At 41.8% G+C, this 72,089-nt stretch overlaps 1 protein-coding gene across 1 annotated transcript; it reads left to right on the top strand.

Moving 5' to 3' along the window:
• The first annotated feature begins 16,228 nt into the window (after window positions 1-16,228).
• Window positions 16,229-46,224, top strand: LOC149450540 (cell adhesion molecule CEACAM3-like). The gene is made up of 6 exons (XM_089691773.1): window positions 16,229-16,283; window positions 17,414-17,761; window positions 22,485-22,493; window positions 23,785-23,878; window positions 31,865-32,004; window positions 46,187-46,224. The coding sequence occupies exons 1-6, from the start codon at window positions 16,229-16,231 to the stop codon at window positions 46,222-46,224; spliced, it is 684 nt and encodes a 227-aa protein (XP_089547899.1).
• Window positions 46,225-72,089: the final 25,865 nt, after the last annotated feature.

Below are 72,089 nucleotides of genomic sequence, written 5' to 3'. Positions count from 1 at the left end.
TAATTTGGGTACAGTGTTGCATGACTGCGCAATTGTCATTCAAAGTGTGATAGCGCTGAAAGCTGAAAATTGCCCTGGTCAGGAAGGGGGTAAAAGTGTCCGGTCTGGAAGTGGTTAAAGTCCAAATTACTATTAATTAATTCACATAAGTGCATTTAAGATATAAAATGCCAAAAAAAACCTTAAAGGGGTTGTCCGAGGTATGTAAAAAAAAATATAGCACTGGAAATCTGATGGTCAGCAATATATACATAAGCTAAGCAAGTTTTAGGGAAAAAAATTCTATTTCCTCATTTCCCTAGTTCTCGTCTGGCCCTTTGTTATTTGCAGGTAAACAATCTCTGCCCCTCCCCCCCTGCATAGGGGGTGAATACAAGTGCTGCTCTGAGTGACATGTCTGACTACTGGGATACTCAGCAGCATGCTGTATGTGTAAGCCTCAGCCCCAAGTCTGTGCTTCTAATGGTAGAAGGGGTTAATCTTTCCTGAAGAATCCAGTGGGTGGGATACCAAATACCCTTGTTCTCTGTGTCTTTGGGACATTTGAGACCGACAAAATCATTGGACCAAGAAGAGTTGGCAGCCGAGAGTGCTAACAGTTGGTGAAAAAAATGTCCTCCGAGAAACTTTGGTACCTTCCCATAGGTAGTTCTTCTACCACCTCTCCACATAAAATTGGGATTGATGAAGCAATTCATAAAATCACTTCCAAGAGATAGAGTTTCAAGGCCTGTCGGAGGCAAAATTGAAGGAAGGTGTGTTCGTCGGACCAGACATTAGAAGGTTTATAGTTGATCGAGAGTTTGTCAATACCATGACGGATCCTCAATAAGAAGGGTGGATTACATTTAAAGAAGTCATACAGAAATTTTTAGGCAATAACAAAGATCCTCACTACAAAAAGATCATCGGACGAATGCTGAAAGCATTTCAAGCTTTAGGTTGCCTGATGAGTTTGAAAGTGCATTTCCTCCAGTCCCACCTTGACTACTTTCCTGAAAATTTGGGAGCTGTGAGTGAGGAACAAGGTGAACGATTCCACCAAGACATTAAAGAGATGGAAAGGAGATACCAGGCATTACAATGATGGCAGACTACTATTGGATGCTTCAGAGAGACATTCCAGATGCTACTCACAAGCGTAAATGCACCAAGAGGAGCCTCACAGGGAAGAAGAATCGAGTTTAGTGTGTGTAGGTGAGCTCATTTCAGTTCAAAAAGGATTTTCATGAAAAAATTGTAATAAAACTTTAATTTTATAAGTCTATTTCCATTTATTTTAAGGTATTTTAAGGTATTGCCTTATTTAACATAGTTACCTAAATTGTCAGGAAATGTGATGTCCTATGACAAAATGGAGGTCATTTTCGGATTCAGCACACCAAAAAACATAAAGATTACATGGAGTAACCAAAACAGCTCTTGAAAAAAAATTTTTTGCAGACCTGTGCAATGAGAAGCAGAATTGCCAACTCATGGAACATAGTGACCAAACTAATATAGTCCCTCTTGAATATTCGTGAGGAAAATATTCCAGGTTATGGCCAGTCCGGCTTTAGGGTGTAGGCTGAGCACTTGGAAGAGAGAAACATAGTGGAGTAGTGCAGACAAGAAGTTCCCAGAGGGGGGGGGGGAGAAGTAATGTATAAGTTAGCAGGCAGGTGAGAAAAAAGAGTAGGAAATGTCAAAAAGGGAAAAAAAAACCCACATGAAAGGGCTGTCACAATGGCACCAGCCATTAAAGGGAACATTCCTGCATTCTTAATTTAAGATGTACCTCTTGTCTAAGCCTGCCAGGTAAGCTTGGTAAGTCATCAGAGTAAATAAAATCATTCTAATAGAACACTTTTGTACAACATTGTTCCCCTTTTCCAATCACAGATACTACAATTTACTCCATAAGCTGGATTTCATTTATTTTACGGAACCTGAGGTTAAGCCATGGAGCATTTGTTTGTTTCTAGGACAAAGGGATGCCTGCCTTTGTGGTGTTCAAAAGGTGGATCAAAAGAGATTTCCTGTAACATTTGGTCGGGAGTGGGGGGTGATGCAGGAGGAAATCAGAGGGGCCATTGTGAAGATCAATATCTGTCAATTTGAATGATATTTCCCCCAGCTGTTTCCAAAAGTCATGCAGTACCAGGCAACTCCAGAATACATGCAACATGACCCCTCTTGTTGACTTCATCACCATATGTACACTTGAAAGAAACAATGTATTTGCAATGATTTTCTTTAAACTATTTAATGGTCACTAGTCGTGCTGCATTTATTTATTGGGCACCTATATCTTTACTTTAGACTTGTCAGTTTATGTGCCTTTTTATGACCATCCAAAATCAAAATCAGATTAAAAAATTCAAATAGAAAAGACCCTTTGGATCTGCTTAAATTTCTCACACAAATCTACTCTCTTCTGAAAGAAGCATTGGAGACAAATGTTTCACGCTAAATTACCTCTAAGTATTCTTTGTAAATACTTTTGATTTTTTTTTCTTTGGCTAGGCTACCAATGTGTTTAACTAGGCTTCACTAATTAATGTAAACCAGTCCTCCCAATTTAATGCTTTTTGTTCATGAATGTATACTGTATATCTGTCTGAGCTGAGATACAATCACATCCTTTGGGCTATGTATCTGGCTTGTATAAATTAAATGGATGAGTGTAATTAAAAAGGGCTTGGAATTAATTGTTCTATCAAACAAGCAAGTTTAAACTGTCCGCATTTTTGTGAACCAGCTCTCATGTCACAGGATTGGTTGTGTTGGCCTTTTAGATCAGTGGCATGCATACTAATTGTGTGTGCTTCTGTTGGCATAGAATGATAAGACTGTTGAGTCTGGGCTGCCTTTTGTCTGGCAAAGCTAAACTTTTGTAAATGAGTTACTTTGGTATTGTTAGTAAGTTAATTATTTTTTAAAATATATTTTTGTTTATAAGAAAGGTAGTTGAACAGTCTACTTCTCTAAATGATAATGAGCTATAAAAATACATTATTAAAAAAGCTATTGATATAAAATTATGTTGCAAATTATACAGAATCATATCATATAATTCTAATGATGACCCAAATCAAAACAAAGTGGCATCTTTAGGAAGCAGAATAAAATTATAACAGGGTATGGTAAGTATAGTATAAATTGACCTGGTGTGTGATGTTACTTCATATTATTATTATTATTATACAGTATTTATAAAGCGCCAATAGTTCACTCAGCGCTGTACATTACAAAGGGGGACAGAACATGTGACAGAACAATACCAATACAATGCAAAACATGAGGGGATCGAGGGCCCTGCTCTTTCGAACTTACAATCTAGGAGGGAGGCGATAGTGGTACAGGAGGAGATAGCTGTGGGGGATGGAGTGGTAGGAAGAGTGGAGGAGGTCAGCAAGTTAGCAGGGGGTGAGGTAGGCTTCCCTGAAGAGATGGGTTTTCAGGGTACCCCTAAAGGAGAGGAGAGTAGGTGATAATCTGATGGGTTGGGGAAGGGAGTTCCAGAGGATGGGTGACACCCTGGAGAAGTCCTGGAGGCGGGCATGGGAGGAGGAGACCAGGGAACTAGAGAGAAGGAGGTCTTGTGAGGAGCGGAGTGTGCGTGCTGGGCAGTACTTGGATATTAGGTCAGTGATGTAGTTCGGGGCAGTATGGTGGACAGCTTTGTACGTCAGTGTTAGGATTTTAAATTTGATCCGTTGCGCAATCGGAAGCCAGTGGAGGGATTGGCAGAGGGGGGTGGCGGAAATGGAGCGGTTGGAAAGGTGAATGAGTCTGGCAGCCGTATTCAGGATCGACTGAAGCGGGGATAGCCAGCGGCGAGGCAGGCCAGTGAGGAGGGAGTTGCAGTAATCGAGTCGTGATATGATGAGGGAGTGGATGAGCTGTTTAGTGGTTTCTGGGGTTAGGAACGTGCGTATTTTGGCGATGTTGCGGAGGTGGAGTCTGCACGAGTTTGTTAAAGATTGGACTTGGGGCTGGAAGGATAGGTTGGAGTCCAGAATGACACCAAGTACTCTGGCCTGCAGAGCGGGTTTGATATTGGCGTTGTTGGATGTGATGTAGAAGTCAATGGGGGGTGGGGTTCGGGCTGGGGGGAAGACAAGGAGCTCGGTTTTGGAGAGATTCAGTTTAAGGAAGTGGAGCGATATCCAATCTGATATGTCGCTCAGTAGGTGTGTGATTTGGGCAGAGACCGAGGGGGTGAGGTGGGGGGTTGAGAGATAGATTTGTGTGTCGTCGGCATAGAGGTGGTAGTTGAAGCCGATTAAAGATTATCATAGATTATCAAAATTAAAGATATCATAGTGGACCTAAATTCAAAAAGTGAAGGTTTGCTATTATATAGGTAACATTTAGAATTGCCAATGTGCCTAAGAAGGACCCTGGAAATGTGCATGTTGTCTTGAATCCCTCCTGAAAACATTAGTTGAGTTCTGTTCCTTGTATGTGAGTGTGCCCAGACACTCCTGTGCCTACAGCCTCATAGCTGTATACCTGAAGCAAGAATTTACAGTACTGTTGCTTCTGGCTGCTAGTCTCAATAAATTTGAATTAAGATTTGGTGATCTGACCACTATGCTGCTCACTGTTCTCTTTGTTGGTAGTTCTGACATAAGGAAGGAAAACCCTGCCTCTACCAAGATGCCACTTCCACGTTTTACATGAAGGTCAGGTTAATATAACCCTTACATCAGAGTCTGCAGGGTTCCCCTTTACAGCACAAGGGACAACTCTGCTGACCCTGATGTAAAGGAGAACTCTGAGGACTCTGATGTAAGGGGGCATGCTGAAGACTGTGGTGTAAAGGAAAATTCTGATGTAAGGGGGTCTCTGGTCACCAGAGCCCTTCTTACATAAAAGTTCACAGAGTTCCCTTTGACATCAGATTCCACGGAATTCCCTTTTACATCACAGTTCACGAAGTTCTCCCTTACATCAGTCCACCGAGTTACCCTTTACATCAGGGTCCACAGAGTTCCCCCATGTCAGGGGGAATCCTGCAGATTCTGATGTAAGGGGGAACGCCGGGAACAGACCACCTTCTACAGAGTGAATACACTAAAGTAACAGAGAGTACTGTTATAAGGCAGAACCTTTACATCTGTTTCCCCCCTTATCTTACTGGTACCATTTATTCGCCCTTACATCAGTGACCCCTCTGCAGACTTTGTGTGGCCACTGAAGACTGGAGCTGCCTGTTACTGACCTCCTCCATTTCTGGCTCACATGCAGGGCAGTCAGGCACAGTCCTCCAGGTGGCTCCTCTCACCACCACCTCTGTCCTCTTTTCCAAGTTCTCCAGAGTCCATGTCCAGTCTTCCAGTGAGTGAGAGTCCTAGTCAGGGTGGGTCTTACTCTCCATTTCATCACTCATCTCTGCACCCCCCATTCCACCACTCATCTCTGTACTCCCCATTCTGCCACTCACATCTGCACCACCCCCCTCCATTCCACCAATCACCTCTGTACCTACCCCTCCCCTATTCCAACTCTCACCTTCCCATCAGTGGGGGGTCTCTCTCCCCATCCCCTCCATGGACTTTCACTGCCCTCCCTTTTCTTTGTCTGCCCCCCTCCCCATTTTACCCCAACAATGAGTACAGAAGTAGACAAAATTATCAAAATACCTCCCAACCTGTCCTCATAAAGTACATCAGATATATTCCATTATCACCATCCTCTTTATTCTATCCTCATCTCCATTGCCACCCTCTGTGTGTATTCTAGCATCATCTCCATCCTCTGTGTGTATTCTACCATCATCCATTCTCCGTGTGTGTTCTACCATCATCTCCATCCTCTGTGTGTATTCTACCATCATCCATTCTCCGTGTGTGTTCTGCCATCATCTCCATCCTCTGTGTGTATTCTACCATCATCTCCACTCCATTCTCTGTGTGTACTCTACCATTATCTCCAGTCCACTCTATCCTCTGTATTCTTCAGCTCTTGTCACTCTCCACTTCTTCTGGCTTTGAGTTCTTGACTTGATTCTGATTCGGAAAGTTCCAATGGCAGCCTGAGTCCATACTTTTTATGGACAGTAGCTATCCATAACGGACATTTACAGATGAAATTGGATGAAATTTACAAACTGTAATTTTACGGAGAGTTGGCAACCCTGATAGACACCGTATTTGACCCCCTAACAAAATGTATACATTATTAAAACAGTGAAGTCAACTACAGAATATTTTCAGGATTAAAATAAGATTTCAAAGTCTTCACAGTACACCTACAATATTTTTGGCTGAAACACTCATAAATCTGTAGCTGCAACTAATCTAGAATGTGCTTCAATTCAATTGTTTTATCAGAAAGCGTAAAACAGTTGGAAGGTCTGATATTTCTTATTAATAACACTAAAACAAGGGAATTTTTAGTTGTGCTGATTTGTCAGAGGTGCTGACATTGGGAAAACCTTTGTCATTTACTAGTGGCATAGTGCCGCTTGGAGATACCTCTACTCAGAAGGTCATAAGTGTGAAGTGAGAATTACAGAGGATCTCTTCTCTTACTGCCTAGTCTCCATGTCAGGCGCCGAACTCCACTTTTATTCTTTTTTACTGCTGATGTCATTCCCCTCAAACAGTTTGCTTTTTAGTGCTGCTACAGGCAAGAAGCAACTGTTCTTGGCTATGTAAAAAGGTAGAAACAAAAGACAATATGGAAGGTACCTCAAGACAATTAAATATCTAAGGCTTCATTCACACTAGCGCAATGTCAGATGTGACTTGAGAAGCACAGAATAGCATGCCAATGGAAATCACATTGTTTTCAATGGTGGCCATTCACATCAATACAACTCAGCATGGTGTGGTACTACTTTGGTACAATTCCAACGAAATTTTGGCCTCATAGAATGTACAAACCTTATCAAAGTTGCATCCAAGTTACAGTACATAATTGCTAGAGATGAGCGAATTATTAAAAAATTCGATTCGGCTGATTCGCCGAATTTCAGGAAGAAATTCGATTCGATGCGAATTTATTCGCTACGAAGTTAACTTATAAAAAGGGTTTCTAGGCTTCAGAGAGCCTTTAAATTAGTGCAGAACACTGTACCTTTAATTTAAATGCCCTTGGAGATGAGGAAGGAGAAGGATGAGAAGAAGGAGAAGGAGAAGGATGAGAAGAAGGAGAAGGAGAAGGATGAGAAGAAGAGGAAGGAGAAGGATGAGAAGAAGGAGAAGGAGAAGGATGAGAAGAAGGAGAAGGATGAGAAGAAGGAGAAGGAGAAGGAGAACGAGGAGAAGGAGAAGGATGAGAAGAAGGAGAAGGAGAAGGATGAGAAGATGGAGAAGGAGAAGAATGAGAAGAAGGAGAAGGAGAAGGATGAGAAGAAGGAGAAGGAGAAGGATGAGAAGAAGGAGAAGGAGAAGGATGAGAAGAAGGAGAAGGATGAGAAGAAGGAGAAGGAGAAGGATGAGAAGATGGAGAAGGAGAAGGATGAGAAGAAGGAGAAGGATGAGAAGAAGGAGAAGGAGAAGGATGAGAAGAAGGAGAAGGATGAGAAGAAGGAGAAGGAGAAGGATGAGAAGAAGGAGAAGGAGAAGGATGAGAAGAAGGAGAAGGATGAGAAGAAGGAGAAGGATGAGAAGAAGGAGAAGGAGAAGGAGAAGGATGAGAAGAAGGAGAAGGATGAGAAGATGGAGAAGGAGAAGGATGAGAAGAAGGAGAAGGATGAGAAGAAGGATAAGGAGAAGGATGAGAAGAAGGAGAAGGATGAGAAGAAGGAGAAGGATGAGAAGAAGGATGAGAAGAAGGAGAAGGATGAGAAGAAGGATGAGAAGAAGGAGAAGGATGAGAAGAAGAAGGATGAGAAGAAGGAGAAGGATGAGAAGAAGAAGAAGGATGAGAAGAAGGAGAAGGATGAGAAGAAGGAGAAGGATGAGAAGAAGGAGAAGGATGAGAAGAAGAAGAAGGATGAGAAGAAGAAGAAGGATGAGAAGAAGAAGAAGGATGAGAAGAAGGAGAATTCCAAGGCGGCAAAAAGTGTATCTGCAGAGCTCCGCTATTTCTTAGGCTATTTCTGACAGTTCTGTGACATTCACTCCATACAGCGGTTGAAACATTGTATCTATTTGTTTCCATAAATGGATCCATTTATGGAAACAAATAGATACAATGTTTCAACCGCTGTATGGAGTGAATGTCACAGAACTGTCAGAAATAGCGGAGCTCTGCAGATACACTTAGCGGAGCTCTGCAGATACACTTTTTGCCGGCTTGGAATTATTCTTATTTTCATCCTACTTCTTCTTCTTCTTCTTCTTCTTCATCCTCATCCTCAGAAGAAGAATAAGAAGAGGATGAGGATGAGGATGAAGAGGAAGAAGAAGAAGAAGTAGGATGAAAATAAGAATAATTCCAAGCCGGCAAAAAGTGTATCTGCAGAGCTCCTCTATTCTGCAGATACACTTAGAGGAGCTCTGCAGATACACTTTTTGCCGGCTTGGAATTAATCTTATTTTCATCCTACTTCTTCTTCTTCTTCTTCTTCATCCTCATCCTCTTCTTCTTCTTCTGAGGATGAGGATGAGGATGAAGAAGAAGAAGAAGTAGGATGAAAATAAGAATAATTCCAAGCCGGCAAAAAGTGTATCTGCAGAGCTCCTCTAAATGTATCTGCAGAATAGAGGAGCTCTGCAGATACACTTTTTGCCGGCTTGGAATTATTCTTATTTTCATCCTACTTCTTCTTCGGCAAAAAGTGTATCTGCAGAGTTCCTCTATTTCTGACAGTTCTCTGACAGCTCCTTCACATGTACAGCGGTTGAAACATCTGTTTCCGAATAAAAACATCTGTATCCTAAATGGAAACAAATAGATACAATGTTTCAACCGCTGTACATGTGTTCCTTCTGTCAGAGAACTGTCAGAAATAGCGGAGCTCTCTGCAGGGACACTTTTGCCGGCTGATCGGGAAAAATCCGATTCGCACACCCGAAGTAGGCAAATATTCGGATTCGACGCGAATCAAATTTTTCCTGAAATTCGTATCAAATTCCGGTTCGCCTGGTTCGATTCGCTCATCTCTAATAATTGCACTGAAAGTCGGATCAAAATCTAATCACAGCAGTGTGAACTGAGGCTAAAATCGATTTTTTTTTACATCCTAACCAGACATATTGAGTTAAATAAAGAACCAGCAAACACAAATGCTCCTGAGCTTGGAGATGGACTCAATGTAGGCTAGGACCACATCATGAATGTCCTGGAATATGCATACCTTGCTGCCCTCGAAAGACCGGGGAAATCCAAATATACTGAATGCAGAAAGAACAAACAGAGGGCACACCAGCCTAGTGCATTACCATTAAAAATGTTTAATAAGCGATAAAAATAGGTATTGTACTCACAAACGACAGTAAAGTCAAAGGCACATCATAAAAGAACAGCTTGGTCAAAACCGCGCTACATGACTGTCCACAATAGGGAGTATAGACATCCAGTATGTTAACGCGTTTCGAGGACTTGCCTCTTCCTCAGAGCCCTACTTAAATATTATACCATCCAAAAACCCTTATTTTGATCAAACAGCCATGACTGACTTAGATGCATTTCTCTACTTTGTCAAGAAAGTACCCACATTAAAGATATTGTTTATTAGGTACCTCTGTTCGTGGAACAATATTTGTCAGGTCCCCTTTTGTCATTGACCAAAATTGCAGTATATATTTTTTGCCAGGAACTGAAAAATGGCCAAATTACGTTGTTGAATAGCTTTTAGTAGGTGGCACAGGTGCATGCTTAGCCACAGCAAAACAGGGCATTCCAGGATAGGATGTACAGCTGATAAGGGGACTGAGCTAGCCACATGTGGACTGTGGGAGATATGCAGCCAAGGGATATGGGGGGGAGTTATTACATAAAATTGTCTTGGATATAAACAAACAGAAGAAAATAGGAAGAAGTAGTTTCAACTATTTTTATCTTTGGACACAAAGTTCAGTGTAATTTGTCCATGGGGATACCTATTAATTTCCTAAACAACCAATTCTGATTAAAAGGGTTTGCATATTTGTCAGTTAAGGAACACCAATAGGCAATTCAAGGACATAGGCCACAGCAAGCTAACATCTGTTTTAGTCTGCCATGTTGGTACTAATTTAGAAGAAGCTGTGAAACATTTAATCTTTGTCACGTACTATCATTAGATGAGCCATTTCCCTGCCATGGTCACAGTTTGTAAAAATATCTTTAATGACTAACAATGTCATTAAAGTATAACATAAATATAACAAGCATGGCATTGTAAGAAAATTAATAATTCTGTTTTATGAATGTGTCCCCCGTGTTATTAATGTGTAATTCCTGCTAAAGTGTAATTCAGGTGCAGGTTCCCATGGCAACCAAGAAAACAGTGGGTTTGCCCCTGGATGTGGAATCTTACAGATTATATTTCCTATTTGGATGGGAATTCCTTTTATGTTAAACTTGTGAGTGCAATTCTTTTTTTCTATTAAATCTCAAGATATTGTCTTACTCTACTAGAAATGTCCCCAATGTCTTTTTCTGTTTGTTTTGTATACAGCTGGGTATTCTTTACCCTATATGACAATGGTTCTACCTCACTAAGAATTAAAGTGATTGTAAAGGATAATTTTTTCATTAACTAACAAACATGTTATACTTACCTGCCCTGTGCAATGGTTTTGCAGAGAGAAGCCCTAATCCTCCTCTTCTGGGGTCCCCCGCCTGTGTTCTCTGCTCCTCCCCCTGCCTAGTGTTCCCATATCAAGCCACTTGCTATGGGGCACACATGTGGCTCACTCCCAAGCTGCGCTCTATGTATCCATTCACATACAGAGTGTAAGGGAATCCAGGTGAGACGATTGGCGAATAGAAATGCGTGATCGCGCACGTGCACACACATGGTGAAGATTGGCTCCAGACGGACTATTTAAAAGGTGCCTCTGCCTGTGCTGAGTGCTGACTGGTCTTCAGCAGTTCCCCATTTCCTGCTCGTTCCTGTGCGATTTCCTCGTTGCTGACCCGGCTTGTTCCTGACCTGACTCTGATTACTCTCCTGCTTGATACTTGTTCCTGACTTCGTTCCTCACAGCCCTGCAGTTACACAGGCTTTCAGCATTACTCCAAAGATTCAATCTACATTGTGAAGGAGAGTATATCCATCTAAGCTGAACATTCACTGTTGCACATTGGGACAATTTTTGGTATACTTTATATATATTTTTGGGGGGTTATATTTTTGTGTGATTTTTTTTTTATTTTATGTTTTTATATTTTATATTTTTTAATTTTTATTTTGTTAATTCATATTTTTTGGATTTGTACAATTATATGATGAATTTATTGGAGGCTTATTAATGGAGAATTTGCACAATATCTGCATGTGACACAATAATGGATTGAGAATTTATTATTCCTTTTATATGAAATTAGTCACATAATGTAATTAATCACGATTGATTTATATTTTTTATTCTTAATTTATAAGCACTTAGCACTTTTTAGTGGATCATAGAGCGCGGTTATAGGTTAAAATAGTTTTTGATAAACGCACATCACATGAGAGTGGGCTTACAAACCAGCGATCTAGTATTTATAACTCCACAATTTACTCCAGTGGCTCGCAAGTTAATTTGTTAAATACCTGTTCCTGACTTCGGCTCTGCTCCTGACTTTGGCTTGCTTATGATTTGGTACCTCGCTGTCTGCCCGTTGATGACCCTGGCTATTCCTATGACATTGCTCCTGTCTCCCATCCCAGCTTCCTGCCTTGCTCTGGTGCACACCTGGTGAGCTACTATACCAGCTCTGCATATCGCTACTGTTCCTGAATTGGAGGTTCATCAGTCTTCCAAAGTCTCCAGCTGCAAGAGCTGCAAACAACATCTGCTGGCGCTCTTGTCCCCCTGGTCCCTAGACACTCTCTGTTCCACCTCCAGTGGGGTCAGGGCTAGTGACACAAGTGAGGCCGACCTCGTCATTTCAGTCTCCAATCAGGTACATGACACAGAGCTTGGTTTGGCCCTGTCCCCCTGATTTTTTATTTTTTTAATGGCTCCCACTGCTGTCTCTAAGCCTTTGAGGAGGGAAAGAGCCAAGAGATCTTCTTCTCTTGTGCACAGCGCTGGATTGAGATTGGGCTCAGGTAAGTATTGGGGGTGAGGGGGAGATGCATGCAGAAGGTTTTTTACCTTAGTTATTATTATGCAGGATTTATTTAGTACCAACAGTTTGTGCCACGCTTTACAATCTAAGGGAAGACAGTACAGTTACAGTTAGTTATAACTGTGGGGAATGAGCTGATGGAAGAGTTGAAAGTTCAGTTAGTTGGAGGCGTGATAGGCTTCGCTGAAGAGATGAGTTTTCAGAGATCGCCTAAAGGAAGACAGAGTAGGAGATTGCCAGGCAGATTTAGAAAGTTCCAGAGGATGAGAGAGGCTCTGGAAAAGTCTTGGAGATGAGCATGGGAGGAGGAGACAAGAGAGCTTGAGAGCAGAAGGAGAAGAGGAGAGGATGGTTTGAGTGATATTTGGAGGCAAGATTGGTGATGTAGACCTTAATGCATAGAATGCATTAAGACAAAAAGCTTAAGCCTTTATAACCACTTTAAGTCTGCTTATTTCCTACTACATATTAGGACTCCATATTTCAATTATACAAAAAGAAACTGGAAAAACAGACAGCAGAATTGCATAAATGACTAAGCCATGCCACTTTTCAGCAGAGTATTTTGATCAAAGCTTCTAATACCTTTTATTTATAACTAAGCTAACTTCTAATACCTTTTTTTTCTTTTTCTTTTCATTTTCTTCACTGTAAAATGGTAATTTTGGTGAAAGTGAAATTGCCAGTTTTGCTACAAAATCAAGCAGAGTGAAGATAGGGGTAGTGTGGAGTCATGATGCAGAGCTCTCTCACTGTCAGAAAGCCTATTTATATTGCTGCCAGTTTGGTGTTAGGCCTATTTCACACCTATGCATTTTTTTGTGCTTTTTGCAGAAACACACTACAATCCATTTAACGTGGTTTCCTATGGGACATGTTCACATCTATGCTTTTTCCAGCTGCTGCGTTTTTGGAAAGGGTCAGGGACTTTTTTTAAATGCAAAACGGTGTGTTTTTGGTTTAATAGACTTCAATGGAGACACTGAATTAAAAGGATGTAGTTCCATTTTGGTGTTTTTTTGATGCTTTTTCTGATGCATTTCTAATATGCCCAACAACAAATTGGCCAAAAAACATAAAAAACGCATTTAAAAAACACTTAAAATATGCTTAAAATTGTATTGTCCTTTCTTATTAGAACCTCAGATCTATTGTTAGAATGGAGGACTACTATTGATGATCCCTAAAGCCGCATACTTAAAAAGCCTTTGCTGGACCCCACCAGTCTTTAGACTCATCTTCTTCCTCCCATTTACACCCAAACCTATAAAGTCTACAACCATTTGAGGTTTTACCTTACTAATAATAACCTTCTTAACCTCTTTACTCTTTCGACCACAACGTATCCTAGAGACTGCTGTACTAAATTTCACCAACAACATACTGACCGCTAAAACAAATGGCTGGTATACCATATTCTTACTATTAGACCTTTCTGCTGCCATAAATACAGATGAACACCTGATCATCCACAAAAAACTCCACTCCCTTGACCTCCAGGATTTTTCTCATTTCTGGTTCTCTTCTTACCTATCTAAGCACTCCTTCACCGTCACCTAAAACTCCTATTTACTCCTTTCCTCTTCCTTATTCCCTAGGAAACCCCCAAGGCTCTGGATGTCACAGCACTTCTTAAAACTTAGTCTATCCAAAACTGAACTCATAATATTATTCCACCATCCGCTAGACCAGGGGTGGGGAACTGTGGCCCTCCAGCTGTTGTAGGACTACAAGTCCCATGAGGCATTGCAAAACTGACAGTTACAAGCATGACTCCCAAAGGCAAAGGCATGATGGAACTTGTAGTTCACCAACAGCTGGAGGGCCACAGTTGCCCACCCCTGAAATAGTCTCCTCCCCCCCCCTCTCCAATGCCACTCTCCTGATCTTTCCAACAAGGTCAACAGCACAAATATTAGTCTCTCGCTTCATGCCTGAGTGCTGTGTGTGGTCCTGGATTCGGATGTCTGTTTTTGGCCCTACATCCAATTACTGCCCAAATATTGTTGCATTTACCTCTGTAATATTTCCAAAATAAGCCCCTTCTTAACTAATGACACCTCCAAGCTATTCATTAACTTCCTTACTATCTCTCGCCTCGACTGCAACCTCTCTTCATTGGCCTAACTCTACACAGGCTATCCCTCTTTCAGTCTATCGCAAATGCTCCTGCCAGATTCATTCATCTTACTAATGGCTATATGTGTCCACCGGCCCTCTCATCCAATCCCTCCACTGGTTTCTGCTCACCCAACAACTTAAATTAGGAATAGTAAAGACAACATACAAAACTAGGGATCCATTCCTTTTTGATCAGCGAGTACGAGTACTGATACTTTCGGACAAATAGTTGCCAATACCCAGTACCAATACTTTGCGTTGTGATTTAAGTCAATACAAAATGTATAAACGCAAATTGCACCACAAAGAATAGCATGCGATTTGAACAGGAATGCGATTTCTGTTCAAATTGCATGTGGTTTCCCCACTGCTCATGTGTGAACCCAGGCTTGTCATAGCCTAAGTTAACACAGGAGCAGTGCGGGAAACTTCCCTGTACCGATCCCATGCTGAGCAGAAAGTAGGAGAGAAGGGCGTGTTGTGATGTTATACCTTGGTGTCAGCCATCAGGCAGAGGATGGAGGCAGATTCAGCAGCAATGCTCCGGATTCTCAGCTGTAGAGCTTGGTCTGCGATGTCACGCTGTTTTCCCTCCCTCCCATTTGCGTCATGCAGTTGCAAGGAGAGGACAGAAAGACGCGGGGATTTCAAATCCCTGTAGCTTTCTCTCCTCTCCTCGCAGGGATGACAGTACAGGCTACACGGCTTTTGATTGATCCTCGCCGGCACGCATGCTATTCAGCACCGTCACGCATGCTTTGCATCCATACATTTTTTATTGATCCAAATCGCACCACAAAGTATCAGTTTCAGGCATCAGGAGCATTTTCACGAGTACGAGTACTCGTGAAAATACTCCGAATCTGGGCATCCCTATACAAAACAATCACTAACCTTGTCTTACATTATCATCTGAACCATCCTCTCCCCTCTGAGGATTTCCTCCTCTAGCTCCCTCATCAACTCCTCCCATGCCTTCCTCCATGACTTCTCCAGAATTCTTCCACCGTTCTGCCACACCATACCTAAAGCTCACAAGCTATCTCCTCTTCTGTTAGCCTTTACACAATCCATGAACAACTCATCTCTTCAGAGAAGCCTATCCCACCTTTACCTAACAACAGAGCTTATACTTTTTCCATCAATTCATCACTGCACAATGATTAACTTTTTGTATCACTTGCACCTTCCGTTTACATTACTTCCTTTACAAGCTCTCATGAGCAGCACCCCCCTAATCCTCCTGTCTTGAATTGTAACTGTACTGTCTCCATTTGAAAGCACTGTGCAAACGTCTGGTGCTATATAAATACCATATAGTAATAATACATAAAAATAGCAAAGTCTGTAATATAAAGTAATAAGTTAGCAATCATTGCTCTAGAAAAAGTATAACTAGATTTGACTTGCTTAACAATATTACCATCTTCACATTGCAATATTTAAAAAGCACTTTAAGCTGCTATGTTCCAGTGTAGGGGTAAAATGTTAAATGTATATATGATTACCTAAAATCATCAGCAAGTGCTGAAAACAATGTTTACTAATACTGTATATATAGTAATATATGACTGCTTCTTTATACAACCATGATTCCTAGCACACCATTGAACGACAAGCCATTTTCCAATGATGGAAGGTCACAATTTACTAGCTGCACTTTAACATTTCCATTATCTGCATCACAGGTTATGTGTTTCTCCTGGAGAATAAAGCAATAGTTATGAATTATTATTGTCCTGTATACTTTCAGTTTCAGATGTTATGGAAATTCATTCCAGTCAGCCAAGTAAGTAATGATAGGCGACACAATTAATTGCAAGGTTTGAAGCTTCTGCTGTGAAATTATATTCCTGGCAAAAAAATTCCCACACCATCCTCTTCCTTATTCAGTGTCTCATCTACCAGGTACATGTCGTCTTGTTTTCTTGTGGGGTAGGGAACACCAAACAATTTTTGTGAGATGATCTACAGTGAAGATTTTATTAAGTGGTGTCAGTGGGGATGTCTTGCAGCAAGTAAGAAAATAATAGTAAATAGAAATATAAAAATACGGAGGTGGGTAATTTCATGTACAGTACATGGGAGAGTTACTGTATTTCGATACAAATTCTCTTTTTTATTAATTTATTACTCCAACAAAAGTTCTCTTTTAATATTAATTTACATAAATTTTCCTGATTTTAGATGACATAGAGCAGTTCAAAATGAGACAAAGTATGGCCCTCCTCAGATTCTGCTTACAATTCTAGCATGTTTTATCAGTTTAGCCTCATGTTCAAACACTCATCCCTATTGTGACTTTACAGTTGTTACAGTAGCATTAAAATGAGACCGTTCAAAGAGGAGTGCCTACATCTTCAGCATATTGTTTGCTGTAATCTCCAATTACATCCATGTTAGTTTAGTACATAAATTTGGGTTGTCACCAGCTTCTTAGGCTGGCCATAGACATGTCAAAAATCGAAAGTTTTGACAATTGAAAAACAAAAATGGTGCATATAATTGTGTCATCACGTTTTGTTTTCAAAGAAAATCCAGCATGTTGGATCAGGCACCTTCGAGGCTGGCTGTTTAGTGTGCTGGGAAATTCTTTGTTTGTTGTGATGTGCATTGCTCTTCCATGTGCACCTTCCTGCAAAGGCTAGTTATAGTTTGAGGTGGTTGCCACTTTTGTGTACTTCGATTGGAATCCAAAAATCACGTGTCACAACTGGCACACTGATGCGAAAAACAAATGACCAAGAATTTTCGTTCGGTTTTCAACTTATCTATGGCTGACCTTCATACTGACATACTAAGCAGATTAAAAACTACAAAATTACTTCAGCGCAATCATGCAAACTCCCACCTCCAATGTGATACTGCTGCTGACACTGTGTTCCTACATATGCAAACAGTACATACTAAACCAGTGCTGTGCAATACAAAATATGCAATTTATAACATATGTGCAATCCTCCCATAAATATACTCTGAATAAAGTAAGCTAACTCACACCATGGATATAGATAAATGCAGGTTGTTTCAGATGGGTGTATAATACATTTGAAAAACACATAACTAGATGATGTAGTCACCCTTACATGCTTATAATCATATATTAAAAAACAACTATATGACTTCCATTTTCTCTTTTCTTTCCTAGCCATTATATGTGTACAAATAGATAACTGCTGCTCTCTCATCAAAGTAGAACCCCCAAGTCCAACTGTGGGCCAAACTGTTTTATTGAATGTCAACTATGAAGGCAAAATTCTAATGATCAAATGGTACAAGGGGGGTGGGACAAATCAATCTAAGTCAATTGTGACATTCAACCCAGGATCAAGTAATCAACCAACTACTGGGAAAATGTTTACAGGACGAGAAAAAGTCATGTATGATGGATCTTTATTGATATCAGACCTTAGGACTTCGGATACTGGAATCTTCACTGTCAAACTCACTGTTCCAAACTCTTTTATGTGCGACAAAGTTAAGCTCACTGTGAAAGGTAAGCAGACTGAAATATGAGTGTTGGCTAAGACATGTTTTTTTTTGTTTTTTTAATGTTGTGAAAATCACTAAATACAACCAAATAAACTTTTACTCACATTGCATGCAGTGAAAAAACAACTAATGTGAAGAATTCAGCCATGATCACAAACAGTTGGCCTGTGCCCACCTCTTCTACTTTTCATACCTAGTAGCCTAGCACATTGCATAACTCCTAGATTGTAAACTCCTAGGAGCAGGGCCCTCCTATCCCTCTTGTATTGAACTGTATTGTTGCTGTATTGTCTCCCGTTATATTGTAAAGTGCTGAGCAAACTGTTGGCGCTATATAAATCCTGTCTAATAATAATAATAAGTCAAAGATGTGACCAGGCTAGTGCTGTTCTTTATGTATCTCTCTGTAAAGCAATACATTGATCTCTGGGTATTGTTATTAACCTTTCACTGTAGTTCACTTTCATTGGCAAATACACTGCTCAAAAAAAAAATTAAAGGAACACTATTTAGTCAGAGAATAGCATCAAGTCGATTAAACTCCTGGGATATTGATCTGGTCAGTTAAGTAGCAGAGGGGGTTGTTAATCAGTGTCAGCTGCTTTGGTGTTAACGAAATTAACAACAGGTGTACTAGATGGGTAACAATGAGACGACCCCCAAAAGAGGAATGGTTTCCAGGTTGAGGCCATTGACATTTTTTTCCCTACTCATCTTTTCTGACTGTTTTTCACTAGTTTTGCATTTGCCTAGGGTCAATGTCACTACTGGTAGCATGAAGCGATACCTGGACCCTACAGAGGTTGCACAGGCAGTCCAACTCCTCCAGGATGGCACATCAATACGTGCCATTGCCAGAAGGTTTGCTGTGTCACCCACCTAGCACAGTCTCAAGAGCATGGAGGAGATTCCAGGAGACAGGCAGTAACTATAGGAGAGCTGGACAGGGCCGTAGAAGGTCCTTGACCCATCAGCAGGACCAGTATCTGCTCCTTTGTGCAAGGAGGAACAGGATGAGCACTGTCAGAGCCCTACAAAATGACCTGTAGCAGACCACTGGTGTGAAGGTCTCTGACCAAACAATCAGAAACAGACTTCATGAGGGTGGCCTGAGGGCCCGATGCCCTCTAGTGGGCCCTGTGCTCATTGCCCGACACCATAGAGCTCAACTGGCATTTTCCATTGAACCCCAGAATTGACAGGTCCGCCACTGGTGCCCTGTGCTTTTCACAGAGCAGGTTCATCCTGAGCACGTGTGACAGACGTGAAAGTGTCTGGAGAAGCCGTGGAGAATTTTATGCTGCCTGCAACATCATTCAGCATGAACGTTTTGGTGGTGGGTCAGTGATGGTCTGGGGAGGCATATCCATGGAGGGACGCACAGACCTCTACAAGCTAGAGAATGGCACCCTGCCTGCCATTAGGTGTTGGGATGAAATCCTTGGACCCATTGTCAGACCGTACGCTGGTGCAGTGGGTCCTGGATTCCTCCTGGTGCACGGCAATGTCTGGCAGTTCCTGGAGGATGAAGGAATTGATACCATTGAGTGGCCCCCACGCTCGCCTGACCTAAATCCAATAGAACACCTCTGGGATATCATGTTTTGGTCCATCTGACGACGCCAGGTTGCACCTCAGACTGTCCAGGAGCTCAGTGATGCCCTGGTCCAGATCTGGGAGAAAATACCCCAGGACACCATCCATCATCTCATTAGGAGCATGCCCCGATGTTGTCAGGCATGCATACAAGTACATGGGGGCCATACAAACTACTGAGTACCATGAATGAAATTTCAGCAAAATGGACTAGCCTGCTGCATCATCTTTTCATTTTGATTTTTGGGGTGTCTTTGAATTCTGTCCTCTGTAGGTTGATATTTTTCATTTCCATCAAACGATGGGTATCCTTACGTTCCTAACACATTACCCAGTCCATATCAGTATAGATATCCAGCATGATATTTTTCCCCATTGAGATCTGATGTGTTTTTAAAGTATTCCTTACATTTTTTTGAGCATTGTACATGTTTATTAATGTTTATGAATAGCCCCATTCACAACTGTCTATGAGGAAAGCTATTTTTTGGTCACCTTCCTGCTGCCTTTCCATACCCAGACATCCCTTTAGCCAGTTGGAATGATTAAGACTCCTGTAGGAATATTTTGGTTTATATGCCGCATTGGAGAGATCACCCTTAACTTCCTGGTCCAAATTAAAAACATAAGGTAAGCAGAAATTTCTACAAATAGGAGGATTCCCCTTACCTCCTGTTCTAATGATGCCTGGTTGCAGGGTGCTTGGGTGTGGCCCCATTCACTTGAATAGGTTGCATGCAGTGGCAGTATTGCTCTTTAGGTGGGCATTTGGGAGGGTGGTAAAACTGTGGCAGAACCACCTGTTTTTACCACCCCCTGGCAGCTTGTGTGAATGAGACCTTAAGAATAAAGTTTAGGTTAGAGTCAGCAGCTATTAGTTCTTCTGGTGTTATAAAATTGTGGCAAAATAACATAAGGTGTAAGGTTATATTTAGGCACAGAAAATGGTTAACTACCTATGTAGCTATTACCTCTGAAAAACAGAAAAGCACACTAGAACAGCACCATGTGTAGGCTGATCAACACAAAGCTTCCCAATCCACACATCAGTACAATTGTGCTCACATAAATTCATAACAATAAAATGACACATTTGGAAACACTCGATTCACTTTGCGAATTCCCTCCATGCGTTACACACTGCATGTAGATGTCCCCTTACCAAACATACTGCCCCTTTACCCCAGGGCTTAATAATGCACAGATTCAGATGGCTCTATAAACTGCCTCCTCATGGCAAGCAAAACTCCTCAAGGCTCCTTGCAAATGCTCAGGGATTGGATGAAAGAAATTTGGAAACTCATATAGCAGTATTAACTTAAAAGTGCTTATTTATTAAATGTTAAAAAGGCTCACATTGCCTTAGAAAAGTCATATCCCAAACAGCAGACTAACAAAGATGGTGGCTACCGCACTTCCAGTTCAGGTCTGTGCACCTGACATCACTTCCTTGACAGACTTTGTCACTTGGCATCTTCAAAAGGAGGAAGAACTGATCACTCAGGAAGATTTAGGCTCCATGCACACTTCGCGTTTTAATAGCGCTGGTAGCATTAGTTGTGTACAGTCGCATTATAAAATGTGAGTTTTCCAGAGTTTTGTAGTTTTTGTGCATTAGCGTTTAGCCACGTTTTTTCTGTTTTTGCATTTTTTAGTGTCTTTAAGGAAAAACAAAAATTTGCTCAGAAAACACCCAAAAACAATGGTTTTCTGCGTTTTATCGTGTTTTTCATCATTAGAGCATTTTTACAGCTAAAGAACTCCTCTAGACACCCACTAGTTCTGTTTTTTTTTCCAGCAAAAAAACACTGATTAACTGCTTAAGGACTGCCCTATAGCAGAAATACTGCTACAGAGTGGCACCTGTGCGCAAAATCATGTATATATACATGATTTTTCATTTCCAGGTAGGGGGCGCGCGTCCTACCCACGCAGCCATTCGCGGCCACAGATGTCAATCACCGGGTCCTGGCCAGTAATTACCCGCCGACACCCGGTGATTACCGACAATCACCGATGGAGAGGAAGACTGTTTTGTTTACTCCCTGTCAGCTCAGGCACACTGCTCAGGATGGCTGTGTACAGCAAAGTTAGTTAAATAAAAAACGCACAGGCGATCAAATAAAACTGTTAAGTATTTTAGTCTTTTCAAATCTATTCTGTTCTTTTCTATTATTTTATATTCAATTCTAATGTATTCTGTTTGAATTCAAATTCATTCTATTCAAAATTTGAATTTTGGAAGGTAGTTATATTTCTATTTTATTCTATTCTATTCTTTTTCTCTACTATTCTATTCTTTGATTCTCTATTCTAATCTTTTCCATTCTTTCTATTCTATTCTTTGATTTTTATATTCTAATCTTTTCTATTCTATTCTAATTTATTCTATTCCTTTATTTTCTGTTCTATTTTGCTCTGTTTTACTCTACTATTTTCTATTCTAGTCTTTGATTTCATATTATAATCTTTTCTATTCTTTTCTAACTGATTCTGTTCTTTTCTATTCTATTCTTTGATGTTCTATTCAAATCTTTTCTATTCTTTTCTATTATATTCTTTGATTTTCTATTGTAATCTTTTCTATTATATTCTAATGGGTTATATTCTTTTCTATTCCTTTATTTTCTATTCTATTTTGTCCTGTTTTACTCTCTTATTTTCTACTGTGCTATGTTCTAGTCTTTTATTTTCAATTCTTTTCTCTATTTTTTTTCTATTCCATTATTTTATTTTCTATTTTATTCTTTTCTATTTCTTTATTTTCTGTTCTATTTTATTCTATTCTTGTTTTCAAATTCAAATTGGTTTTCAAATTTGAATATGTTTTCAAATGTGTTTTTGAATTTAAATCCATTTGAATTTTGGCCAAATTTTGTTTCGTTATTTCAGATTCTTTTAAGTTCATTAATATTGTAATTTGGAACTCCAATACATCTGAATGTCTGAATAACGGAAAATTCATCCGAATTTTGATTCGGAACGAATCGAACTTCACATGTCTACACGTGACGCTGACTCACTGTGACCAAAACGAAACCAGTAATGTCAGTTGGCTTCAGCTCTGGCTCTGCTCTCCATCTGCAAGAGAGGTCCCACAGACACGTTTCGCCCCTTTGTGGGCTTAATAGTTGGTCACAGTGAGTCGGAGTCCTGTGTGAGATTGGTTGCCATTTTCTTTAGCATATTGTAGCCTGAAGCTGTTTAATACAATCTGCACCAGTTCATTACATGTCCTGTTGGCTCATATCATTAGCATTACAGCAGTCCTTTTTTTTTGTCTACATTTTGTAATTCAGTTACACACATTAACAGGAAAATGATAGGGAAATGGTCCTTTTTATCATGACCCCAATTACATATTTTAAGCACTTGTATTCAATTGTAGCCGAAACACCCCTTGAAAGGCATATATGAAAGAACAGCAAGTAATCTTGCAGATCCGCTTTTATTATTTTTTTTTTATATATACAAAGAACTAAGGTGTCCGTTTATGAGACACAGAATAGCTGCGATTCAACAGATCTCAGCTATTCTCTGGTCATTCACAGTTTATGACACTCAGGAGATCATGTCAGCCCTTCTCTGGAGATCTGTGTTCTCCCTCCAGATTCTCCAGCCCAGAGCTGGAGAATCGGAGGGACAGAAAACTAAGCAGAGATAATTTACCTCTGCTTACTAAACTGATCTTTTACTGTAATCTCGCGAGATTATAGTAAAATCAGCCATTTTCCAGCGTTTGTAGACCGTTCTCCAGCGTTTGGAGACCGTTCTCCCTTAGTTCTGATAACTGCTTCATAAACTGCATTCACAGGAGAACTGTGTTCTCCGAGAATGCCGGAGAACTGAGCAGCGATCTATTACCGCTGGTTCACAAACGGACACCTAACTGGCCCAACCCACACAGGGGTATTTGCAGATCAGCTTTATCACAAAATGATATTGGCTCTCACCTTTCACCCCACACTACCTGCAATTTGCCGGCTGAGAAGGAGAAGTCTGTTGCACACAGCAGTCATCTCCCAAACACATCCAGTAATCAGTAATAGAATACAAAAGGCAAATAGGCTGTTCACTTTGCAACAGATGTTGCACTTTGCATGGGAACTGTCTGCAGAGCTTTGTGAATGGGGTGAAACTTCACTGTGCAAAGAATACCTTATCAAGTGCAAGAAAAATAAAATCAGCATTTTTGCTTGAACATGATTAAATAGCGGAAGTCAGCAGAACTTCACCTCATTTACTAATCTCTGAGGGAAATTTCCATGAAAAGTGCAACTTTCCTTGCAAAGTGAACAGTTTAGTTACCCCGTCGTCTCCAGTACCCTGTAGTAACACAATCTGCCCTTGTAAAAGGAGTTAGTCCCTACAGGTTATGTTAAATACTATTGTAATAGTAACATTTTTCTTTTTTTTATTTATTCTAACCAGACAGTAAAACACCTCCTGTTGTGGTGAAATCAGGTAGACCTTCTCAAGCTCAACCAGTCAGCTCTCATCCCACTGCTTCCAAACCCAAAGGTAAGTTTTAAAAATTGCAATCAGGACCACTGAGAAGGGGGTATCACTAGTCCTCCTGTATGGGACCTAGACTAGCAGGAGGGGCCTGGTAGGGGATTAGGGGAACTGATCCCCTACATGTCTCTCCAGTTGGCTTCTTCTTCTCACTTTCTGATTGGCTTTCAGCTGCTGCAGAAAGGGACACACAGGGCATCAGTTCCTGTAATTGCCCCCCTCTCCCCCCCAGGGCTGGTGCTAGACTATTTTCACCCTAGGCATGACCAGCTACTTGTGCCCCCACCCCCAAAAAATAAATAAATAAATAATATTGAAAACAGTAGAAAATAATAAATCAACCAAACATGAAACTGCTGCATTTCTTTTAATTTGCAAAACTAAGTGCCATAAGATGCCACCAGTACCAATATTAAAGACAAAATTAGGGTCACAGATGGACTGTATCTGTGGCTGGCAGTAGCCGGGTGACAGTTGCAGTGAATGGAGGATGATGGATCCACAATCTGACAGATCCCAGGCTAGAATTCCCAGGCAGGGGGGGGGGCTAAAACGCTGTGACAGCAGGCAGCTGAACTGAGCAATCCCACACGGTGACAGATCCGACACAACACCACCACCAACACTGACACAGATCAGCAGGCCCAGCAGACACTAGAAGAGCAGGCTGTGGGATTGTAATGATGTCATCACTCACTAACACATTGCACATGTGATGGATAGCCGGCCAGCCGGGTCACACTCACACGGACACGAGACATCAGAGTTAGACATTACCTTCCTCCGCAGGTGCAGCTCCATCTCCACTGATGAATGGAAAGAGAAGGGCTGGAACTCCACAGTGATCAGTAGCTGCCAGCTTGCTTGCAGTAAGGGACTAAGTCTGAGATGAACACTGAAAGGAGCGGCAGCATAGCTGCAATACTGGCCCCGGACATCCAACATCTTCCTCTGTCCTTCCCCCCCCTTTGCATCCCCTCCCCTCAGCTGAAGGATCATTCATGATGTGGCGGCGTCCCACACAGAGTGAGTAATGACCTGTGCTTCTCCAAGGTGCCCCTATGTGACATTGCGCCCTAGGCAGACGCCTAGTTTGCCTAGTGGAAGCATCGGCCCTGCCCGCCCCCCCGTTTCCGCCGCACCAATCACCTTTCCTGTTAAAGAAACGATTCTCCCTGCTGCCTGCTAATAATGATTTTAGAGTACTTTATTGAAAATATATATTATCATTTTGAGGTGGGGGGGGCTGTACGGGGCCCCGTGATTTCTAACAGCAGCCCCGACTGCAATTATTATAGTGTACATTGTTGACAAGCTAAGGTGTGCAAACCAAATTAGGCAAACATACATCCAAGCGGTATTGTCGGCTGATTCACTGATACCTTTATTTAGGTCCTAGAAGCTTTTAACTTACAAACCCACAATGCCTTTAAGCACAGTGGTTCTCCTTTTTAGCTACCTGGTCTTTCCTACAGCAATCAGACACAAGCTACATGTTAACTCACTGTAAAGAGGCCTTTATTTGCCTGCTACATATGTCCAAGGGTTACTGCTCAAAGGTCGTTGTCACACAGAGAAAGGAGCATGAGGGGCAGAAAAATTGGGAAAGGGCAGATATTTAGGGAGAAATCTTTAAGTGCAAAATGTAGCTGTAACTCTTCCACTGTGACCTACAGGTACTGTATGTCCTTGTATGTAATGTATGTAGCCAAATGCTTTACAAACTCCAGTAAATTGTATACACTGTAGAAACCATTTGATCTACACTTAAAACGTATTTCTGAAACATATTTTCAGCAGTCCTGATATATACAGCAGACAACAGTTCCACCCAGTCAACACTTATGGAATTGGTCTGATTCCCTTACTACCTCTGCATAATGCCGTTGACCAGGGGCGGACTGACAACTCATGGGGCCCCCGGGGAATAGGAGATCATGGGGACCCTGTGTGCTTACCCACACTCAAAGCACACCCAAAAAAGCCTATAAAAGGTTCCAGGGGCATTTCATGGGGCAGTGCCCGAGTGCTCAAATAGTCAGTCCACCCCTGCCGTTGACCTAACAACAGCCTTTTATCTCTTTTCGTAAAGAACCCTCCAATTAGACAACAGGAACTAAATTGCACATGGGAGCATTTTATAGAAAGAGATAGTGAAACATGTTTGTTTAAAGCTGAAATCTGGGCTAAATACTGTAGATATTGTCTAATTACAAGAGCCATGTATATACTTAAGCTGACTGAAATTCGGGTGACTCAGCAGGGAACACCTTCTCCCCTGAATGTTGACTAGTGTGTGGCCATTCCTGATTGACTTCTGTTGAAGGGACACACTGGATAACTTTTAATGATCAGCGGCTCTAGCCACTGATCAGTATAATTTGACAGCAGTAGAACCTGCACCGACTCGGGGATTCCTCCATCCACCTCATTTGTGCCAATGGAGACATCTGTCAGTTTTTTTTCATTCTGCTTGCTTGCTGAACGAAAAAACTAACAGTGTATGGACACTTTTACATTATTCTTGGTGCCTTTTTTGTAGTTCTTACAGATCTTTGCAGTATTCAAGAATGAAATAACTCTTCACTTTGGCTCTGACCAGGAGTTTCCTGTAACAAAGACAAGTCACTGATGTTCTCTCCTTGTACAGGATGACCGGTCTTGTATCCGTCTCCTCCTGTAGTTTTCTGCAGGCATGTAGGCAGGAGCAGTTTGGCCTCCCCACACAGGTGGCGCTGACAGCACTGCAATGCAGGGAGAGTGGAGGACAGGAGGAACTCACATTCCTTTTAGGTCTCCACAGGGGTCATCAGGTGAGCGGCTGGTGATTGAACGCTGCTGCCTTGGATCACCCTGTGGACATTGTAGCGAGGGCAATGCTTGTAAAACCACTGACTCCCTACAGTTGGTGCACATTTTGCATGTGGGTAGGATAGGGACAGTAACCTGCTGGTCAGGGTGAGTTTGCCTAGAGCTGGGAGAAGTTCTAGAGGAGGAGGGACAGAGTAGGGACTGGTCGACAGTCATCAGTGTGGAGCCTTTCTGCTACATCTTCTTGTTACAACTTTGTCCACATGTCGCCTCCTCTGGCAGATGCAGTCAGTATTCGAGTGTCGCTCTCTGTAAGGGCTGCATAGCCCACTGTGAGTGCTATTAACCGTTCACTGCTTCTACCTAAACCCTGTACTGTATTGTTGGAACTTTCATGCAATACACTTCATTTCAAACCCAGATCCCTTGTGTCTTTCCTCCCTAATGGTTATCCAATATCGGGCTCCATCCACAGGAAGACTAGTAAGTGGACCTGCTAAATCCCTCCCACAGCTCTGCTCTCCAAACTATCTACAGTATAGTGATGATGTCATAACCACTTTTGCAAGTTACTATCTGGGTTTTCAAAAACATTTTGATAAATAGATTTATATCCATTGTGGCTATTAAGGAATATATTTCAATGAAAGTTGTACCCAGGGTTAAGCTTTAAATAACAAAGGAATCCTATCCCTACATTTAGGCACTTATTCTGTCCTATTTACAATTATTCCATCACAATCTTACATTACAAGTTTACATGGCTCTCTGTTTATCATGTCACTTACTAATTTGAGATTTAAATGTGTCCAACTTTTACCATTACTAATGTGCACGTCATTCTGCAGAATAATTGATGGGTGGAGTACTTTAAAACTGGAAAATCTATATATTACAGGAAGGAATGTTGCTCTGTGTATTGTGTGGGTGAATAGAAAATTGATGTGATTCTGGAAGGCAATGTTGTCAAACAGGTTTCAGAATTCACTGGGAAAATCCCTAAAATTGGAGATATGAGGGCCCATTTACATTTATATGTTGCTGGCTGTGTTGTACTGCACCAACACGCTATGGCAGTGCACATGTGTTGCAGTGTGTTGCGATTTACAGTACGCTGCGTTGAAAATGTTGAGGCATGTCTGATTTTTGGGACATTCTATTGTTCTCATTAGACCGCCTTATCCCAATACACGTTTACACACTACAGAAATGTAAATGAGCTCCTAATGTTAATTTCATTATCTTTAGTTTTTGAAAAAAAGATTTATTAGTTTTACTCCAGTAATAGGACAAAAAAAGTACAGAAAATTATCTGAGTCAGAAAGAAAAATCAGGTTGTACATTCATCATTATATTTTAAAATGAATAATGCCTTTGAAAGGCTACAATCATTAATTACAATTTTATGTATGAGTATCCTGTCTTACAGTATTTCCGATTCATGTCTTAGTGCCACTTTCATGTTGTCACTGGGGAATTTTGCCTAAAGTCTTAAATTTATCTCTACAGAACATGCTCTAGCAGTGAGCTTTCCCAAGTGGGATGCCAACCCCACCACACACTAAATTGGCCTTTCCTCAGTGAGATCCCAACCCCACCACACACAAACTGGCCTTTCCCCAGTGAGATTCCATGCCCAGCAGACACATATTGGCCTCGACACAAAGACTGTGATGGTGCAGAATTCAGAGTAAAGCTCAGTTCAGCAGCAAATTTAATACAGCTAATGCTCATTTCCATGAGCTTGGGCTAGTATGTGCATTCACACATAGCCGTATCTGTGTGTGCCAGTGCGTACCAGTGTGCACATCCACATACATTGGCTCCAAGCAGTTTATTTAAAGCAGACCCTGGTGTGTGCTAATCTCTAAATGTTCTTCAGTGATCTCTGTGATCCATGTTCCTGTGTTCCTACTCATGCTGACTGTTCTTCCGTTGCTGACCTGGCTTGTATCCTACCTTGCTCTGTGGATTGTGGATAGTGACCTCAGCTTCCCTCTGACTTCTCTGCCTGCTTCTGGACTTTGCTCTGCTTGCTTCCCTGGTACTGACCTCACCCTGATTTCTGACCACTCTGCTGTCTCACCATGTGTGAGCATGGCTCACCTTGAATACATCCCTGACCAAAGCAGTCACCTGATACCAAGTTATTGGCATCCGTGCTTCTTTGAGCCTTGTACTTTTGTCACCTCATTCAGGGGTGATGGGACCAAAGCTGTAAGGGAAGCCCCATTGTCAACTTAGCCTCCAACCAAGGTACATAACAAGTGGTCTCCACACCTCCTCCTTCTGCAGAAGGAATATTCCTCACTAAAGATGGCCATATAAGAGAAGAAAGGGAGGGAGAAAGAGATACCAAGCAGCCCTGGTGCAGTAAATTTTAATAAATGAAATAGCATAAAAACAGTGTATTAGGATCTAACAAATGTCTCTGAATAGTAGGCATATCAACAGCTTACAAGTGAGTCCACATTCTTTACGGTGTTCTCCCCTCCCGGTCCAAGCTGGTAGGATCACCGAAGCGTGAAGGGAAGCCAGTGTGAGAGATCCAGAGAGCCGCCATGGGAAATTCCTGTGAACGTTCAAAATGTGAAGTGTCAGAAAAGCTGTCAAGTAGTCAGGGATGCTGTGACCAATCAGACAAGGAGTTTCAGAGGCTTCACCATGGCTCCTTCATCAGCCTGACTATCCCTAACCTCCAGGAGTTTATAGCAAACAAGACAGCTGCAATTAACACTATGTTGCCCTAGGCATTTCATACAAATATGGAAGGGTATATTTCAGAGGGAAGATGATTGGTCACAGCATCCCTGACTGCTGGACAGCTTTTCTGACACTTCACAATTTGACATTAACTAGTAGACAATTGAAAGGATATTTCAAAAACAAACTTTTGGGGTGTACGTGTGTTTGGCCTAAATCCTGCCCCCAACACACACAACTCACTAGCCAGTATGTATGTTAGCAGGTGCAGTTAGCTAGCCTGCCACTAGATGGCTCTGTCCCAAAATAGTGTGGTAATAGGGAATTATGTAATAGGGGGTTAAGTCCCCTTTTAGACAATGCCGTTCTGTAGTGATGTAACGGGTGGAGACAGTGCCCATTTAAGTGCCAGGTTAGGAGGAATCTAGAGATACGTGGCAAACACCCCACAGCAATGTGGATGTAGTCAGCTACTGTCAAGGGCCCTCATGGGGCTGCTGCTTGGGTGAGCTAGTTTAACACCCAGGAGAACCAGCTATAGTCACCCTGACTCTTGTTATGGACTGAAGTGGACTATAAGGAGGATGCAAAATGTCTTTTAGACCAGGCTAAGTGTTCTCTGACATGCGTACTAGTACACCTTGGAGTGAGGGTGACATTAGGGTGGTTGGTCCCAACACTGGTGCTCCCAAGAAGAAACAAGGGGAAATGGCTTATTAACCACTTTACTACTGTGCCATAGTCGACTGATGGCTACAACTCGGTTGTTCAATTTTGGGAGGGCGTCATATGATGTCCTCCCAGAACATGCCCCCCATGCGCCCCCACCGGCCCACATCCAGCGCTGTCTGTGATTTCTGTGTCCTTTGGACATAGCTAATCACATTACATGGTAAAAGACCAATCACAACCGCCTTTTACCACATGATCAGCTTTTTCCAATCACAACTGACCACCATGTAAATACACTTGCCGATTATCGGCAGTACTTTCCTCACACTGTCACAGCATGAGGAAATTACTGCCGGTAACTGTCAAATGTTAAAGCAGACATCTGCACTGATAATCAGGGCACTGATTATCAGTGCTCTGATTATCAGTGCAGCCTCAAAAGTGCCCATCGGTGCTGTCCAGTGTCACAGCCATCTTTGCAAGCTACAGTAAAGTGCAGAAAATATAGTTAATGTGTGGATATTCCTTTCTTCTTGACTTTAAAGGCCCATGGCCAGGGATGTCATGGGCGGGCCTTTGGCCAGGAGTTGGGCACAATATGGGGAAGGCTTTTAACTACCAGCATAAATAAAAGAGAGATCTCAGCGCACTAACGGCTAAAGTCCAGTGTTATATGTCCATAAGTCCCAATAAAGTCTATGGCTAGTAACTGCTTCAGATAGCAGCCATCTCAGAGTAAGCTAGCTCTGTATACAAAAGAAAAAAAGGAGAAGAGAGGCACCCTCTGAGTGCAGTATGTAAGAAAAGTTTTAATGAACCACCAGGTGGTTCATCAAATCTTTCTTACATATTGCACTCAGAAGGTGCCTCTCTTCTCCCTTTATTCTTTTATCTACCAGCAGTGGGTTGCTGTCCTATCTAAGAAGAATCGGGGTGAGGCACATTTTGGTGCCAACACCAGACCAATCAGAAGTCCATTTGCATGTTTCCCAGTAGTGGTATGGTTCCTCCAGTACACAGAACTTTACTCCATAGTTTGAGTTCTGGTATGTTAGACATCCATCACTACCTGCAGGTTCATACCTGTTGTTTTGGCAATCATATATATCCACTGTAGCATCTGTCCTTCTATCAACACTTTGCAGTGTCAGTGAATTGCTGCCTGCATACTATAGTATTACCATACAAACCATATTGCATTACACATTGCTCATTACACAACCTAGAAACATTACACTCTCCTACTACATACCATTCTTTAAGTTCATTCTTTGAGCATGTATAATGTGTGATGGAAAGTCTCTCCTTTTAATATTATTAAAAGTATTGCTCAACTTATACAATATGGCAGTAATTAAAGGCGTTTTCTATAGGAAATATCTTTCCACCCAGTATGGCAGGTGCCATTTTGTCTGTCTTCTGGCATAATTAAGAAGAATTTCAGACATGAATGTTTTATACATAATTACTTTGGTCTTGCTTGGACCAATGCAACTATGCATAGACCACACCTAGCCAATGCCCCTGGAATCTGGAAAGTAGATACCGATACTCCAGTGATTTCCACTTGTTTCCGGGTACTGTGCTTTGTGGCTGGCTTGGTGCACTCTGAACACAAGAGGTCGGTTGCTCAGTACAGGAACCAATCAACAATGCAAAGCATTCTTTGATTGGATTAGGTGGGGCAGTGAGATTTATATTTTATGTTTAATTAATAATAATTCTCATAAGGTTGATAGTTATCCACAGGGGTAATCAGTTCTCCACTGCACATGCAAATAGTCCAACCTCTTTTTTTTCTTGCAGCTAGTGGCAATCAAGTTTTGATAGGTGCTGTGATCGGATCGGTAACTGCAGCATTTCTGGTTGTGATTGCTGTGCTAGTTTACTATAAAATGTATCGCAAACCACCACAAGCACACGTCTATGAGGTTGGGAAACCATCTCTGGGTAAGCATTAACTCAAACTTTGGGGAACAAATTGAATAATAGTCATAATAAACCAGCTTTTTCAGAACATCTGTATTTGCAGTCTCAGATTTTCTCTCAAGAGTCTGAAAAGTATACTTTAAAGTTGTAGCATTCTCCTAAATAGGTGATAGGTTTGGAAAATCTAGTTACTGGCTCACTGAAATCAGTTGAGCTGCATGTGTTTCATTGGTTCTTTTACTCTTTCATTTTTGCTGACTGAGGGACTTCTTTTTGGGATCTGGTCTTAAGAATTACAGGAGAGGTGTCTGGAAGATATTGTAAGGAGGCATGCAATTATCCAAGGACATTAGTGAGTACAGACTGATGAGAGAGATCCTAGTGACCATGTGCTGCTATTAACCATCTAGAGCAGTGTTTCTCAACCTTTTTGCCTTCGAGGAACACCTGGCAAAAAGTCTGAGATCTCGAGGAACCCCTGAAATAATTTTCAGATCTACAGCTCACGGAACATTGGTGTGATAAGCGAGCTGTTGATATAACAATGATTGTTTTTATAAATAGCATTAAATAATAGTAATAATATTAAAACTTACTTCCTTACTGTGAAATTTGGGCTGGCTTTTTTTTCTGCACAGATTCTCAATTTTGGGTCGAAATTGGGATATGCGTGTAGCAATCATGCACACACAGATGGATGGGAACCTCCATTTTGGCAAAGGACTGTCCATCTTGTATAATTATCTCTCTCTCCCTCTTTCCTCATCCCCCTCCTTCTCTGTTGAGTGACATGTGGTCGGTGTGTGTTTGCAGAGATCACAGGCAACAAGCTCAGTGGGAGTGCGTCCTGGCTATAAAACCTCATTAGCTAGGTGCCCCTCTGTCTAAGAAACTCTTGTTTGGAAAGGGATCATAAAAGCATAAACCACGTCCCTCACTGAACTTCAAAAGACCTTCCAAGGGGTCGTAAAAACAGACTTACTTTTAAAAACTCCCTTTTTCATATAAGTTGATATCTTCACATAGGACATAATTACCTAAACATGGAGCCCATATTCGGACGGCTCAATTTGAGACCATTCTCCTGGTATGTTGCACCCCTTATCTGACACATATAAGAAAGCAGAAAATTGTATCTCCTGAACCATTCAAGTAAATATGTCATATTTCATATGTAGACATTCAGCAGATGATTCTGCGTATTAATCTACCCGTGGGTGGAATGTTACATGTACCTAGGAAAAAGTATGGGCCATAATATACTGTAAGCTATGAGGGATTTTTGTTCTAGCTTGGGTCTCCGCCCCCAACACCCCTCCCCAAATGAGGCGATTGGTTCTCTGCTGTAAGGAGACACCCTGCTGAGACCCTAGAAAAAGGCTGTTATGCTTGGAGTTGTGTGTGTGAGAGTTGAAGAGTCTCCCTTTAACATTGAAACTAACAGTGGGAGATCAAAGCATCCTTTTGGCTCTGAAACTTGGAAGCTGCTTAACCCAGGACATGTGGCAAGTACTTAAACCCTCTAACTTCTCTCTGTTATCTCTTTGCTGTGCTATTGTTCCCTGTATTTATATATATATATTAGCTACATCTTTTTCTGTAAATATTCTCATTGCACCTTTTTGACTTTTTAGTAATAAATCTTACTTTCTTCTGAAAGTGTTGAACTGTTTCTAACGCCTTTAATGCAAACTACGAATTCCTGCCTCTAAAGAGCGCTACCGTGTGTGTGTTTTAAACTTTGGTATATCTCTGCCTGCGGTGACAGTGGTATACCGATGATTATTCAAACATCATTGTGTATTGCTAATGTTGCCGAGTTTCCTCTTTCTCTGTACAAAAAGGAGGTGGTGGCAGTGTGAAGGGTTAATTGCGTAATTAACTTGAGACAGTAACAATTGCTTCCAGGCTGCCGTTACACAGACTCTGGTCCATTAGCTGGAAAATCGGTGTGCAGGGTGCAGCTGGGCGTGGCATTGTTACGCACGTGACAGCACAGTTTTAGATTGGCTAGTCCTTTGGTCATGAATATGGTGAGAAGGGCTGGGGTCTGACACTGAGATCGGCACAATGCGCACATGAATTTCAATTGAAACTACACAGGGTTGTCACCAGGGCAGAGCACAGGAGGGTCACCAGGTCAGGGCACAGGGGTGTCACCAGGGCAGAACTCAGAGGGGTCACAAGGGCAGAGCACAGGGGAGTCACTAGGTCAGGACACAGGTGAGTCACCTTATCAGGGCACAGGTGAGTCACCAGATCAGAGCACAGGGGTGTCACCAGGGTAGGGCACTCCCCAGGGCATGGCACAGGGATGTCACCAGGGCAGGGCACAGGGAGGTCACCAGATCAGAACACAGGGGGGTCACGGGGGCAAAGCACAGGAGGGTCACCAGATCAGAGCACAGGGGTGTCAACAGGTCAGAGCACAGCAGGAGGGTTAACAGGTCAAGGCACAGGGGTGTCACCAGGGCAGGGCATGGGGGGTGGAGGTCACCAGATCAGAACACAGGGGAGTCACTAGGTCAGGGCACAGGCGAGTCACCAGGTCAGGGCACAGGGGTGTCACTAGGTCAAGGCATGGGGGGGTCACCAGGGCAGAGCACAGAGGGTTCTGTAGGTCAGGGCACGGGGGGTTCAACAAGTTAGGGTACAGAGGGGTCACCAGGGCAGGGTGCAAGGGTGTCAAAAGGGCACAGCACAGCATGAGAGTCACCAGGTCAGGGTAGAGGTGGTCTGTAGTACTGTTTAATTTTTTCCACATGCAGAGATGCTCAGTGCAGTTGCTGGTACATGTCGGATTTTGCTGCTAATCCCCGCCAGCTCTCCTCTCTTATCCATCCCAGGTGATATCAAGTGCCTGGGATGGAGAGAAGAGGAAAGCTGTCGAAGATCAGTGGAGTACAGTTAGGATTAGTAGCAGTACAGGTACTGTATGCTGCACAAAGCTCACCTTGCTACAACATTCTGCAAATCAATAACCGCTGATGAGGGAGGAAAACACGCTACACATGCTCTCCTCTTGTCCCCCTCTGCCCTCTGTAGTGATGTCACAGGCAGCAGCCGGAACTATAGGGGATGCAGCGGGTATCAATGTGCCCTGACAGTCTCACTGTCAGTGTACATTGAATTCACCATTGGGTGGATACACATCCACTACAATGGTGAATTTCAGAGGACCCCCTGGGGACTTCTCGTGGAACCCCGGTTGAGAAACACTGCTCTAGAGTCAGCATTACCTAAAGGGACATTATATTTGGTGTCTCAGTATAGTTCAGCCCAATATTTGCTACTGCAAGGACTGTGCTCAAATTGTCTGTATATTACTGCTAAATGTGGTGGCAGGAGTATCCTACAGTTACCCTACTCCAGCCAAGTTCAAGATCTGCAATAAAGCATCAGAAAAGCATACCCCTAGATTGATTACTGAGCCAAAAGTACATTTTAACCCAATAACTGAAATTTCATATGCAATTTAACATGTTAATGAAATTCTTTAAAGTCATTCACAATCATTTTAAAGCCCAACTCCAGGTAAAAAAAATGATTTCTTGCAGTGCGGCTGTGCACACACTGCAAGGACTACTAGCTCATTTTGTCCGAGGGAGGATTTACAGTTTCACAATCCAGCGGTGGACTAATTCTCAGCTTCTTCACATCCAGAGGAGGGCTATGAACCCTACTTTGGTCTTTATGACATCAGGACCCTAGACCACTGGAGTGCATGGGTATAGAAGATGCATGGAATGGTCTAGCTGCAGGGAAGAGTGGAGGATCGGGTAAGTAGATGTCCTTTTACTGTTCCCCTATGCATAAACAAGTAATTAACCCTTGTAATGTGGGCACAGCCCCACTGCAAGTGGTTTTTTTTTTGCAGCCTGGAGTTGGGCTTTAAATCGTCAGCTTTCATTAGAATTATACTGCTTAGCCTGATAATAGGATCCTTGTGCAGGCACTACCTATTATCAGGTGATAGGTGTCTCCGAACTGTGCTTTTGCATTCTCACTCTGTCACACAGGCTGAAGACTACACAGGCATGGTCTACTGATAGAAATACAGATATGCAAAGAAGTTGAAAACAAGCATTTTATCTAAAATAAATGTGTGCTTTAGCAACCTAATGAGATTGTTAGGGTTTACATTTACTTTAATATGGAACCAAAAGGAGATTTTGAAGAACAGATAAGGGTGATGTGGTTAAAAGTTGTTGTAAACATAAGATGCTCTTTACAAAGCCCTGTATAAACTCTGAGAATAAAAGACAAATGATTGTCCATTTTTGCATGCTAGTGTCATATCGAAAGTGAAGAGGTTTCTAAAGTTACGAAAATTTTGGTACGACAGAATAAACATTTGGAAGTGATATAATGTATTTGTATTCTGTTTTCAGATGAAAACTGTACTGGTTAAACAAAAAATGCACGATCTGGTATCATACGACAAAAAGTTTTGTTCTTGCCCTTTGAGTAATTTTGGATGATTGCGGAGTACTAATGATCAGATTATCGCACGATTTTTCGTACGATTTTTCGTGCGATTTTCTGATCGTGTGTACAGGGCTTAAGTACAACTTTGAAAACTTTAGAAAGCAGTTTATTTGCTTATGAAATGCTCTGTCAGCAAAAAAGGCAGATGGCTTAGATTCTTTACATCTGAACACATTTTGAAGTCTATAGTTAGGCTGGCCATACATTATACAATTATCTGGAGATTTTTGGTTTAGATTTACCAAAAACCATATAATAGGAGGACAAACCTAAACAACACTTTCAGTTGTATCCAATTAGGCGGGCCCTTGCACTACACAGTTGAAGGTAAATCTAAAGGAAATTGGGCAGAAAATTGGAAGATAATTGTATAATGTATGGCCAGCCTTAGTAGACGTGCTTTTTTTTTAAGAACCGATTTTCGGGCAAAAATTAGATTTTCGGAGATTCAGATGAATACTAATCTCCAAATAGACATAGTAATGAATGTTACTGAATCTGAAAAAAAGTTACAAAATTAACAAATGCATTTGTTTTATTCGAATGACGACATATGATGACATTTGATGCGATAGTATTTCAGGCTCATGGGAAAATTAATTCAGTTTTCAAATTTGTTCGATAATCTGGATTCGAGTAAAATAGTGATTTAAGTTGAGTTATTAATTGTCACAGTCAGTCAGTTCAGCTCCACAGTCTAGTGCAATTCTTAGGTTTGTAAAATTCCGATCCGCCAAATTTTGCATTATTTATTCCATTGCATCTGAAAATATTGAATCCTTCTGAATAGTTTTGATATACGTATGAATATTGAATCCAGCCAATATATCCAATCCAAAAACTAATATAAAGCAATCTTTTGAAAAAACTGCAAAATTTTTCGAATTCACCTGGACCAACAAATACAGTATATGAAATGAATGCTAAATATAACTAAACAAATTCCGAAAATGAATCGGCTCAACATAACGAATCTGATGAAACAAAGTTCTTCAATGAATAAATACATCCAAAACAAAACAAAAATTTCTGGCGCACACATGTCTAATAGTTAGTGCTTCTAAAACCGTTCATGACCATTATGGTCATATTCAAGTAAAGTGTCAATATAGAAGTTATATTACTAGAAAGATTACAGCAGACATGTTAGTGTTTAAAGCGAAGCTCCACCCAAAAGGGAAGTTCCGCTTTAAGGACTGCTCCCCTGCACCCCATTAAGGACTGGCACCTTTGGGGGGTGGGGGAGCGGGTACCTGAATTTGACAGGTACCCACTCCCACTTCCTGTCCGATCGCCTAGGCGATCGGAAACAGAAGGTGTCCTCCCTTCCTGTAGTCTTCTGGGACACGTGACAGGTCCCAGAAGACTACAGGACCATTCAGGAAGTGCAGCGCCCATTGCGCATGCGCAGTGGGTACCTAGCTGTGAAGCCGCAAGCTGTTACAGCCGGGTGCCCACACTGAAGATGCTGGCTTCCTGGAATCCAGGACAGCCAGTGAAACGGGCTACGGGGGACACACCATGGGACAGAGGGACAGCTAAGTGGCTGTTTTTTAAAAGTCAGCAGCTACAGTTTTTGTAGCTGCTGACTTTTATTTTTTGACAGGTGAGTGGAACTCCGCTTTAAGTGTGATACCCTTTATTTACTAAGTCTAATTATTAAAATTGAAGCTTTTGACACAACCCATTAGGTTTTCTTGTCAGGCATTACAAAAAGGCTTGACAAAAAACTTAAAGAGGAGCTTCAGTTGTTTTTGTGTTTATTAAAAGTCAGCAGCTACAAAAACTGTAGCTGCTGACTTTTAATAAACAAACACTCACCTGTCCCAGTATCCAATGATGTGCACACCTTAGCCGTCTCTTCTCTCTCTAGTGCCAGCATCTCAAATGTGGGTACCCAGCTGTGACAGCTTGCCATTTCACAGCTGGGTGACCCTGGTCTGGCAATTTTCTGGGACCTGTCACGTGTCCCAGAAGACTGCAGAGAGGGAGAGGAGAACCTCCGCTTGGATCGCCTAGCTGATCTGAGCAGAAGTGGAAGTGGGTACCTGTCAAAACTAGGTACCCGCTCCCCTCCAAAAAAAATTGCATGCCAAATGTGGCAGGGGAGGAGCACTTAAAGAGGAACTTTCTCTTTTGGGTGGAGCTCCGCTTTAAGATAAAGTTGGCCAACCTCACTTAGGGGGTTATTTACTAAAGCTGGAGAGTGGAAAATCTGGTGCCGTTGTGCATAGAAACCAATCAGCTTCCAGGTTTTATTGCCAAAGCTTCATTGAACAAGCTGAAGTTGGAAGCTAATTGGCTACTATGCAAAACTGCACCAGATTCTGAGTAGACCAGTTTTAGTAAATCTCCCCTAAACTTTCCACATTATTTTATGGGTAACAGGGAACAACACTCTACTACAGAAAGATTGCGAGTAGTCACAAACGTTTACCATGAAATAAGTAGCTGAACTTTTCCTCTTCATTTATAGACAAAGTCTCTAAGCTGCAGTGCAATAAAGGCAGACGGTTGCCATCTATTCCACCCCACCATTATCAGGTAATTTATTTAGCTTTAAAAGAAGACTGTTCACTTTTTTAGGCATATTCACTTCCGAACCAGCGACATACCCATATGTTGCTGGACTTCGGGTGGTTATACTGGAGGCTGCAGCTGCAGGCATCACCCCGGTACCGTTTTTTAGAACCAGTGGTCAGCTCACTTGTACAAGCAAGCTAACTAGCCGCTCAATTGCTTGTACAAGCAGCTGGATGGGAAGTGTCCCCCGCCACCTTCCGTTGCTCTCTCGGGATCTCCCATCCCACCAGAAGACCCGAGCAACCAGCTGGCACATCCGCTGGGTAGCTGGACAGCTGAACAGCTGAACAAAGCCAAGTTTGGCTTGGATCAGCTCTCCCTTATAGTAAACAAGTTGACCTGACATCACTTTCGGTTTACTCAGAACTAAACAGCTCCATTTTTAATAAATTTAAAGCATTCAAAAACACCGACTTTTAAGTGCAGAGGTGGGATTTGGGGTCTTATAGACCCCACATACCCCCATAAAGAGTACCTGCCACAATGTAGATGGGTTGAAACAGACACAAGTTGGTTTACACCCACCTGTCCATAGGGGTGAATGGACCATCTGATCTGACAGGTAGATGCGAACGCACCCAACGTGATAGTGGTCTTAGAAACAATCTTGAACAGATTTAAGTGGATGAGGGTAAAGTGAGTGTAGTGTGTATGTATAACTCACCTCTCTGACCCCTTTCACCAAATTCACCATTCTGCCATTCTAAAGTCTTGCTACTTTCATCTGCAAGTTCTATCTTCTTAAGCTGCTTCTTTCTTTTTTGTGGCGCTCCAAGCAAAAATCATAATCCCAAGATCTAAATCATATGCATATGTCCTACATTATTCCTATAAATACAAAGTTAACACCTTGTTCACTGAAACCAATTAAATTGTGTCTCCTTCTCTAGACTGTGACTGGACAGTGAAGAAGCAGCAGCACAATAAAGTGTTACAAAACCCAGGACCCTGCATTCACTACATCTGGTCTCCCACAGTACACACAACATGGCAGTGCAATTATTTTAGTAAATATAAACAGCTAAATACCTTTTCTCATCAGCAGTTTATAGCAGTCTTGTGACTTCACCTGAGCACTGGTTAAATCTTGTAGGAGGAATTTTCTGCTCTAGGAGAATGCAGAACCCCTGACCTCTGTCTGGATAGTGCTGATTGGCCCTGTTCTGATCTCAAGCACTCTCCCAAGGAAAAAAACCTCTCTAGCAGTACACACCAAACTGAGCATGTGCATGTGGCTACGGGTTCAGTCTATCTTATCAGGAGGACATCTGAACAAGAGGAGGGGCAGACAAGTCAGGATCACATGGCCTTTATACATAATGCAGAGGATTATCCCCTTAGAGTCCACAGTGAGTATAACAAGCATGCTTTAATGCATATACAGACTTGAATTTACTGTTGTGGGTTTAGTAACACTTTAATGAAGTTCAGCGTGTGCTCTCCTGATCTGAACATGTGAGCCTGAAAAGCACTAAGAAAAACAGTAGAGCCCTGATTGGTTCAAAGTGCCGGCTCTTCTTCTCCCAGTCTTAGTGCTGTGGTATACAGCAGGACATAATCAGGTGCAAATGCTAGTTGTATAGAAAAAATACTGTTAAAGATTCTCTATATAGCCCTACAGAACATACTGTGCACAGTCCACATGTGCTTTTCTTTCTACTTCACTGCAAACAGGAAACAGGGAACTTTATTTTAGAGAAAAGACATAGAGTTTACAGTACCATAGATGCTGCTACAAACCCATAAACACTGCCATCTACTGGTTGATGACTATATCTCTACTGAATATTGATGTAGTTGTTACACAAAATACATGAACACTGTATTTCAACAAATACAAAGAATTATTATAAAGTTCATGTAGCGTTACCCCCCCCCCGCAGGCTGCTGATTATATCTGGTTCTTCCCCAAAGAGTACACAGGCCACCAGCTACCCATGGAACAGTCCATTCACTCCAATAAACAGTCTAGGGGTGGCTTTTTATGATTTATTGCTGATAAAACTTCTAATAGGAAAGGAGTTAGGGGTATGGGATACTCCAAAATCTTTAACGTTTAGCACATAACAGTTGGAAGACAGTCTTTTCCCTGAGTCTGAACTCCCCACAGCTCAAAACAATGAGGTGACTTTCTAAGAAAGCTAAAACCTCATGGCTGGGGACCATAAGGCAAGTTTTTTTGGTATATGTAATCTTCACCTTAGTACTTGTTGAGAAATGGGACAGTCTAAGGCAGTGGTTCTCAACCTTTCTAATGCCGCGACCCCTTAATACAGTTCCTCATGTTGTGGTGACCCCCAACCATAAAATTATTTTCGTTGCTACTTCATAACTGTAATTTTGCAGTGGGAGGACTAGCTCCCCATCACTGATGTCAGTGGGATGAATAGTGTCCCATCGTTGGTATCAGTGGGATGAATAGTGTCCCATCGTTGGTATCAGTGGGATGAATAGTGCCGCATTGTTGGTGTCAGTGGGAGGAATAGTGTCCCATCGTTGGTGTCAGTGGGAGGAATAGTGCCCCATCGTTGGTATCAGTGGGAGGAATAGTGCCCCATCATTGGTATCAGTGGGAGGAATAGTGCCCCATCATTGGTATAGTGGGAGGAATAGTGCCCCATCATTGGTATCAGTGGGAGGAATAGTGCCCCATCATTGGTATCAGTGGGAGGAATAGTGCCCCATCATTGGTATCAGTGGGAGGAATAGTGCCCCATCATTGGTATCAGTGGGAGGAATAGTGTCCCATCATTGGTATCAGTGGGAGGAATAGTGCCCCATCATTGGTGTCAGTGGAAGGAATAGTGCCCCATCATTGGTGTCAGTGGGAGGAATAGTGCCCCACATTGGTGTCAGTGGGAGGAATAGTGCTCCATCATTGGTGTCAGTGGGAGGAATAGTGCCCCATCATTGGTGTCAGTGGGGGGAATAGTGCCCCATCATTGGTGTCAGTGGGGGGAATAGTGCCCCATCATTGGTGTCAGTGGGAGGAATAGTGCCCCATCATTGGTGTCAGTGGGAGGAATAGTGACCCATCATTGGTGTCAGTGGGGGGAATAGTGCCCCATCATTGGCATCAGTGGGAGGAATAGTGTACAATCATTGGCATCAGTGGGAGGAATAGTGCCCAATCATTGGCGTCAGTGGGAGGAATAGTGCCCCATCATTGGCGTCAGTGGGAGGAATAGTGTACAATCATTGGTGTCAGTGGGAGGAATAGTGCCCAATCATTGGTGTCAGTGGGAGGAATAGTGCCCAATCATTGGCGTCAGTGGGAGGAATAGTGCCCCATCATTGGCGTCAGTGGGAGGAATAGTGCCCCATTGTGGGTGTCAGTGGGAGGAATAGTGCCCCATCGTGGGTGTCAGTGGGAGGAATAGTGCCCCATCGTGGGTGTCAGTGGGAGGAATAGTGCCCCATCGTGGGTGTCAGTGGGAGGAATAGTGCCCCATTGTGGGTGTCAGTGGGAGGAATAGTGCCCCATTGTGGGTGTCAGTGGGAGGAATAGTGCCCCATTGTGGGTGTCAGTGGGAGGAATAGTGCCCCATTGTGGGTGTCATTGGGAGGAATAGTGCCCCATTGTGGGTGTCAGTGGGAGGAATAGTGCCCCATCATTGGTGTCAGTGGGAGGAATAGTGCCCCATCATTGGTATCAGTGGGAGGAATAGTGCCCCATCATTGGTGTCAGTGGGAGGAATAGTGCCCCATTGTGGGTGTCAGTGGGAGGAATAGTGCCCCATTGTGGGTGTCAGTGGGAGGAATAGTGCCCCATTGTGGGTGTCAGTGGGAGGAATAGTGCCCCATTGTGGGTGTCATTGGGAGGAATAGTGCCTCATCATTGGTGTCAGTGGGAGGAATAGTGCCCCATCATTGGTGTCAGTGGGAGGAATAGTGCCCCATCATTGGTATCAGTGGGAGGAATAGTGCCCCATCATTGGTGTCAGTGGGAGGAATAGTGCCCCATCATTGGTGTCAGTGGGAGGAATAGTGCCCCATCATTGGTGTCAGTGGGAGGAATAGTGCCCCATCATTGGTATCAGTGGGAGGAATAGTGTCCCATCATTGGTATCAGTGGGAGGAATAGTGCCCCATCATTGGTGTCAGTGGGAGGAATAGTGCCCCATCATTGATGTCAGTGTGGTGGAGGGGGGAATAGTGCCCCATCATTGGGGTTAGGGGGGGGAATAGTGACCCATCATTGGTGTCAGTGGGGGGGGGAATAGTGACCCATCATTGGTGTCAGTGGGGGGGGGGAATAGTGTCCCATCGTTGGTGTCGGTGGGGGGAGGAATAGTGCCCCATTCTTGGTGTCAGTGGGGGGAGGAATAGTGCCCCATCGTTGGTGTCAGTGGGGGGAGGAATAGTGCCCCATCGTTGGTGTCAGTGGGGGGAGGAATAGTGCCCCATCGTTGGTGTCAGTGGGGGGAGGAATAGTGCCCCATCGTTGGTGTCAGTGGGGGGAGGAATAGTGCCCCATCGTTGGTGTCAGTGGGGGGAGGAATAGTGCCCCATCGTTGGTATTAGTGACACAAATGATGGGGCACTATCCCTTCCACTGACACCAATGATACTTACCTTGCTGACCCCTGCTCCAGCCTGGGCTCGCTCTCTCCCTCTCCCATCTACAGCCTGCATACCTGGCTGCAGCAGCAAAATTTGCACTTACCTGTCAGCTGTCTTCCTTCTCTGGCCTCTCTCTTCACTCGCTCCTGCAGCTCCCTCGATCTTCTTTGATCTCCGCGCGCTGCCGCTCGGCTCCTCCTCTCCAAGCTCCACCTCTTCGCCGGTGATTGGCCGCCTGTGTGCCTCTCCTGAGCTACAGTTCCGGTGGCCAATCAGCGGCGAGGAGGCGGAGCTGTTGAGTGATCCCGGAGGTGTGGCCAGGTTACAGGGGCAGCATATCATCCCGCCCACAGGTCGCCTGAGACAGGAGCGGTGTCTCGTTTCCTAAGACCATCGGAAATATGTATTTTCCGATGGTCTTAGGCGACCCCTGTGAAATGGTCGTTCGACCCCCAAAGGGGTCGCGACCCCCAGGTTGAGAACCGCTGGTCTAAGGCCTCACGGATGAAGATCAAAAGGCAAATCTTGGAGCAGTCTAAAGATCATGAGACCAGACTCTTTGGCATCTGGTTACTCTGCACAATTGCACAGCTGTAGGTAACCAGTGCAACTTCAGGAACACTGCACAGTACAGGAGGACACTCTTCACAAACCTCACAGTCCAGGACACTGCAGGGGACAGGGAAATGGCCAGTATCTGAGACACTATAAAATCAGTCTCAGTCAAAGCAACATCTGGCACTTATGTATATCCCAAAGCACAGAGTCAACAGGAATCAGTACAGGGTCTTTGCTCACAAGTCCCCAGGACAGCTGCCACCTTCTAGCTTCCTCTGGACATCTCCCAGTGAGTGAGAAAAATCATTCTCAAGACCAGAAGCCTTAGGAGAAGTCCTGCAGAAAGTTCCAGGTACTTGCTGGATCTTCTGCCCCAAGACCTCAGAGAATAGTAGCACAATCCAAGGCTTGCCTCAAACAGTCCCCTCTAAGGTTGAGACCTTCTCCTTGTTGGGGAAGACAATCTCTCCAGGGCTTTAGACTATTTTCAGTTTCCCCAGCCACCATCTGGGCACACCTCCCCAGGGATTGGCTAGGCCCTGATCAATATTCAGGCTTGTTATTTTAATTCTCCCTCCCTAAGCTCTAGAAACTCCTTGTAAAGGCAGGGGGAAGCAATTAAACTCCCAGCCTGTGAAACCCTGAATGAACCAGAGAAAACATTCACTGCTCCCTTGGCTACAGGAGGAGCCAAAAACTAAATTTACCAAACAGCCAAACTAGGAGGGTGCTACATCTATGTCCAGACAAAACTTGTTTTCCATTAAAGAGATTTATCCTAATTTCCAGTCCTACTGACAAACTTTTTCCAGAGAGGAAGTGAGGATAACAATGTAACAGAAACAGACATAAAATGCTTTTCTTTATTAGAGTGGGGGAGACTAGAACCCCTTTTAGATTTTTGTTTTTGTGTACCTGATCCAGATTTTTCTCACTTTCTGTATCTGTGTGAAACTGTTTTCAGCAGGGCAGAAAGTAAGAGTAAATTCCTCAGAGCCCTGGATAGCAGGAAAAACACAACAAGGGATCTAATCCCTCCCCAATCTAAAACTAGACAAACATTTTTGTCTTGAGCTACACCTTAGGCCTTCCAGCTCCCCACTGCATCAGAATAGTGTTGTCTATGATACACACCTGTTCCGGTGCTGTGTCTCCGCCCCCTCTCTTTGCCATACCAATCACAAAACACAACACAGGGATGATGGTGCAACTGTGTCAGAAGTGCACCTCCCGCTGTACGTTTCAGCAGTACTTAGTGAAGCATACAGAGAGCTCCTGGAGTAAAAAAAAAAACAGATTTAATGTAACCGGAGTCACAAATAAAGCTGATGCTGCATGAAGTATAAGATATGTCACAATAAACTATGTCTTTTAGGAATAAACAACTTTCACAATGCACACCAGTCAATGCAGCACTATTGCACACTTTGCAAGGTGTACTTTTGGCCTTGTGTTTGTTCTCGTGGCCAAATGTTCCCAATCCTTTCCTAATTTAATTTATCTTACACTAAAAGAATGCACCAGCCTGCAGTAAGACTTTTCCAGCTACAGCAAAAAAATTAGACTAAATAGCAGGAGTTCTATTAGTGAGATCGCTCAATGGAGCCCCCAAGAGATACAAGATAGGTTTTCTGTTAATAAGCTGTTTTAATTACAAAACATTATTTAGGTTTTTATGTTCTGCATGACAACAGGGAATGATTAGTTGCATTATTTCCCATTTTATGGACAGTGTAAGGTGGTATGCTCTGTACTGAATTTAGATGAATTTCTCAAAAAAAAAAAAAAAAACCAGTTTAAGTATAAAAGATTAAATGCAGTATCACTTAGCACGCCTTCTTTGCTGGTACTACAAACTGTAAATCTTTGAGAAAACAAATGCCAGCTTACAACTTATAAAATTCTTTGGAGAGCAGAAAATTTGAGTTTGTTATGGTCATAGGGTTGTGAAAATTTTGAAATAAATGTTTGAGTAACATAATAGCCTTACCATTGTCTTTTCTTTTTGCAGGATCTTACATATGTCTACTTGAGCAGTTCTTATCATGACCTTCACATACCACCGAGAAAATAATGAAGCATGGTTATTACAGGAAGTCTGCTAGTTTGATATTGCGAAATGAAGGCAAAATCAATAAGTCTTGACAAGTGAAAATAAAATTTAAATGATAAGTTCACCTTCAGGAACATGTTACATATTGCACCAGTTTTTAGGGTGGAACATGTTAACATGTTACTGCAGCCGTTCGGGGATCCGATCACCTGATGTGACAGCAGTACAGGGAGAAGTTCCCCATACCAGCTGTCACTTTTTGAAAACAGATCCCTGTGAATCAATGAACTACAAGTACCAACATCCATTGTTGCTGTCGGCTTGTAGTTCTCAATGGACTACCATGGCTCTGTTGAGAGCTGTGATAGTTCACACACAGGCAGCCACCAAGAATTCACACACAGGCCCGTAGAGCCCATAAGTCCTTCAGGATGTGCTTGCAAATCCTGATTGGTCCACAGATTATGCAATAGCGGTACTTCCCCCATTCACTGCCCAACCTGGAATTCAGGTGGAAGCAGCAAATTTAACTACTCCCCTTGACTTTTTGGAGCTGTTTTTCATGGAAGATCTGTATGCATTGATTATGGATCAAAGCAATTTATATGCACAACAGTTTATCGCCACCAACCCAAATTCAAACCTTGCCAGACCATCTGCATGGAAACCTATTACAGTTTTCAAATTTAAAGTTTTTTTGGGCCTAACCCTCAACATGGGCATTACTAAAAAACTGAATTGTGGTTGTATTGGTCCACAGACCTGATTCATCATATGCCCATGTTCTCTGCTGCCATGGCCAGGCATAGATACAGTATAACAATATAATGCGATTTATGCATTTCAACGACAATACACTTTGTCATCCTCGAGGTAACCCTGAATTTGAAAGGCTCCACAAAATCCGGCCCCTCGTAAATCACCTTAACCAAAAATTTGCAGATGTCTATATACCCCAGCAAAACATCTCCGTCGATGAGTCCCTCATTAGTTCTTCTGGCCATCTTGCATTCAATTTCTCCCCAGTAAGCGTGCCAGATATGGGGTCAAGATGTATAAGACCTGCAAGAGGGCAACAGATAAGATAGTAACATGGAGCCCCTTGGATGACCAGACTACATGGGGAGCAGTGGCAAGATAATTTGGGACCTGGTGTCATCCTTTTTTCCATATGGAGGACCACTTGTACGTGGATAATTTTTATTCAAGCGTGCCACTAATTAGACATTTGTATAATATTGGAATTAGCGCATGTGGCACCATGCGACCTAATCACCGGGGCTTCCCCCAACAGCTTTTAAATACCCATCTTAGAAAGGTGGGAAAAGCCTGCTTGAGAAATGATGAATTGCTCCCAGTGAAGTGGAAGAACAAAAGGGATGTTTTCGTCCTGTCTTCCATTCACGTAGACACGACCATCCAAATTTCCACGGCAGCTGGTGTTGTTGAGAGGCCCCTCTGTGTCCACGACTATAACCTTAAGATGGGAGGGGTGGACTTCAACAGCCAGATGATGAAGCCGTACTTAGTTTCCTGAAAAGCCAGACTCTGGTACAAAAAAGTGTTTATTTATTTTCAATTTGTCCCTCCTGTTCTGGCCAACCTGGTCTCTGCCTCAAGCACTGCTTCCATCGACTCGCTACCATACACTAGTGGACTATTAGAATACGGTACAGCATGGCACAGTTCTGGGCACATATTTGCACAGGGTCTCGAAAGATGTTAGGTAGTCAAGAAACTGGCTATCGCATTTTGAGAGACCGTACAATCTGGTTAAAGTTAAAAATAAACAAGTAAAAAAGAAACATAAAAAATAAAAAGTAAAAGTGAAAAAAGTATGAAAAAATGTTAAAAACCAAAAATAGTTGTTTTTTTTTTTGTTGTCGAGTTACTGTTTTACTGTTACAGTTTTATAGTTACTGTTTTATTGTTAACCATTGCTGTTTTCTTTACAGGAATGCCATTCAGCTGCAGCACCGATCTGTTTATTCTGACAGCATCAGAATATACATAAGTAACTGTGTGCAGCGTTGTTGGATGAGATTTTTCATCCTTAGTTAAAAATCGCATATATGCCCAAGCATGCGGGCCTGGGGTGGTCAGTGGGTGAATGGCCCCTATGCTTCGGCATATATTTTTACAAATTTTTTTTCGGCAGAGATTTCTTCATCCACATCGACCGATGTGAATAGAGGAATCTGTTAGGTTCTTTTTTTTTCGTTCAACCCATGGGCTGAACAACAAAAAAAGAACATTTCATGTGTGCCCACCATTAGAAGTGGATGGATGCAGGGCGGTATATTCTAATGGTGGGCATACCACACACTTTTTCTGGCAGAGATTTCTTCTCTATTTTTCATTCAGCCCACAGGCTGCATACAAAAAAGAACATAGCATATATACCTAACAAGGACCAGCGACGTATTGGTACATCACTTGACTTTTGAGTGGTTAGACCAGGATGATGCCTGCAGCTACAGGCATCATCCTGGTATAGTTTTTTTTTTCATCTGGCAATCAGCTTTAATGTAAAAGCAATCCTAGTAGCTAATTAGCTGCAGGATTGCTTTTAAAAGCATCGGGAGAAGATGCCCTCCCCCCGGTGCCTTCCACAGCCTTCTTGGGCAGTCCAGTGTCATCGGGGGAACCTGAGAATGCAGCCAGTGTTTCTGCCAGCTGGCCATAGAGCTGATGGGAGACCAGAATGGTGCCAATTATCCCTTTAGTCTAAGAAATCGAAAGTTACAAGCATTTCATCACTTCAGTTTTGCAGGATATAAACAGCGCCATTTGTAAATTGGGAAAGCATCTGATCCCACCAATCTTGTTGAGATCAGATGATGTAAGGGTAGAGGAGATATTTAGAGTCTAATAGACTGCAGATTTCTAAAAAAGAATACCTGTCAATGCCTATTGCAGTCACAGGGGGATATTTTTAATTCCATGTTATAGCAATAAAAGTAAAAATAATTTTAACTATTTGAATAACCAAAAAAATAGCACCTTCGCCCCCCCATGCCCGCATGTAAACAGCGGTTGCACCATGCATGTGAAGTATCGCCGTGAATGTCAGATCGAGTGCAGTAATTTTAGCACTAGATCTCCTCTGTATATCTAAAATGGTAGCCTGTAAAGGCTTTTAAAGCATCGCCTATGGATATTAAAAATGTATGCAGTTTGTCACCATTGCACGGGGCGTGTGCAGTTTTAAAGCATGTCATGTTTGGTATCTATTTACTCGGCATACCATCATCTTTTATATTTTACCAAACAATTGGCCAATATATTGTGTTTTTGTGCATTAAAAGTAAACAATTTTATTTTTTTCAAAAAAATGTGAGTTTGAAAAATTGCTTTGTAAGTACTATGTGACATAAAAAAATTGCAGCACCCACCATTTTATGCACTAGGGTGTCTGCTTTAAAAAACATACAATGTTTGAGGGTTCAAAGTAATTTCTTAGCACAAAATACAGATGTTTTCATGTGAACAAAAAGGCTTGGTCTTCAGGTGGTTAGAAGATTCAATGATGTATGACATAAACTTCTAGTGCTGAGCATAAAATGCCCCCCCCCCCCCCAATGACCCCTTGGAAAGTAGACACCCAAATATATTTGCTGAGAGGCATGTTGAGTCAATAGAAGAATTTATTTTTTTTACCACAAGTTTTTGGAAAATGACGGAAAAAAATATATTTTTTTTTACACAAAGTTGTTACTTAAATGATATATTGCTCACACATGCCATGTGTATATGTGGAATAACTAACAAATAAATTCTCTTACTTCTCCCGAGTATGGGGATACCACATGCTGGAGACTTTTTGGCAGTCTAGCCGTATACAGGACCGCAAAATCCAATAAGCACCTTAAGGCTTTTAAAGGGCTTTATTTCCTCATTACACTTCCTGACTTCCTATCACAGTTTCGGAGGCCCTGAAATGCCAGGATAGCACCAAATCCCCCCCCCCATAACCCTTTTTGGAAAGTAGATACCCCAAGGAATTTGATAAGAAGCATGGTAAGTATTTTACCAATCTCGTTTTTTGCCACAAGTTTTTGGAAAATGAAAGAAAACAAAAACTTTTTTTTCTTTTTCTTTCAAAACCTTGTGAGAAAAAAAAAGAGATCTGCAAAATACTCACCATGCCTCTTTTGAAATTCCTTGGGGTGTCTATTTTCCCAAAAGAGGTCATTTGGCAGTATTTGGTGCTATCCTGGCATTTCAGGTCCTCTGAAACAGGTAGTGAGGAAGTGAAATGAGGATGTTATGCACCTTCAGGCTTTCGAAATGTTCATTGGATTTCGGGCTCCTGTATGTGGCTAGGCTCCCAAAAAGTCTCACACATGTGGCATCTGCATACTCGGTAGAAGTAGCAGAATGTATTTTGGGGTGTAGTTCCACATATACCCATGGCATGTGTGAGCAATATATAATTTAAGTAGCAACTTTGTGTAAAAAAAAATAAAAGAAATGTCATTTTCCAAAAACTTGTGGAGAAAAAAAAAATCTTCCATGGACTCAACATGCATCTCAGCAGATAGCTTAGGGTGTCTACTTTCCGAGAAGGGCTCATTTGGGGGTGTTTGTACTGCCATGGTATTTTAGCACCTCAAGAAATGTGCTGTGTAAATTCTGTGTAAATTCCAGTATCTATACCATAGTTTGTAGATGCTATAACTTTCACACAAACCAATTAATATGCAATTATTGGGGGGTTTTTTTAAACAAAGACATGTAGCAAAATACATTTTGGTCTAAATTTATGACTAACTTTGAGTTTACTATATATTTTTTATAGCCGAAAGTAAAAAACATTTTTCGGTCTTTTTCTGTTTATAGCGCAAAAAAAATCAAAAACCCAGAGGTGATCAAATACCACTAAAAGAAAGCTCTATTTGCGTGAAAAAAGGTCATAAATTTAATTTACAGGATTGTGTGACCACACAATTGTCAGTTAAACTAACGCATTGCCATCTAGCAAAAAATGGTGTAAATTCCAATATCTATACCGCCATTTGTATAGGCTATAACTTTCACACAAACCAATTAATATATACCTATTGGGTTTTTATTTTTTACCAAAGACATAGAGGAAATACATTTTGCCCAAATGTATGACGAAATTTGAGTTTATTGGATATTTTTTATAACAGAAATGAGAAAATATCGGGGTTTTTTTTAAAATTTTTGGTCTTTTTTTGTTTGTAGCACAAAAAACAAAAACCCCAAAGGTGATCAAATACCACCAAAGGACATGAATTTCATTTATGTACAGTATTGCATGACTATACAATTGTCAGTTAAACTAGCGCAGCACTGTATAGCAAAAAATGGCGTAAATTGCAGTATCTATACCATAGTTTGTAGACACTATAACTCACACAAAGCAATTAATATACACTTATTGGGATTTTCTTACCAAAGACATGTAGCAGAATACATGTTGGCCTAAATTTATGACTAACTTTGAGTTTACTATTTATTTTTTATAGCCGAAAGTAAAAAATATTTTTTTTTCCAAAACTGTTGGTCTGTTTTTGTTTATAGTGCAAAAAATAAAAAATCCAGAGGTGATCAAATACCACCAAAAGCAAGCTCTATTTGTGTGAAAATAGGACATAAATTTCATGTACAGTACTGCATGACCACGCAATTGTCAGTTAAACTAGCACAGCGCTGTATAGCAAAAAATGGCTTAAAATCCAATATCTATACCGCCACTTGTATACGGTATAACGTTCGCACAAACCAATTAACATACACCTATTGGGATTTTGTTTACCAAAGACATAGAGCAAATACATTTTTTCCAAATTTATGATGAAATTTGAGTTTATTGGATATTTTTCATAACAGCAATGAGAAAATATAATTAATTTTTTTTTATTTATTTATTTTTTTTTTGCTTATAGCGCAAAAAAATAAACACCCAGAGGTGATCAAATACCACTAAAAGATAGCTCTATTTGTGTGAAAAGGGAATACATTTTGTTTGGGTACAGCATTGCATGACCGTGCAATTACCAGTTGAAATAGCGCAGCGCTATAACGCAAAAAATGGCTTGGTCAGGAAGGGGGTAAATCCTCTGGAGCGCAAGTGGTTAAAACACTCTAACAAAGAAAATACCTATATATGCTTAAAACAATGTAAATATTTTATAGGGAGGCCATTTAGTCACAGACTTGCCAAGTTAACAGATGCATGCATATGCTTTATTTTTGGTCTGGCATTCTAGGCTTCATTGACCTCTGGTCATGAAGGAGTTAAGGTTCAAATAAGGTAATCATTTAAGTCTAATAGCAATAGGACCACAATTAGAAAATAAATGTATATTTTTATATGTTTTTATATTGGAACCATTATGTTCAAAGATCAGACCAGTGACACCTCCTTCATTGCTATGCACACATTTGAGCATTTTTGCAGAAATCTCAATTTAGCAGTCAGTTACAGTGAAATGTATCTTATGGAAGTGAAACAAGATCTGTTGCTTTTTAATGTCTTCTGTGTTCATTTGATATTATTTGCCATTTTGCTACTTTAATCCCACTGTGTTCATTACAGGAAGCTTTTATATCACATCAGCAGATCTGCAGAAATTTGAATAATGATAGTTCACATCACTTTTAACCCATTATGCCTTGTATGTATACACTGTGCAATTGTAATTTTGGACAGCCAAGGGTTTATTATATTTGCTAAAAACTGTTTTTTGACTATCTGTTGGATATTGGATATTTTTCTCTATTTTAAACTATATGATACATATAATTTTACAATAAAATATTTTTAAAATTTGTATATTGTTTACTTATGTAGCGCTACTCCCACAGGTGCTTCTTGATAATACTTGTCTGCAGTGGTTGCTCTGACCTTGCAAGCCTCCTGATTCATCTGACACTCTTGGTTCAGACATATTTCAACAGTATAGAGACACAATACTTTAGTAACACTACTATATTAGACTTGTTCAAAAGAGTAGACCACAGGAATAATGGGTGTAGGATATACAACCCCAGTTAACACATAAAACAGGACACTGGTAAAATAGAAATAATCACTTAGCAATGTTTAACAAATTATACAGTCATAAGTAGTGAGCTTCAACTATTAAATTGTAGCACTAGCAGTAGAAGGGGGAAGAAAAGGCTTGTTGACTTATCAGCTCCCTCTAGGCCACTGGCATCACAATGGGGGAGGCAGAGAATTATGTAAATGTATACTCCAACATAAATAGATACAAGTCCCTAATTTGAATAACAATGTCCTTAGAAGAGAAGAGGTCCCTTTAACTACAGATTACAACTTGAGTCCTGTGATGTTTAAAGTTCCTGATATGGTGATATCTGTATTCTGCTAACAATGGTGGGGCCAATAAAAATTTGTGAATACTGGTAATTCAATTAAGTTAAGCACCCTGGAATGCTTTCAGGTTTCTTCAAGGGTGTCTTGGCAGAATGCCTAAAAAATGCCCAAACATCCAAACATTGTATACAAGCCAGCAAGTGGATCAGAAAGTCTGCCTTTTAGTTCCACAAAGCCACAGGTTTTCAGTGTGTACCATTACAGCCCTCCAGCCGCCAGTGTCTAAACAATGAATTATATCATCATTTGATAACGAGGAGGTCAGGCCTCTGCACGGCATCCTTGCTTGCCCCTCCCCTGCCCCTCTCCATCAGCAGAGGGGTCTCATTAGAAGAGTTAGGGAGAGAAACTGAGGGAGAAGAGAAACACTGGCGTACTAGTCAGTACCAGTCTGTAAAGGAGTGTTTGCGTTGGAAAAATAAATCATCCCAAATTTTGGGTGTCCTTTGTGTGAGAATGCAGCTGCACTATGTAAAACTATTAGTTTATTTTTCCATTTTAGAATGGGGTGCAGAATTTTAAAGGGTGCCTTGACTGAAAAAAGGTTGAAAAACACTGCTCTAGAGTGATAACAGAAAGACGTTGGGCATCCACCTGCTCACCAATCCTATGGACAGCATGGCCTCCTAGGATCAAGAGTTCTTGCACAGGTTCTTGACTGTTTGCAGGGATATGCAAAGTTACCATCCAGTGAGCAGTGATGTCTGTGTGAGGACCAGACAGTGATAAACCTGGTGCAGAGAAGACTGATGTGATCCCGGTGTGGCGATCAGAGTCACTGCTGTGCTGAAATGATGTGCAGAGTCCCTCAGCAGTAGGCCCGCAATCTGTCTCTGCAGTCCAGCACTCTGTGTTCATCTCTGAATCCCACGCCAAGAGGGAGAGCCAGTCCTTTGCTGTAGAATATATCTACTCTCCCAGCATCCCTCTCTTTTGCCCGCTCTCTGATAGATGTAGTTCAATCAGCACTCAGGAATACTTTATGTATTGACTATAGGACTACAGGTCCCAAGATCATCTGCTGTCAGAAGAACTGAATCCACTCTGCTAACAGGAAGTGATGTAGCAGTCCTAGTACTGGGCACTAGGGGAGAAAGGGTTAATCATAGTCTCATCTGTAAATGTCCCTGAAAGTCATATTGATATAGCCAGCACCTGGTTACATATATATATACAGTTGTGTTCAAAATAATAGCAGTCAGACATCACTAACCTGATCAATCACTGTTTTTGGTAGAAATGATATTTCTACATGGCAAATAATTTACTAGCAGGTGTAGTAGAGTAATAGAAATCCAACAGACCCAACAGTCATGACATGCATGCTGCTAATTCTGTGAAATTGAATCACTAATTGAAAGGGGCATGTTCAAAATAATAGCAGAATGGAGTTCTATTAGTGAGGTCATTCATTCTTTGAAAAACAGGTGGCAATTATTGCCCTTATTTAAGGAAGGAAGGCAGCAAATGTTGTACATGCTGGTTACAGTGCATTTCTCTCTGAAAGTCTGAGGAAAATTCGTTGTTCCAGACATTGTTCAAAAGAACAGCGTACCTTGATTGAAAAGTTGATTGGAGAGGGGAAAACATAAAGAAGTGCAGAAAATGATAGGCTGCTCAGCTAAAATGATCGCAAACGCTTTAAAATGGCAACCAAAACCTGAAAGACGTGGAAGAAAGCCAAAAACTACCATTCGAATGGATAGAAGAATAGCCAAAATGGCAAGGACTCAGCCAACAATCAGCTCCAGGAAGATCAAAGAAGGTCTAAAGTTACCTGTGAGTACTGTTACAATTAGAAGACGCCTATGTGAAGCCAAGCTATCTGCAAGAAGCCCCCGCAAAGTCCCACTGTTGAAAAAAAGACATGTGCTGAAGAGGTTACAATTTGCCAAAGAGCACATTGACTGGCCTAAAGAGAAATGGCGCAACATTTTGTGGACTGATGAAAGTAAGATTGTTCTTTTTGGGTCTAGTGGCCGGAGACAGTTTGTCAGACGACCCCCAAACACTGAATTCAAGCCACAGTACACTGTGAAGACAGTGAAGCATGGTTGTGCAAGCATCATGATATGGGGATGTTTCTCATACTACGGTGTTGGGCCTATTTATCACACATACCAGGGATCATGGATCAGTTTGAATACATCAGAATACTTGAAGAGGTCATGCTGCCTTATGCTGAAGAGGAAATGCCCTTGAAATTGGTGTTCCAACAAGACAACAACGCCAAACACACCAGTAAACGTGCAACATCTTGGTTCCAGACCAACAAGATTGACGTTATGGAGTGGCCAGCCCAATCCCCGGATCTTAATCCAATAGAAAACTTGTGGGGTGACATCAAAAATGCAGTTTCTGAGGCAAAACCAAGAAATAGAGAAGAACTGTGGAATGTAGTCCAATCATCCTGGGCTGGAATACCTGTTCACAGGTGCCAGAAGTTGGTTGACTCCATGCAACACAGATGTACAGCAGTTCTCAGAAACAGTGCTTTTACAACTAAATATTCATTAAGTGATTCAAAGGAAAGCAAAATCTTCAAACATTTTTCAGTTTATATAGTGAATGTTTGAGTTTGTAAAGAAGAATACAAACACTGCAATTTTTTTGAACAGTCTAATATTCACTTTTCTTCAATTTTTTTAGAGGAACAACACAAATTTGATATATTTTTCGTCATGTTTTGATTTGGAATAGAATGTGTAGTGTTCCCAATGCAATTGTGTGTATGGAAATAAAAGCTATTAGAAGGATTTTGAGCTTTATTCACTTTTTTCAACACACTGCTATTATTTTGAACACAACTGTATATATATATATATATATATATATATATATACATATACATATATATAAACTTAGCCAAGGCCCAATCAAAACCTTTATTTATTTTCAGATAGAGTAGCAAAAGTTTTACAACCTCTTTCAGGATTTTATTGCTGCTTGAGGCTTTGTTGGGGAGATTTCTTTTAAAACGCTGATGGGTTCTAGCTTTTCCTAATCAGCCATGCCAAAATAGACTGTATCTAGCCTGAGTTCTGATTGTTTTTCAGCTTTTGTTGGGTTTCCCCGAAGCTCCAAATACTGTTTACTTCTGCCTGTTGCTGAGGAGTGTTCCCCAGTAAATAGTGCAAGAAGAAACAATGCCATAAGTTTCAAGAAGAAAACTGTCCCAAGAAGCTGTCAAGAGGCCAACAGCAACATTAAAGGAGCTGCTGGCATTTCTTGCCAGTGTACTATATGTGTCAATAATCTCTGTATTTTTCATATGTCTGGGCTGTGGGGTAGGGTGGCAAGATGGAAGCCTTTTCTTCATCCAACCCCATTATATTTTGAAAAAAAAACCTACCTCAAGTCTGCCAAAAGCATGTGGGAAAATGTGTTATGGTCTGAGGAGACCAAGATTTTACTTTTTTGGCCATAATTCTAAAAAGTATGTTTGGCAGAAAACCAACACTGCATCGCAAAATAAACCCATCATACCCACAGTGAAGCATAGTAGTGGCAGCTTAAAGCTTTGGGATTATTTTTCTTCACCTGGATCTAGGGTTTTAGTCAAAGTGGAGGGAACAGTTCCGAATATCAATTTTGGCATAAAAGCCTCTGCTAAAAAGCTGAAGATGCATGAGAAATGACCCAAACCATATCTCCAAATCAACAAAAGAATGGCTTTATCAGAAGAAAATCAACATTTTGAAGTGGCCCAGCCAGGGCCCAGACCGTTGTCCAACTGAAAATCTGTGGGGTGACCTGAAGAGTGCTGTGCTCAGGAGATGTCCTCACAATCTGACAGATTTGAAACACTTTTGCAAGGAAGAGTGGGCAAAGATTCTCAAGGCAAGATGTGCCATGCTGATGAACGCATACCCCAAATGACTGAATGCTGTCATAAAATCAAAAGGTGCTTCAAGAAAGTATTAGTTTAACCACTTGCCTACTATTTGTGCAACTACATTATTGTAAGGTATTTTTGTAAGTTTTTTTTATTTTTCACCCTTTAAATATTTCAGTTTTTATTAATTAAATTAATAAAAATTAAATATAAAATCTAATTTAATATGACATTAAATTAATATTATAGGTCACATTTAAGGTGCAAAAAATCTGAAGTGGTTTATCTTGGTCTGATTTATTTATATACGGAAAGGATATGGTTTTTATTGCTGCCACTGGGGGAATTTCACTGGGGATAAAGTGAGGTTAAATCTCAGCAATAAGCATACGGACAGCAATAAACAACATATACTAAAAATATTTTAAAAATATGTGTTTTGGGAAGCAGCCTATAAGGTATTGTTTCGTTGGTATTGGGTGCCGGCTCGTTTGGCCCAGGCTAACCCTGCCTGTAGTGATCGATGTTTTTGGGGTTGTGGCCATCGTGGCGATGTACTGCATATCTGGTGGTCATGCCCGAGGTTGGTTCGTTTTTGGTCTCGTGTGTTTGGCCTCCTTTTCACTTTGTTTCATCTCTCCATACGCCGGGATGCTCGGTATGCTTTGCTTCATTGCCCCATACCGGGCCTCTTGGCTCGTCAGCAGCGGTTGGCTTCCTATTTGTTTTTATCGGCCACTAGGACAATTGCCCAGGCCTGGAAGAGTCCGTTTGTACTTTTTCAGGGGGTGCGGGATCGTATGACTACTATGATGCTCAATGAACAGATGTCGAGTATATGCAACGACTCTCAACATAAATTTTTGACAATATGGGAGCCGTGGTTGCAATATGCCTTTCCCACGCTCCCCCCTGCCAGTGTAGGGAGGTGAAGGAGTTTTGTATTGGCGCTCATGGACCCTTGCTCTTTGGTGTGTGTTTTTTTTGTTTTGTTTTGTTTTTTTTTTGTTTTTTTTTTCTTTTTTCTCTTTCTTTCTTCTCTGCTTTTCTTCTTTCCTTTTCTGTTTGTTTTGATGTGACAGTGGACAGCTGTCTTTAGGTGCGATAATCTGAGTTTCACTGATGTTATTGTAACCTATGTGCCATTGATAGCCCCTGCGCGGGCATACGTTTTGCCTTATTGGAATTAGAGCGTTGTCTGCTCTATTATGCATTTTCTATCGGTGCAATTGATAGCCCCTGCGTGGGCGTGTTTTGTTGCCTCTGTTGCTTCTGTTTTATACTGTTTAAAATTAATAAAAACCATTGAAATACAAAAAATATGTGTTTTGGTTGAATTTGGGCTTAAAAAAGTTGAACTAAAGCTATTGATTTAACGGTTTCCCCAAATAGTTACCTTCAAGGCATGCAGTGAATGATAACTGTCACAGTTGCTTTTGATCTCAACTGAACTGTCAAACCATCAAACCATGGTGTTACAACTGATCACTTGTGCATCCATCATGGCAACTGCAGATCAAACAAAGTCTAAAGTGGCAGCTTTTTTGGATGTAAAGGATAGGAGGGGTTAGTTCCACTTTCAAGAGGATATGGACAACTTAGGCAAAAAAATAAATGGTCCATATAGTTAATTAAGTTTAGAGAGTAACTCAATTTGTGTTGTTTAAAAAAACACATTCCCCTCTGGGTTTATTCTAACAAACTTTGTTGCAGGTTTCTACCTTTTCTGCTCTGAAGAAAAAGCTGTTTGTTGTGTGCAGAGTGAATCTGAATGAGAGTGACCTTCTCATTATAAACCAGCTGATGTACTTGTAGTGTTCTAATGAGAAAATGCAGGGTCTGCATCCCTTTAAAAGTGATTAACCCTTTGGCAGTATCTCACTGGAAATTGCTTTTCTATTGTAGAGGATGCTGAAAATCTGACTTGTATCTTAATGCAGACTTCTGGGAAACCAGTGAGCCAATTACACAAGTAGGAAATTACATTTCTGGGGAAGTTCTGTACACCAGCTGTGTACAGTAGACTTACAAGCAGCCATATTCTATTGAATGTTAGAAAAAATTACAGACTGAAAAGGAAAGAAAATATTTATTAACATTAAATTACAATGTGGCTTGTTTAGCCTATCTATATGCTGTATTGTTTTTTTTTTTTTTGCTATATTTTCCCCACAAAAGTAGAGTTACCCTTTGAAGTTTTTTTTACCACAAAAAGACAGCAGGCTAGCTGATTGTTTCAAAACATATCTGGATGAATTTCCACAAGACAAAATGATCTCTCTCTCTCTTCATACATACTGTATATATACATTATACTGTATATATATATATATATATATATACTATCAGAATAGTGGTTCAGGTAGGGAACATGACCCATGGCTTTTCCCTTCCCCTGTATCAACTGCAGGTTTAGGTTTCAATTAATGCAAGGTTTTCTGTTTTGTTTTTTATGGTTTTTCTTGATGAACATAAGGCCTTTTTGGCCCAATTTTTTAACTAAATGGATGAGAAATCTATAGATAGTATACAACTAAAAATTTTTAAATCCCATTCATGGTTACCAAAATAATTTCTTTGAAAACTGATAAAAATTGGATTCATATGTACTTTGAAGGTAAAACTGTTTTTTCATATAAATTTATTTTGCAAAAAATCAAACTATTAGGCTACGTTCACACTAGCCTTGTGTGCAGGCGGCAGAGAGGCGTTTGGGAAGCGTTTTTACCACTTCCCAAACGCCTCTGCCAATTCTGTACATTACAGCACATGGTGCTGTTCTAACAGGAGCGTTTGCGTCGCGTCGCGTTGCGTCGCGGCAAAACGGACGCCTCTGGTCGAGTCAGGAGGCTTTGAAGCCTCCTATTCTCGTCTATGGTGCCGCTCCGCAAACGCCCGGCCGGCGTTTGCGGTGCGGTTGCGACGCGGTTGCGGGGTGTTTGCGGAGCGGTAACACCACTCAAATGCATTATAGGCGTTTGTGGGGCGTTATTAACGCTCGGCAAACGCCTAGCAACCGCCGCTAAACCGCGCATGCGGCGTTTGCGGAGCGTTTGCCGAGCGTTAAAAATGCTCCGCAAACACCGTACCAACGCTTGCCAAACGCTATAGGGGCGTTTGGCAAGCGTTGGCAAAACAGCCTAGTGTGAACGAGCCCTTATAGTGCAAATTGTCCCATTTTCTCACATGTGAAGTTCATATTTTTGACACTAGATGTCACTATTTGCGATCATGCAATCCATGCACATATACTATATTGCCAAAAGTATTGGGACGCCTGCCTTTACACGCCCATGAACTTTAATGGTATCCCAGTCTTAGTCCGAAAGGTTCAATATTCAGTTGGCCCACCCTTTGCAGCTATAACCACTTCAACTCTTTTGGGAACGCTGTCCACAAGGTTTAGGAGTGTGTCTATGGGAATGTTTGACCATTCTTCCAGAAGCGCATTTGTGAGGTCAGGCACTGATGTCGGACAAGAAGACCTGGCTCACAGTGTGTGCTCTAATTCATCCCAAGGGTGTTCTATCAGGTTGGGGTCAGGACTCTGTGCAAGCCAGTCAAGTTCCTCCACCCCAAACTCGCTCGTCCATGTGTTTATGGACCTTGCTTTGTGCACTGATGCGCAGTCATGTTGGAACAGGAAGGAGCCATCCCCAAACTGTTCCCACAAAGTTGGGAGCATGAAATTGTCCAAAATGTCTTGGTATGCTGATGCATTAAGTGTTCCCTTCACTGGAACTAAGGAGCCAAGTCCAATCCCTGAAAAACAGCCCCACACCATAATCCCCCCTCCACCAAACTTTACACGTGGCACAATGCAGTCAGGCAAGTACCGTTCTCCTGGCAACCACCAAATTCAGACATGTCCATCATATTGCCAGACAGAGAAGCATGATTGGTCACTCCAGAGCACGTCTCCACTGCTCTACAGTCCAGTGGCGACATGCTTTACACCGCTGCATCCGATGCTTTGCATTGCACTTGGTGATGTAAGGCTTGGATGCAGCTGCTTGGCCATGGAAACCCATTCCAAGAAGCTTTCTATGTACTCTTGTTGTGCTAATCTGAAGGCCACATAAAGTTTGGAGGTCTTTAGCTATTGACTCTGCAGACAGTTGGCGACTTCTGTGCACTGTGCGCTTCAGCATGCGCTTACCCTGCTCTGTCATTTTACATGGCCTACCACTTCATGGCTGAGTTGCTGTTGTTCCCAGTTGCTTCCACTTTGTTATAATACCACTAGCAGTTGACCATGGAATATTTAATAGCAAGGAAATTTCACGGATGGACTTATTGCACAGGTGACAACCTATCACGGTACCACACTTGAATTCGCTGAGCTCCTGAGAGCAACCCATTCTTTCACAAATGTTTGTAGAAGCAGTCTGCATGCCTAGGTGCTTGATTTTATATAACTGTGGCCATGGAAGTGATTGAAACACCAGAATCCAATGATTTGGAGGGCTGGCCCAATGCTTTTGGCGATATAGTGTATATTTTATAGGTGTAATGCATATAATTTGTTAATGTTTCATATAGGCATACTTACTATTTTTGCAGATTGTAAAATGTTACCTTTTTTATCAGTAGTAATCTTTTAATCTATTTAATCTAGGCATTGTTTGTGCTTTCATTCAGTTTTTTACATTTCTCCAGTTACTTTAATGCAGATGAGCTGCAAAAAACATAACGATTAAAAATAAATTAATGTAGTGAGGTATAAAAACAGACATATATTCTCCATTGTTTGCAAAGTACATTTTTGGGGTAGGGTCTGATAACCTGTCTGGCCTTTACTGCTGTCCACGGTCATTATGAAAAACATTTCCAACATTTTTGTGGCCTGGATAACACAGAAATTAATTATGAAGGCACTATAACTCCCTTCACCCCATCCTCCTCCTACATTTCTTATTTCTATATTCTTCCTTCTTGTGTTAAATCCTTTAGGTCCGAGAATCCTTAGATTGAGTGAAGGAGTTTTATACCCGTTTTTTTTTTGTCATCTGTGTCCCATTTGGGAGATTTTCCTTTACTTCCCCATAGCCAAAACAGGAAGTGTAAGGAAATCTCTCAAAAGTGAGGGAGTCCTTGGTTGTCACCAAGATAACCAGAACTAGTGTCCCTACTGGTAGCTTTCCCCTCTCTCCCTGTTCTGACGACAACTCAATATTTTCTTTCACTGTTACGGTAAACAGGGCACAGAGAGCGGTAAAACCTGGCAAGTGTTCTAATCCTACTCCACTCTATCCAAAACCAAAAAAAAAGTGTCTTTAGTTATACATATGTGGAACAGTAACACAGATACCAGATTATCATTGTCTAACCCAGTTAATTATTTTCAAGTCACATACTGTAAGTCAGGGGTAGGCAACCTTAAAGACGTGGAGATCTATCTGAACAACATGGGAGAAGTCAAAGATCTCTGGCACAGTGTCACCTTCTCACACCTGATTAAACCTCTAATTGCCGTACTACCTTGTCACAATCATGTGCATCATGCATGATTTAAATCAGGTGGCAAGGAGGCAGCATATTGCTTTCTCACCACTTGTCAAACACAATTGGATCGCTTTACAGAGGAGCAGCGCTGCCTGCTGCACTTGTGAATGACTCTTAGTGCAGTGGCACTCTTAGGGCTTGTTCACATGTAAACTTTGGGGGTGGTAAAACCATGCGGTTGAGTCACAGTTTGAACGCCCCCAATCCCTACCCCCCTTTAGATGCTGAGGCAGCAGCGGAAGGTATACACATGCTGCCTGTTGCTTGGGTGGTACTGCCTGTCAGCTGAGACCCATTCAAGTAAATGGGGCCACTCTGCAAATGTCCCGTAACTGCATGCTTTTGTGGGGTCCAAGGGGTTAAAGCTGGTGGTGACAAAGCTGCCTGTTTAACCCCTTGTTTGCTATACTGCACAAGGTTTCAGGGCACTTGCAGAGCAGCCTCATTCGCTTGAATAGGTCATGCTTGGCAGGTGCTACACCCACCAAACATGACATGGCATAGGAGTTGCACTACAGAGGAGACATCGGCTTATGTGGCTCTTGCTCTCTACTACCGCTCCAACTTTACAATAGTTCCTCTGCATTGCATTCTGTTTGATGCTCTGGGATAGCAGGTCGGCAAGCCCTGACCGTGGTCTACCAGTCACCTGACCGAGATCTACTGCTAGATCACTATCAGCTGGTTGCAGACCCCTGCTGTAAGTATTGCATGTCTATGGACACTATGCCTAAATACTGGTCTCCATTTCAAATACATTAATTATGAAATGCTTTTCTTTCTCACCTCTCAGAAAACTTATAAATGAGCCTCTAGAGATCATTGTATTCCCAATAAAATTCACAAAAATGTCCCCATATCTTCTCACCTGGTATCAGGGGATGCCACAGTCATAAACGTGTAATCAAGGCCCTGATTTGCTGCCAGAAACACCCATGCTGGCTAGGGACACCTCCCACCTTCCTTCTGCAACAAGAAAGGATTAGGGCACCACGCACTTTGAATGTGGAGGAACTCTGCCATCTTGAGGACTCATATTCTGCAGACCAGGGGCGGACTGACCATTTGGAAACTCGGGCACTGCCCGAGGGCCCGGGGTCAGTAGGGGGCCCTATGAGATGCCCCTGGTACCTTTTTCATAGGCTTTTTTGAGTTTGGGCAAGGACACAGGGGCCCCATGATCCCCTGATCCCATGATTGCCCGGGGGCCCCATGAGTTGTCAGTCCGCCCCTGCTGCAGACGCACCTGCAACTATAAAGTAATGTCCACACATTCAGCCTTTTTAACATTTTACTGCAGCAAGAACAGAATGTACAGTCCTTTGTCAAAATATAACTTGGCCTCTGCCCTAAAACTACAAGCTTACATAATAGTATATAGAGGGTAACTTCTTCCCACCATCCTCTGCCCCCAAGCTCTTCTGACTCTAGAATATAAAGGACTAAGCTGGCTGCATCCCAAGTGCCAACCCAGGGGAGGAATTTCCCTAAAAGAGGCACTAACCCCTGCTTACAAACATATCTGATGGGACTGCTCAATGGCTAGACAATTCTGGATAGACACTGAGCTACTGATCAATAGCATTTCATCTGTAGGTGTACCATTGATTCCCTGATCTGCAAATTTAAATTACATCCAAGAGAAAGTATGAAAACAACATTTCTCTGAAATGTAAGTTTGACTATTCTGAAACAATTGTGCAAAACCGAATTGCCAGTAGGAATGTCCTTGATGTTTGAGTGGAACATAAGTTCCACTCGAACATCGTGTGTTCATGTGTTCTGTGAACAATGCACGCTCAACAATGCACTGCACTCTGACTACAGGTCAGGTGCAATGCTTTGTCCATTCACAGCACAGTTGGGCTGAACTAGCACTCAATTGTTCTGGGCAGCACAGTGGCTAAATGGTTAGCACTTCCACCTGGCAGTACTAGGGTTGTTGGTTTGAATCTCAGCCATGACACCTCCTGCCTGGAGTTTGCATGTTCTCCCTGTGCCTGTGTGGGTTTCCTCCGGGTACTCTGGTTTCCTCCCACGCTCCAAAGACATGCTGGTAGGTTAATTGGATCTTGTCTAAATTGGCCCTAGTATGTGTATGTATGTATATATGTGAGTTAGGGACCTTAGATTGTACACCCCTTGAGGGTTAGGGACTGATGTGAATGTACAATATATATGTAAAGCGCTGTGTAAATTGATGGCGCTATATAAGTACCTGGAATAATAATAATTGTTTACATCTGACTGGCAAATGTCAGATAGAGGTGAGTGCTTGGCGGGTGCGGACTGGTCTGCAAGCGTGTTTTATTTTATTTTGGCTAGTCAGCGGCATTGTGAAAACGCTGGACACCATGACTGACGATGGATTACAACGATGGAACCATTTTTGGCTTTTTCTTTTTAAATAAAGGACTTGTCAAAGACTGTCTACTGTAATTTTTTATACTACACTTTTTCTTTTTGTGAATGAGTAGCAGTACCCCATACTCATTCACATGGGGGGGACCAGGATCTGGGGACCCTCTTGTTAAAGGGGGCTTCTATATTCCGATAAGTCACCCCCCGGGGCACGCTAGGTTGATGATGTCACAAGGGGGCGACATCACTATGTGGCCCTGCCCCTTAGATATTTAAAAACTGTCAGGTCAGCTGAGCTGTCAGGCGGTGGGAGCCAGCTTCAAGAGCTGAGCATTTTTTTTTTTTGGGTTGCCGGTGGCGACGGGCATCGTGATCGGGATTGACGTTGGATCTACTTCAGGGGACTTTTTTTTATTTTTGTTGCTTTAATAAAAGACTTGTCAAAGACTGTCTACTGTCATTTTTTACACTACACTTTTTTTTCTGTGAATGAGCAGGGGTACCATGTATCCCATAATCATCCACATTGGGGGGGGGGGAATCTGGGGGCCCCGTTGTTAAAGGGGGCTTCCAGATTCTGATAAGCCCCCCTCCCGCAGACCCCCACAACAACAGACCAGGGTTGTGGGGAAGAGGCCCTTTTCCCCATCAACATGGGGACAAGTTGCTTTGGGGGGGGGGGGCCAGCTGTTGAGGCATGTGGCCTGGTATGATTCAGGAGGGGGGGTGCTCGCTCGTCCCTCCCTTTCCTGACCTGCCAGGCTGCATGCTCGGATAAGTGTCTGGTATGGATTTTGGGAGGGACCCCACACCATTTTTTTTTTAAATTTTGACCAGATCCAAAGTGCTTAGTATGGATGGGGGGGGAACCCCACGCAGGTTTCTTTCTACATTTTTAAAGTCAGCTGTCGGCAGGGAACCCCACTGACAGCTGAAACATAACGCATGTTTTCACTACTAAAATACCACATGACGTAATAAAATAACTCATGCGGTATTTTAGTAGCATTTTTTGTAAATGTCAACTTTTTTGGGAAAAATGCTGTGCGGTATCTTACCGCATACTCGGATGCAGTAAGATTCCGCTTAGGGAATTGTCCCCTGAGATCGTTAGGTTTGAGTATTCAACCACAAACTGAACAGGGGGTGTTTGGCCCATCACTAATTGCCAGTACAGATGGTTCAGAACAAAACTGGCAATAAAATAATAAACAAGAAGCTGCTTGACTGCTTCCCGACTGCCCTATAGCAGAAATACTGCTACAGGGTGGCACGGGTGTGCAAAATCACGTATATATACATGATTTTGCATTTCCGGGTAGGGTTCATGCCCGAGCCACACACGCACCCTACCCACGCCGCCATTCGCGACCGCAGCTGTCATTTACCGGGTCCCGGCCAGTGATTACCTGCCGGTGCCTGGTGATTACCAACAATCACCAACAGGGAGGAGGGCTTCTTTGTTTACTAATAGTCCTCCTCCCTGTCGGTTTTGGCACACTGCTCTGGATGACTGTGCACAGCCATCCAGAGCAGTGTGCTTACAGTGAAGCACACACCTGTCGTCCCCTAGTAAAACACTTGCAGCACATAGTTAACACTTTGATCACCCCTCATATCAACCCCTTCCTGCCCAGTGCCATTAGTACAGTGTCAGTGCTTTTTTTTTTGCACTGATCACTGTATTGGTGTCACTGGGAATGTCAGTGACACCAAGTCAGTGCCCCCCGTGTCAGAATGTCTGCTGCAGTCCTACTAAAAGTCACTGATCGCCACCATTATTAGTAGAAAAAAAAAAATTCAGTATCTATATTGCCATTTATAAACGCTATAACTTTCACATAAACCAATTCATTTACACGTGTTGGGATTTTTTTTAGCAAAGACGAAATTAGATTTTTAAAATTTTTATTACTGGACATGTTTAACTGCTTCTGCGCTGCCCTACAGTAGAAATACCGCTACAGGACAGCACGGGTGTGCAAAATCAGGTATATATACATGATTCGCACTCCCGCAGTTTTATCGCCCCTCCCAGATAGCGTCAGATTGTCCATTAGTACACCAGTAATCACATTTAACCCCTTGATTACCAGGAACATGCTCACATACACAATAAACCTCCATTGCTAGTATAGTGTCTGAACGGATCAATATCTTTGATCAGATCAGCACTATACCAGCGTTCATTAGTATAATGTCCCCAAAAAAGCAGCGTTAGCGGCATCAGCCCTGGCACCTGCGTTTAGCCCCTATGCTTACCCCCCCTTCTCCCCCAGAAAATGCAGTATCAGTAGATCACTGACACTTGATACATTGCACACAAAACCTCAGTGTTTGCAGAATCAGGCGTGATCTCTGTTAGCACTTGCCGGTAAATTTTTTTGTAGCGGTTCAAGCAGTCCCTGACAGCCAGATGCTCTTTTTCCTGTGAGTTGCACTAGGTACATATAAATTTAGTGGCCAAGATGTCAATTGAAAGGAAGGGGCGGACTGACAACTCATGGGGCCCCCGGGCAATAGGGGATCATGGGGCCTCTGTGTCTTTGCCCAAACTCAAAAAAGCCTATGAAAAAGGTACCAGGGGCATCTCATGGGGCCCCCTACTGCTCACATCTGTCTGTATCACACAGCCCCCAGCCACTGGCACGTCAGGAGCTCCTGGTCTCCTCAGCTGGCCGATCAACGTCATCCACGGTGTGTTATATTACACTTGGAGTAATTAATTCACTTTACCACCAGTGTGGATTTTGAATTTGAATTTCACATTGTGTTTAACCATTAGCCGCCCGGCCAATGGCCGTTTGGCGGCTTGAAAAGCGCTGCAGCTTTCCGGGTGCACGCCATTTGGCGTGCTCCCGCACATGCGCGGTTTGCGTGGTTGCAGAGCGACGCAGCAGTGCGATCTGTCACCGCCCGTGCACCTCGGACACGGCCGATGACAGATCCGAGTACCGGCTCCCGTTGCCGGTACCATGTGACCTGCTGTGACCAATCACAGCAGGTCACATGACAGTTGTATACAATGGATGGCTTCATTCATGATGCCATCCATTGTATACTAGTGCCTAGCTGTGAATGGTCACAGCTAATCACATGCACATGTCATGTGATTAGCTGTGACCAAATCACAGCTAAGCACAAAAAAAAAAAAAAAAAAGCTGAATGAATCGATTTCATTCAGGTAAATGCTTGCTTATAGCAAAGTAATTCTTTGCTATAAGCAAATTGTGTAAAAAAAAAAAAAAATACTGATCACTTCCCCAAAGTAGTACAGTGTTACTATGGTAACATTGTACTATTTTGGTCATAGTAAAATATGAAAAAAAATCTTAAAAAAAATAAAAAAAATGTAATAAAAAATTAAATATAATAAAAAAATTAAAAAAAATAAAAAAAAATATATATATATATTTTTTTCATACTGTCACCAGTCAGTGTCGCTGTTCACCGCCATGCCAGTTATATGATGACGCTGTACTGCACTGGTGACAGTATGTAAAAAAATAATTTTTTTAATTTTTTCATTTTCCGAAAAATTATGACAAAAAAATACAACTTCAAAAAACTCGCCATGCCTCTTATGAAGTACGTCGGACTGTCTACTCTGCAAAAAGGGGTCATTTGGGGGATATCTGTACTGTTCTGACGTTCTTGGACCTCAAGATATTAGATTGGCTGTCAGTACTTCAGGATTGATCAATATTCAGATCTATACCATAGTTTGTGAACTCTATAACTTTCCTACAAACTAGAAAATACATCCTAATTTGGGTTATTTTCACCAAAGACATGTAGCAGAATACATCTCGGCCTAAATTTATGAAGAACAATTATTTATTTGTAAACTTTTATAACAGAAACAAAGAAAAATGTGTTTTTTTTTCAAAATTTTTGGTCTTTTTTTGTTAATTTAGCAAAAAATAAAAACCCCAGCGGTGATTAAATACCACCAAAAGAAAGCTCTAGTTGTGTGAAGAAAATGTTCAAATTTTAGTTTGGGTACAATGTTGTATGACCGCGCAATTGTCATTCAAAGTGTGAGAGCGCTGAAACCTGAAAACTGGCCTGGGCAGGAAGGTGTAAAATTGCACGGTATTGAAACGGTTAAACACTATACAATATAAATTTATTTCATATTATTATTTTTTTTTTTTTTTCTTCTCTTTTGTGCTATTATATTCTCACTAGTGTTTGTGCATGATTTCACAGAATTTTATTCAATTTTAAAGGGTAATGCACTATATTTAGTTTATATTTTGTTTGAGGTATTCTGGATTGGAATGAAGATTTGGACATCATTTTGGAAGATTTGATATTTGTGGACACTTTGGACATTTGTGGAGATTTTTGTTTTTTGAAAAGGTTTATACTAATAAATGTAAATACTCCCCTTGATTTTTTAGAGCTGTGTTTCACAGAAGGTCTGTATGCCTTGATTGTGGATCAAAGCAATTTATATGCACAACAGTTTATTGCCCCAACCCAAATTCAAACCTTGCCAGACCATTCACATGGATACCCATTATGGTTTCTGAATTTAAAGTTTTTGTTGGTCCTAACCCTCAACATGGGCATTACTAAAAAAAATGAATTGCAGTTGTATTGGTCCACAGACCCGATTCATCATATGCCCGTGTTCTCTGCTGCCATGCCCAGAAATAAACATGAGAGTATAATGTGTTTTATGCATTTCAATGACAACACACTCTGTTGTCCTCGGGGTAACCCTGAATTTGACCGGCTCCACAAAATACGGCCCCTCGTAAATCACTTTAACCAACAATTTACAGATGTCTACACTCCCCAGCAAAACATCTGCATTGATGAGTCCCTCATTCATTTTTCTGGCCACCCTGCATTCAAACAATTTCTCCCCAGCAAGCGTGCCAGATATGGGGTCAAGATGTAGAAGACCTGTGAGAGGGCAACATATATAAGGGAAAAGCTAGTTACGTGGAGCCCCCCCCCCCGGATGCATAAGTAAGTGTGTGCAGTGCTGTTGGATGAGATTTTTAATCCGCAGTTAAAAAAAATATATATATATTCCAAAGCATGGGGGCCTGGGGTGGCCACTGGGTGGATGGCCCCAATGCTTTGGCATATATGTTTTATAATATTTTTTGGCACATTTCATGTGTGCCCACCATTAGAAGTGTCTGGATGCAGGGCGGTATATTCTAATGGTGGGCATACCACACACTTTTTCTGGCAGAGATTGCTTCTCTTTTTTTCATTCAGTCAGGCTGAATGAAAAAAAAAAGAAAGAACATAGCATATACACCGAACAAGGACCAGCGACGTATTGGTACATCACTGGACTTTGAGAGGTTATACCAGGATGATGCCTGTAGCTGCAGACATCATCCTGGTATCGTTTTTTTCAACAGGCGATTGGCTTTCATGTAAAAGCAATCCTAGTGGCTAATTAGCTGCAGGATTGCTTTTACAAGCAGCGGGAGAAGATGCCCCCCCCCCCGCCTTCCACGGCCTTCTCGTTCAGTCCCGTGCCATTGGGGGAACCTGAGAATGCAGCTGACCATAGAGCTAATTGGAGACTGGAATGGTGCCAATCATCTTATAGTCTAAGAAATCGGAAGCTACAAGCATTTCATCACTTCAGTTTGGCAGGATATAAACAGCGCCATTTGTAAATTGGCAAAGCATCTGATCACACTAATCTTGGTTTGATTAGATAATGTAGGGCAGAGGAGATATCTAGCGTCTGATAGACCCCAGATTTCTCAAAAAAGAATATATGACAATGCCCATTGAAGTTATAGGGGATATTTGCATTCCCTGTTATAGCATTAAAAGTTATAAAAAAAATGAAAGGGACAGTGTAAAAAAAATTTAAAAAATCAAATTAAGTTAAAAAAAAGAAAAAAAAGCACCCTCGCTTACTCTGCAGTGTATCTCAAGCATTGATCTCAGCCCTGCCCAGGTAACCTCTGTGGACTATAACACCCCCTTCATTTTATATGGATGAGGAATAGGTGATGTGCAGTCCTAACATACGTCTTGTCCTAGGTGACTACACTACTCCTCTTTAGCATTGAGTGAGATTTGTGTTACAGGCAGGATTACTAGGTGAAAAAAGAAAAAAGAAAACTAATGAAGCCACAACATCCATGGACTGGTAGACTTCAATATATTATATTTTTGTTCTTCCTTTTAGATATGATTTAAAGGGAATTTTCTAGAAAAAATAAATCATCTCGTTAGCTATATAAATAAATCAGCTCGTCATATTGCTAAACATTTTAAGTGTGGTGTGTAGTTACTGTAGCATGCATGCCAAAACTTGTGAGACTCATTCTATAGTGTCTGGAGAAGTGTTTTCCAATAAACAGTATATTGACTGCAATAGTACTAGTAGCGCTTACCTCTGAAGCAGCCATTGTTTCCTGGGTCCTCTGTTTCCTGTGCTCACAACTCTGCAAACTTAAAAAGTACCCCCATAGCTTAAAGGAACATAAACCGTAGTAATTGCTCAGCAAATAGGTAAAACCATGACAATTAAGATATATGGTTGGTGACAAGCAAGTGCAACAGAGAGTAGTCCCTTAGCTCTGTACTAGGGGTAATCCTGCCTAAAGGGAGTAGTACTACTAGAATAGTCCATTGAAAAAAGGGCATCCAAGAGGTTCTGGGACTTTTACTGCTGATGAATATACTACTGGCCAGGAATCCTAATTCAGCAATCGGCTTTCCTGTGCAGATTCAAACAGGAAAGCCTTTACTTTGAGTCTACTCAAGGTTCTCATTTTTAGCTGAAGCCCTGATGAAAG

Source organism: Staurois parvus, unplaced genomic scaffold (genome assembly GCF_062004578.1).
Source record: "Staurois parvus isolate SC_StPar_1 unplaced genomic scaffold, SC_StPar_1.0 ptg000572l, whole genome shotgun sequence".
Classification (NCBI taxonomy): Eukaryota; Metazoa; Chordata; class Amphibia; order Anura; family Ranidae; genus Staurois; species Staurois parvus.
Note: the sequence above shows the minus strand (reverse complement) of the source record. Positions and strands in the feature narration are given on the sequence as shown.

Excerpts from the sequence above, each read along its gene's own strand:
- LOC149450540 (XM_089691773.1), top strand. The coding sequence starts at position 16,229 with ATGATCTACAGTGAAGATTTTATTAAGTGGTGTCAGTGGGGATGTCTT. Across the intron at positions 16,284-17,413 it reads GTGGGGATGTCTTGCAGCAA|CCATTATATGTGTACAAATA; the intron begins GTAAGAAAATAA and ends TTTCTTTCCTAG. Across the intron at positions 23,879-31,864 it reads GCTTCCAAACCCAAAGGTAA|TGGCAATCAAGTTTTGATAG; the intron begins GTTTTAAAAATT and ends TCTTGCAGCTAG.